At 46.5% G+C, this 71306-nt stretch overlaps 1 protein-coding gene and 1 long non-coding RNA gene across 4 annotated transcripts; both read left to right on the top strand.

Annotated features, from left to right (window-relative positions):
* Positions 1–13066: 13066 nt before the first annotated feature.
* LBH (LBH regulator of Wnt signaling pathway) lies at positions 13067–63441 on the top strand. Of its 3 annotated transcripts, NM_001194275.3 has the most exon segments (4): positions 13067–13095; positions 34689–34913; positions 37502–37604; positions 60818–63441. In NM_001194275.3, coding segments are annotated over 3 exon segments (318 nt in total). In that variant the 5' UTR covers positions 13067–13095; positions 34689–34887; the 3' UTR covers positions 61007–63441.
* On the top strand, positions 20326–24713 carry LOC144333805 (uncharacterized). Its single transcript, XR_013402868.1, has 2 exons — positions 20326–20506; positions 24076–24713. It is a non-coding gene; the product is annotated as an uncharacterized LOC144333805 (long non-coding RNA).
* Positions 63442–71306: the final 7865 nt, after the last annotated feature.

The following is a 71306-nucleotide window of genomic DNA, read 5'->3' as shown; positions in this document are numbered from 1 at the left end:
AAAATAAAGTTTACTATTTATCTAAGGTCACTTCCAGTATATACAATCAATAAATATTTGTTAATTTGGTGTTGGGGAGGGAGGTGGCCAGGAGTGGAATGGAGCCTTTTGTTTGTTGGCATGGAGTTCTGAGTAAGAGCCCCTCATAGTCCTGGCCCTGGGAACCCCGTCATTGCAATGACCCTAACCATTCTCTACCATAGAGGTTACAGACTCTTGGTCTGCAGAAGTCTAGGTCTTCACTCATTTAAACCCACAACATTTGAATTTGTACATTGAGACTCTTTGAGCAGCTGGCTGCTCTTGAGGTGAAGGGAGTGGAGACCCCAGCTTTATGTGGACCCCAGAAAATCCTGCATGTGAATCCTTAACAACTTAGCCAGGAGCAGCACATTCAGTCTCCTCTTCATGGGGGCACCCAGGCAACATGAGTCTTCGGCAAGAAACAGCCCTGCCAACACCTTAATTTTATCCCGTAAGGCCTATTTCAGACTTCTGACCTCCAGAATTGTAAGATAATAAATGAGTGGCTTTTGAACAACAGAAATCTATTTCTCACAGCTCTGGGGGCTGGAAAGTCCACGATGAAGGTGCTGGCAGAGTTGGTGTCTGATGTGGGCCTATTTCTTGATTCATAGATGGTGCCTGCTGGATGTGTCCTCCGAATAAATTCAGAGACCTTAGGGCAGGAGACACACCATAAACCAAATTCCTCTGACCCATTTCCTGCAGAAAACATTCAGGAAAAGGAGACATAAAGCAATATGCTGCTGGGAAAAGTCATTCTGAACACCAGGGTTTCCTATTTCCCTACTCTGTTCTCAGGCAGGGAATCAACGGAGATGATTAACAACTTACACCCAGACCCCACCATGTGCCAGAGAGAGCAACATTGTGAGAACTGCCTGATTTAAACACAAGAATCGACTGAGTCACAAAAGAACCTCCATTATCCATCACCTAGATTCAACAAGTATCAGAGGGGATCCAGATTTTCTTCCTGCTATGGTCTGAATGTTTTTGTTGCTCCGAAAGTCACACATTGAAACCTGATCATCAGTTTGATGGTATTAGGAGGTAGGGCCTTTGGGAGGTGATAATCTCCTAATCTCACCTTCCAAAGGCCCCACCTCTTAATAGCATTCTATTGGGTTGATATTAGCAGACCAGACCCTTTTAATGGAGGCCCCAGAGAGCTGCCTTCCCATTCCACCATGTGAGGACACAACCAGAAGGCACCATTTATGAACCACGAAGCAGCCCCTCATCAGACACCAACTCGGCCAGCACCTTGATCCTGGACTTCCCAGGCCCCAGAACTGTGTGAAGTGAATTTCTGTTTTTCAAAAGCCACCTCGTCTATGCTATTTGGTTATAGCAGCCCAAACAGACTTAAGACACTTCATTTATCCTCTTTTTTCTTTGCTGAAATGTTTTAAAGCAAATCCTAAGCACTGTGTTATTTCAGTATGCATCCGAAAAATGAAAACTTTTCCTACAGAGCCCCCATGTCATTATTACACCTACCAAAATTAGCAGGAATTCCTTAACATTACCTCATATCTACACTCTAATCAAGTTTTCCAATTATCTCAAAAATGTCCCTTTAGAGATGGTCTACTCTAATTAGGACCTGAATCGGATCCACACATTGCATTTGGTTATTCTCTCTCTTAATTCTCTTATAATCTAGAAGGCCACCCTCTCCTATTGTTCACTCCTATTTTTCTCCAACCTATTGGATTGCTACAGAAACTGGGCCAATTTTGTGGTATAATAAGTTAGCCAAAGATTAAAAAGAGGAGGACATGGTGGTGCTAACATGGAAGAAGGGTGGGTTTGCAGAGTGTCTTAGGATCAAAGCCTGACACGATTGTCATTGTGTGTCACTGAGGCCCTCAATATATCCTCTGGGGTTTGATCAAAAACGGAGAACCACTATGAGTGACACAGAGTGAAGACATTTAGGGGAATTAGACCTTACACAATTGTGGGAGCTGATTAAACAGTCTACCAAATGCAGATGTTGCCATGTACAGTGTTGGCCCTGAGTCAGCAGAGCCAGCAGTTGGAAAGTAGAGATGAGTGTGAAGTGGGGGAGAGCAAGACTAGATTAGGACCCACAAAGACAAACTGGGACCCTGGAGGACAAATTGGAACTCGCATTTGTCTCAATCTCTTTCAATGATGCGAGTGACCTGCAGGATTCTTCGGTGCCCCACAGAGATGCACAAGCTGGCCCAGGATTTGGAGAAGCAGAAGATTCAATAAGACCAATAAGGGCCGCGGACTCAGCTGCTGTTTCACACTCGCAAAGTGAGCCAGGAGACCAGCAAGTGTGTGCTTGAGCCCACATCAACCTTCAGAGCATAGGAATGGCTGCTATTTCATTTCCACTTCCAAATCTCATGAACTCCTCTTGTGGCCAACCCTAGCCTAGAATAGTACAAGAAAGGGAATTCTGAAAATTGCTTAGTATTTTTGCTTAAATTGATGTACATAGGCACCAAACTCACCTAAGGATAGCCTCTCCCATAGGAATGTGGCCAAACTCGCACAGGTGTACAGCAGGGTTGGAGGTCTCCCTGGCCCCTTCAGTTCCACTGCTCATGTCTTTCCCTGCCTTTAGGGCTAGCAGCAAATGATGCAAGCATGTGCTGGTGTGGGTAAAAGTCCAGGGCTCCAGGCAGAGGGCTGTCTTGCTATAGACACAAATCTCTTTGAGGATAGACTTGTATTCCCAGCAAAAACCTGGCCCCTGTGGTAAGGGCATGGAGCCAAGAGTGCATATAGACACCGAGCATCTCCAAACATGGCTGAGAGCAGGGGTTATTGGAATGTACTTCTTCTTCTTCTTTTTTTTTTTTTCTTTTTTCTTTTTTTTGAGACAGAGTCTTGCACCATCACCCGGGCTAGAGTGCAACGGCACAGTCTTGGCTCACTGCAACCTCCACGTCCTGTGTTCAGCAATTCTCCTGCCTCAGCTTCCCGAGTAGCTGGGATTACAGGTGTCCGCCATCATGTCCAGCTAATTTTTTGTATTTTTAGTGGAGACGGGGTTTCACTATGTTGACCAGGCTGGTCTCGAACTCCTGACCTCATGATCTGCCCACCTCGGCCTCCCAGAGTGCTGGGATTACAGGCATAAGCCACCAATCCCGGCCTGGAATGCACTTCTTACAGGCAGCAGAAATAGCCTCTCTCTACCCCAAACTCCGTTTAGAATTTGAGCTCACCACAGATTATGTATAAAAATCAACAATAACAATAATGATAACTAATATTTTGATAGTGGTTAGTATTTGCCAGGCACTATTACAAATATTTTACATACGCACCATTGTAACTAATCCATCAGCACTAATGGTCTAGGCCCTGCTGGGTTAAAAAAAGAAAAGGTGACAACCACAAAGACTAATACTATTTGGGTATAAGTTACCACAGATGCTTTTCAAGATTCGACATTACGTTTTTCAAAAACTTTCATCTTATCAAGGGCTATTTTCATGGAAATTGTGGTTTCACTGAACAAGAATTGTAAACTGCAAACAAAGTCGAAGTACCCTAAGCTTCTTCCTTCAAGAGGCGGAGTCTGTTTCTCACCCCTTGAGTCTGGGCTGGCCTGTGACTTGCTTTGGAGTGCCATGCAAGTGACAGCTCACCAGTTCTGAGCCTAGGCCTCAAGGGACCTTATAGCTTCAGTTCTCTCTTAAAATCTAGTTTTACCACATGGGACAAGCCTAAAGGAAGAGATACTGCATGGAGAGAGGCCCCAGATCATCCTGGCTAAGGCCCCAGACATGTGAGTGTGTGCAGGGAACAACAGCCAAGCTTAGCCCAGACCGAAAGAACCTCCCAGCTAAGCCCAGAATCAGGAACTGAATAAATTATTGTTATTCTTAGTCACATGATTTTATTATGCAACCAAAACTGATACAGAGGGAGACACTAAAAGCTAGATTTTACATCTGCCTGATATCCTGGGCTCTTAGTGTTCTTTTCAAAATTCTTTCTGCAAATTCATAGAGTCACCTCTGCCCTTCATGATGGGTACTGATTGATGGAGTTTAAGGGTGTCCCTTTTATTCAAACAAATATTTCTCCCCTAGCAAGTATATTTTTAAATTCTGACAAGAAAATATGGAAAAGATTAAACATGAAAAAAATAAATAAAACCATAATTAAATAATTGACAGATAGGGACTGTTAATATTTATGGTGTTTTCTTTCACATATTTTTCCATTATATACTATTTATATATTATAAATGTATACATATACATATCATATTATTCTAATGGGTGTATATATTATGCACATGTGTATTATATAATTAGTTTATGTAGTTCTGAACCCCACTTTTCTCTTCACAAGATTCTTATGTATTCCCAGCCATTAAAATTCTCAGAAAACATCACTCTAGTGGGTATAATTGCCCATCATAAGATATATCTTAATGTATTTAACTGCTTGCCAATTGTTGAACATTATTCTGTCTTCAATTTTTTATTATTGTAAGTGGCAATGTCATGAACATCTGTGTACATCTTTGTTCATATCCCTGAATCTGTCCTCAGGAAGATGGAATTGCTAGGTTAAAGAGCACCAACATTTAAAGTTGTATCCATAAAAGGAACTACAATCCAAACATCTCAGGAAGAATATCTAAAGGAAGACAATGTTTATCTCTACTCCCAACGTTTAAGCCAGGAACAGGTCTGCTTTTGTTTTATTGGCACTAGGTCAGAAACGAAATGCTCAGTGAAACACAAGTCCGGGCATTCAGTTCTGGACGCTGGGGGACCCTAGCCCAGGGCCCCTCTCTACCGAATTGCTCAGACCCTCCCTGAGGTGTGTTCTCCTGGCTGGAGAGAGGAGATGCAGACTGGAGAAGACATGGTGGAGTCCAGGGACCATTCTTGTCCTGGCTCCCGGAACACACTCCTCTTAGGGGTTTCATGTCCCTCCAGGCTGGGAGTGCTGCCAGGGGGCTGAGGAACCGATGTTCCTGAGGCTGGTACATCTGATTTTCGCTCTTGGCTAGAATTCAGAGCAGAGAAAAGTAAACTGCATCTGGGCCAAGGTGAGCCTGTCTCCTTGGAGGTCCTTGGGCTAAATGGAGAAGAGTATGTGGAGCTGAGAGCCAAGGAAGCCAGTGAGGAATTGCACCCGGGTGTGGAGAGCAAAACTACGTGGCCACTGATTGACTCAGGAGCTCTGCTGAAGGTGCCTTTGGCTCCCCGCATCTTAATCCTGGCCTAAGAACGGTCAGTGTACTTGAGGGCCAGTAATACAATCTAAAACTTCATGACTAATGCCTCAGTACCAAGGCCAGTCCCTTCATTTGAAAAGGAAGAAGGAAGAAAACTAGAATCCATTGGCGATTTGCTGTGTGCCAGGCACTTTACGATACAAAGAAGGCTTATTAATATTCTAATTTTAAAAAACAGGCAAACCAAGGCCACAGTAAACAATGGGATTTGCTTAAGGTTATGGACTAATTAATTCAAAAACTGAGACCTGACTAGGCACGGTGGCTCTCGTCTGTAATCCCAGCACTTTGGGAGGCCGAGGCGGGTGGATCACATGAGGTAAGGAGTTCGAGACAAGCCTGGCCAACATGGTGAAACCCCATCTCTACTAAAAATACCAAAAATTAGCCAGGCATGGTGGCGGGCACTTGTAATCCCAGCTACTCGGGAGGCTGAGGCAGGAGAATTGCTTGAACCTGCGAGGCGGAGGTTGCAGTGAACTGAGATTGTACCATTGCACTCCAGCCTGAGCGACAGAGCAAAACTCCTTCTCAAAACAAACAAACAAACAAACAAACAAACAACAACAACAACAACAACAAAAACAGAGACTCGGATTCTTTTAATCCCTGGATGCAGAGGCGGGTATGGTAAGGAAAAGATCACGGACCTTAGATTTTCTCCAAGCCCTGACTCTTATTAATTCTTTGAACTTGGGGATGACAATCATTCCCTCTGAGCTTCAGCCCCCTATTCTGTAAGATGAGCAGCTGCCTACCCTGCAGGAGTGGCAGAGGGAATGCTTGCAAAAGACCCAGCGCTGCACTTGACCCACAAGAGGACTCGTGAACACCAGTTGTAACATCCACCCCTTTCGCTTCTGTTGCCTTTTCTGGGAGCCCTGATGGGAAAACCCAGTGAGGTTTAGGACACAGGGGTTTGTGGGAGACCTCCGTCTCCAGAACGAATCTCCCACTCCTCCACCATGCCCACCACACTGGCTGCTTGATTTCTCTGCCACACTCTAGCTTTTCTCTCTGAAAAACAACTTGCCAGTAACACAGCAAGAAGGCTCAGGGCTCTGAACTATTGTGAGCATCCCAGATAGACTCAGTCCCCAGATGGAAGAAGGACAAGTCTCCATCTCAGAGACAGGGAGTGGGGAGGTAACTAGAACGTTACCCGTGCAAAGTGCCCTACATCCAGGTGATATTTCATCCTGCTCTGCTCCTTCTTAAAGGTCTCCAGTGAGCAGAAGGGTTCCCTGAGCCTTACTCCTCTGGTCCCAGGCCTTGCCAGGCACATGTTGCTTTTCCCTGGGAGTTGGGCTGGGCACTCCTGCCTCCCTATGCCCATCAGCCATGGGGTTCCCTTTAAAGGCTCTGGACTGAGCACAGCCACCTCCAATGGGACCATGGAGGACCAGCCCAGCAACCTAGAGCTGCTTCTCAGCCTGCCTGGGAATCATTTCATTTTCTATTTGCAGAATCACAGATGTTGACTTTTGATCTCTTCCTCTCTCCCTTGGGGGCCTCAAATCAGTGATGACAGCTATTTCAGTCCTTTTTAATTATTTTTTCTTTTCCCTATAAAGAGAAAAGGTCAGAAAGGACTCAGAAAGGTTTTGAAAATATTGGAAGAGCTACATACTGGCTACTGGAATGCAAAAGAAAAGTTCTAGCCCCCTCCATGGAAAGCTCATGGCAATGACCAGGCAGAGGCTGGGGTGGGCACTCTTTAAGGCAGGAATTTTAACCTTTTGTGTGTCTGTAAATCTTTCAGGAGTCTTGTTATTAATACAATGCAAATTCAGATTCAGTAGGTCTAAGGCACTCCCAGGCAAGGTCCATGCTGCTGGCTCAGAACCATGCTTAGAGGAACAGGTGCTGAGTTTCTTCCTTGCCTCCACCTTGCCCCAGTCCGAATCCTGCAATCCGTCAATGTCCCTGCTATCTTCGTGCAGTTGAGTCTTAACAGGCAAGAAGCCAGCCAAGCGAGCATCTCTCAGCAGACACTTTAATCAAATTAAAAGCCACGTTTAGATTTTTATCACTTTTGATCATTTAAACAGAAGAACTTTCAGAGAGATATATATAGAATTCCAAAGAAGGGATCACAAGAGGACACTCGGGTGAGGGGTGGGGAGTCAATGGCAGTGCGGGGGGCTTTCTTCTCTCACCCCATTCTGTCCCCTTTGGCTTGTTTCTTTTAAATAGCATTTGGCTCAACAATTATGATATTATGCTGCACCTTTTGCCATCCCATGAATGGGCAAGACTCTGCATAGCCAGTGAAAATTACCTTTTTCTTTCCATAGCTCCCAATTACCTTTTTTTTTTTTTTTTTTTGAGTCAGAATCTCATTCTGTCGCCCAGGCTATAGTGTAGTCATGTTACCTTGGCTCACTGCAACCTCCCAGGTTCAAGTGATTCTCCTGCCTCAACCTCCTAAGGAGCTGGGACTACAGGCACGTGCCACCACCTTGGGCTAATTTTTGTACTTTTTAGTAGAGATGGGGTTTGCCACATTGGCCAAGTTGGTCTCGAACTCCTGACCTGAGGTGATCCACCCACCTCAGCCTCCCAAAGTGCTGGGATTACAGGTGTGAGCCATCACGCCCGGCCTCCCACCTCCCAGTTACTTTTATGAAAATTTTTCTAAAGATTTTGTGCATGTGGACGCAACTTAAAGAAAATGCATTCTATGATAACTCAAACATAATATGATGGATAAATATTGTGTATTAGAAAACAATGTCCATTTTCTAAAATGATTTACTGCATCATGCCATAAGCGATGAGCCCTTTCTGGGCCTTTAACCATCAAAAAGTGACTATCAGGGATTCAGACCTAATTGGCCTGAGGAGGGACTCAGGCCAATTAATCATTTTTTAAAAGTTCTGAAAATGATTCTAACATACACTCAGGTTTCAATACAATTAGACTAAATGATGTCAAGTTGCTAACTTGAAACCATTCTGATGCCTTGCTATACATTTAAATTCCACACACATTTTTGAGTGCTTGTCACATGCCAGGCACTATGTGGGCTCCTGAGATATGAGCAGATCAGTCGCAGCTTCTGCCTTCAGGGTATGCACCGTCTAGCAAGGGAGACTTTAAAAAGCAGAATTAATTTATCTAGAGGCCCCAAAACAGTGAGACAGGGAAATGTTGTCTCTATAAATACAAATAAAAGGAGAGGAGGGAGTAGGGGAACCTGCCCATATCTCCCCCATCATTGCTCTTCCTCTCCCTTCCTCCAGAGGGTACAGAACATGAATTAAACAGGAACACAATGAGTGCAGGGCAGACACTCAGCTCTCAGATTTGAGCTCCGGAGAGAATGGGCAGGGCTGTGAGCAGCTGAGAGATGGAGCCTTCCGGACTGGGCGATTTCTTAATGCAGGAATGCAAAACCTGGCCCTCAAGTGGCAAAGGCTCAATTGTGAAATGATTTTCAGCAGCTCCTCCACCAAAATTGTCAGCAGGTAGCTAAAGTCAGCCTCTTCCTCCCTGTCTGCACGCTCTCCAGCTGCCTGCTTTTTGTCCTCCTCCTGCCAGGTGCCCTTAGCTGGTCCCTTCACTTCTTTATTTATTTATTTGAGACAAGGTTTTGCTCTGTCACCCAGGCTGGAGTGCAGTGGCACGATCTCGGCTCACTGCAACCTCTGGCTCCCAGGTTCAAGCAATTCTCCTGCCTCAACCTCCCAAGAAGCTGGGATTACAGGCACCTGCTACCACGCCCGGCTAATTTTTGTATTTTTAGTAGAGATGCGGTTTCACCATGTTGGCCAGGCTGGTCTCAAACTCCTGACCTCAAGCAACCTGTCTGCCTTGGCCTCCCAAAGTGCTGGGATTACAGGTGTAAGCCACCACGCCGGTCCCTTCACTAAGTCTTTATGCCAGCCTGGCTTACCTGCCCCCTAATTACCTTGCAGGTGTCAATCAGCTGGGCAGGACTTCATACTCAGCCTCAGTGGCCAAGAGGGCTGTTCAAGAAGACCTGCATGGGGAGATAGGAGCCTGTTTCTCCCAAAGACACTCCAGTGTTGGGGAATTCATGAATGAGATATTTTAATAAATGCAAAATCATGCAGTCCCCGGTCCAAATGAATCCATGGATGAGTAAAGCCAATGAATTTTGGCAGAAAATAGCATATGCCCCAAACCTGCCCCTTCACCTCAATGCTGGGTCTCAGCAGGTGTTGTCAAGTGGAGTTCTCTCCTACAAGGGAGAGGGAGCTTGCTCCCAGGCACAGCTGGCCAATGAGGGAATGGGCTGCTTTTTGAGATGCTGAATTTCCCACCAGATGCCTTTTGTAAGGTTTTGGGGTGGGAGTATTTAAGCAATGGAAAGGGTGTTGGCTACTTTCAATGTGCCTTATGAGGAACCTCTTAAAACCACTTTGTGCCTGCCTTTAAGTACCTTTCAATTCCACAGTTCTTTGAAATATGTGAACTGAATTCGGGTCTCCTATAAGCGGAGGAATAATGACAGTGACAACACCGCAAAGCCATGAATATCAACGAATATGAACTGGGAATTCCCTCAGTCCCAGCTCTGCGACACTCTCAAATACATCCTATCCCTCAAAAATTTGTAAAATTATTATACGTATTTTACAAATAAGGAAAGATGCATAAAGAACCTGAAAGATTTGCCCAATATCCTACAAGATACACGTGGTTCAAGTCCAGGTTTCTTGATTTTTAGTCTGATGTTTAGAGTATAATATCATAATTTTTATGTTGTTCAGATACAGTAAGAGCTGAAAAAATCCTCAGAATAGGTATCTTCAAGAAAGAAAATGATCTCAAAGAAGAAACGGATTTGGTGGAATTTGATGGCTGGATTACCTGTCAGGGTAAGGCTCACGAGCGGCCAGCAGGGAGCAGAAGCCTGCCGTTCTAGCCGTTTACATCGTTTCCAAGAGGTCTGGAAGTTAGTGCAGTAAAACCACTGAGAGCAAAGCCTAAGAAAGCAGAAGGGAGCCAGTGAGGACGGCTGCAAAGGCTCGTTTTGGGCAGGATGTATCTGACGGCAGGGTGCATCTGAAGAAGAGGCTTCCCCCAGGAGGATGCCTTCAGGACCTAGAGGCAGCAAGAAAACTCTGTAACATGCACAAGATTTGAATATCAGCAATCCAAGACTCCAGCAGTCAGTCTGCTATTTTCTAGCCCATGACCCTTTCTCTGCATCTGTTTCCCTTCTCAATTTACAATACATTGTCATTGTCAAGCTGTGCAAAGGCCTTCTCTTGTTTTATTTCATTTTCCTATCATTTCCAGTTTGTGTTCCCATTCCCCCACATATTGTTCTCTTTTTCCTGTTGGTTTGCAAGAGATCTCTGTATAATCTAAGTGTACATCCCTTGTTGTTTGCAAATATGTTCTCCCAAACTGTCGCTCAGCTATCTGTAAATTTCACTAAAAAGAAATATGGCCTGTGCTTTCCCACCCTGAGGTCAAAAAGATATTCCACTTTTCCCTCTGGAGTTTAGAATATGATATAAAGACGACTTGGATATAAGGTTGAGATATAGCTTTATTTTTCTCCATAGAGTGAGTGAGTTAGATCCCATCACCCAGCCCCCAAATTCATGTTTTTCTTACTCTATCACAGGTTTTCTACCTCTATCACAAGTCAAGTTTTCATATTAAAAAATGGTTTTTATCTTTTTGAGCTCTTTAGTTTGTTCTGTATGATTTGCTTGTTTCTGTAGCAATACCACACTCCTTTTACTACCGTGGCTTTGTAGTAAGGTCAACTCTCTCTTTCTTATTCTCTTTTCTCCTCTCCTCTCCTCTCTGCTCCTCTCCTCTCCTCTCTGCTCCTCTCCTCTCCTCTCTTCTCTTCTTCTTCTTCCTCTCTCTCTCTCACACACACACAATTGACTTAGCTATTTCTGGATCTTATTTATTTTTGAGACAAAGTCTCACTCCGTCAGGCTAGAGTGCAGTGGTACAGTCACAGCTCACTGCGGCCTCAATCTCCCACGCTCAAGCAATCCTCCCACTTCAGCCTCCTGAGTAGCTGGAACTACAGGCATGTGCCACTATGCCAGGCTAATTTTTAAAATTTTTTTTGTAGAGACAGGGTCTCACTATGTTTCCCAGGCTGGTCTCAAACTCCTGGGCTCAAATGAGCCTCCTGCCTTGGCCTCCAAAGTGCTGGAATTACAGGCGTGAGCCACTGTACCTCGCCTACTCTGAATCTTAGCATAACCTGAAATATCCGTCTACCTTTATGGTCCTTATTTATTTTTCTAGTTTGATTGCTTTAGCTAAACCTCTAGGACTATGCTGATAGCAGGTACCTTTGATAGCAGGGATGAATTGTCCACGTGCTGTATTTGCCTTGAATAATTAGTAAATGGCCTTCACCGAGTTGAGAAAATACATATTTTTTCCAGTTTTGTGAGTGATTTCTTTAAAATCCAAAGTGTTTAGATTTATCAAATGCTTTATTAACATTTCCTGAAATAAATCATAATATTTTTTCTCCTTTAGTCCATTAATGGTGAAAATTACATTCATTTTTTTTCTCACATTAAACTTTTCTGTATTTTGGAATAAGCTTTACTTGGTTATAGCTTTTTAAATACACCATTGCAGAACTGTATCCACAGTCGCTGCTGTCGCGCCGTGGCGGCTCTCTAATGCCAGCGCCACCTCCAGCTCACCAGCTCCAGCCCATGGAGGAGGGGAAGTGAGGAAGCCTGGTGCCATGCATGGCTCCTACAGAGCTGACTGCCCACAAAGCACCAGCAAAGCACCCAGGAAGCAACTGCTACAAAAGGCGGCGGCAGGAGGGCACCCTCTCCTGGAGGGGTGGAGAACCTCATGCTTACAGGCCGGCCACTGTGGCAATGCACGAACTTGGACGTTTTCAGAAGTTCACTGAGCTTCAGATTCGCAAACTCTCCTTCCAGAATCTGGTGCAAGAAATTGCTCAGAACTTCAAAACAGATCGTGCTTCAGAGCACAGCTATTGGTGTTTTGCAGGAAGTAAGTGAGGCCTATCTGCTTGACCTTCTTGAAGACACCAACCTGTGTGCTAGTGGTGCCAAATGTGTAACAATTATGCCAAAAGATATCCAGCCCGCACTCCAGATATATGGAGGACGTGCTTAAGAATCTGTTATGATGGGAAACATTTCATTCTCAAAAAAAAAAAAAAAAAAAAAAAATCTTCTTTCTGTTATCGGTAGTTCTGACCGTTAGATTTCCCCCCCATCAAGGGACCAAAGGTACCTAAATATATGATTGCATGTGGAAAAATAGGAGAGAAACATCAGGTATTGGCAATTGTCTTAGTCCATTTTGGGCTGCTATTTATAAAGAAAAAAAGGTTTAATTGGCTCACTATTCTGATGGCTGGAAAGTTCAAGACTGGGCATCTGGTGAGGGTGTCCGGCCGCTTCCACGTATGGTGAAAGGCAAGGGGAGCCAGCATGTGCAGAGATGACAAGGTGAGAGGAAACAAGAGCTTGTGGGGACTTGGCTCTAACAACCAGCTCTGCAGAAACTAATAAGGTGAGAACTCACTCATTCCTACCCCACCCCCATGCCCAGGGAGGGGATTAATCTATACATGAGGCATCTGCCCCCATGATCCAAATACCTCCCACTAAGCGCCGCCTCCTAACATGGCCACATTGGAAATTAAATTTCAACATGGCCGGGCGCGGTGGCTCAAGCCTGTAATCCCAGCACTTTGGGAGGCCGAGGCGGGCGGATCACAAGGTCAGGAGATCGAGACCAGCCTGGCTAACACAGTGAAACCCCATCTCTACTAAAAATACAAAAGATTGGCCAGGCGTGGTGGCGGGCGCCTGTAGTCCCAGCTACTCGGGAGGCTGAGGCAGGAGAATGGCGTGAACCCGGGAGGCGGAGGTTGCAGTGAGCCGAGATCGCGCCACTGCACTCCAGCCTGGGCGACAGAGCAAAACTCCATCTCAAAAAAAAAAAAAAAAAAAAAAGTCAACATAACATTGGATACAAACAAGCCATATCCAAACCATAGCAGCAGCTTTTCCATTTTCATGTGAATTTTTAATACAGATTGGGGCACATAAAGCATTCATGCAAGTCAGAATGTTTCCGTGCATAAGTTTTAGCAGTTCACCTTTATAACAATTATAAATAAACCTGTTAAATTTTTCTAGAAAATGTCAGCACTTGAATACTTTTTAGAACAAATAAATGTCTTATTGACTAAATGGTATTTGCAGCATTTTTATCATACAGTAGATTCCACCCATTCACTATACTTTTCTGAGCCCTACATGCAAGTACTTTTTTTTTTTTTTTTTGAGACAGAGTTTTGCTCTTGTTGCCCAGGCTGCAGTGCAGTGGCGCGATCTGCAACTTCCGCTTCCCGGGTTCAAGCAATTCTCCTGTCTCATCCTCCCAAGTAGCTGGGATTACAGGTGTGAGCCACCGTGACCGGCCACAGATACATATTTTTAATGTTGTCTGTCTTCTGTGCAGTTCCTGTATGTTTGTTATTAAAATACATTAGGCTATAAATAAATACACTATTAGATACCATCAACTTATATTTTATTCTGAATTTAAATATGAAATAGCTTTATAGTTTTGTGAGTGTGTGTTTCTGCCATCCTTATCTGACTTTGTAATAAAGGTTAGAGCAGTCTTATAGCAAAGAAGGAACTCATTTCTATTTTCTGGGGTAATTTATGTATGTCAAGAGATTATCTTTTTTTTTTTTTTTTTTTTTTTTGAGGCAGAGTCTCACTCTGTCACCCAGGCTGGAGTGCAATGGCACAATCTCAGCTCATTGCAACCTCCACCTCCCGGGTTCAAGTGATTCTCCTGCCTCAGCCTCCTGAGTAGCTGGGATTACAGGCGCGTGCCACTACACCCAGCTAATTTTTGTATTTTTAGTAGAGACAGGGTTTCACTATGTTGGCCAGGCTGGTCTTGAACTCCTGACCTTGTGATCCACCCGCCTTGGCCTCCCAAAGTGCTGGGATTACAGGCGTGAGCTACCGTGCCCGGCTCCATCTCATCCTTAAAACTGGGTGGAGCTTATCTAAAAAACTATCTGAGCCTAGGGCTTTTCAGAAAGGTTTTTTATTATATTGTAATTCTTAATTGAATATTTGACAAAACAGTTTGCCATTTATTCTTGTTCCAGTCTTGGAATTTTATATTTTTTTCAGAATTGTATCAATTTTAGTAGGCCTCCAAGTTATAATTCTTCATAATAGCATTAGTCTCAAACTTTTCATGGCCGGTGGCTTTCGGTATTTAATGCATGGTTTTATCTTCTCTTTTTTTCTCCACCGGTCTCATCAGACATTTATATATTTTGTTAACCTTTTCAAAAAACCAACTTGGTCAATATCTTTTTGTTGATATACACTATTTCTCACATTTCTGACCTCATGAATATATTTTCCTTTTTTCCAGATTTCTCTACTGAAAAATTAGCTTCAAGAATGTTTCAAAAGTGATTCAGGAATAAGCCATCTGAAGCCTTATATACCTGATACTATTTTTATTTTACTTTTATTTAAATGATAGTTAGTTGAAGTTCTTTCCCATCAACACTTTAAAATATTACTTTGCTGTCTTCTTCTTCTTTGTTTTTGTTTTTGTTTTTAGTAGAGATGAGGTCATGCTATGTTCCTCAGGCTGGTCTCAAAGTCCTGGGCTCAAGCAGTCCTCCCACCTTGGCCTCCCAAAGTGTTGGAATTACAGGCATGAGCCATCATGCCTGGCCAATGTCATTGTCTTCTTGTATCCAGTTTTGTTATTGAGGTTTTTTGTCATTCTAATTCTTTTTCTCTTTTAGTTGATCTAGTTTTTTTTATACATGTTTTGAGAATGTTCTGTTTGTCATTAATGTTCTTAGATTTCACTACAGTGTATCTAGGTGAGAGTTCCTTTTTGTATTTGTCTTGTTTAACACTTGGCTTATTTTTCAATCTGAAACTCTATATTTTCTTTATTTCCGAAAAATTCTCAGTCATTTTACCTCCAAATATAGCCTCCCTTCACTATCTGCTTTCCCCTTCTGGCTCCAAATTTGGCCCTCCTAACCACTACACTACCCACCTGCTCTGAGAAGGGTCAGCTTTGCTGCCCTTCTCTGTTTGGCTATGGCCTCCCTCTACCACACCTTGAAAGGCAGGGATAGAGTGCTGTTTTGTCTCAGTACTCCTGGGGCATCAGTACCCACTGTGTGCTAAACGAATGAATGAACTAAGAGAATGGAGAAGTGGAAGTGGCCACAGGGCTGGAGTAGGAGGTGCTGTGGAGCCAGGGCGGGAGCCCAGCTTCATGACTGTGCTGTGTCACACCCAGGCCCATGACCTCTACTGGGGCTGCAACCCCTTAAGGAGATCCCGCCCTGTAGGAGTCTCACTGCTTATAAGTTATATGTATTTCCTTTCAATAGGGGCATCTGAAGTCTTTCGGTTTGTTTTTTTTTTTTTTTTTTTTTTTTTTTGAGACGGAGTTTCGCTCTTGTTACCCAGGCTGGAGTGCAATGGCATGATCTCTGCTCACCACAACCTCCATCTCCCAGGTTCAAGCTATTCTCCTGCTTCAGCCTCCCCAGTAGCTGGGATTACAGGCATGTGCCACCATGCCAGGCTAATTTTGTATTTTTAGTAGAGACGGGGCTTCTCCATGTTGGTCAGGCTGGTCTTGAACTCCTGACCTCAGGTGATCCTCCCACCTCGGCTTCCCAAAGTGCTGAGGTTACAGGCATGAGCCACCGTGCCCGGCAACTGAAGTCTTAACCCAAAGCGGGCACCGTTCCCTGGCAACCTGGTGGCAGGGAAGTGGGAAAGATATGTTCCAAGCCCCTCAAATGGCCCACTTAGGCAGTCATATAGAATCTCAAGAAATACTCCCTAGCTCCCCAGGCACAGACTTTTTCCTGGATAAGTCTCTCTCTCCTGGAGGTAGGCTATCAGCTCTCCAGAAACACCCCCTCACTTCCAGTCTCTCTTAATGGTTACTCCCAGCAACCTTTGAACCGTTATCAATTCATGCTATTTTCTACCATCTCTTCAATTTCATTTTTCAATAGGTCTGATGTTCTTTCACTATTCCTGCCTTTCTGATCTTCTCTCATAAAAATCTGCCTTTTCTGTAGAAGGTTTATTGGAAGAGGTTTTACACATGAGTTAGGAAATTGGATTAGATTATCTTGGCCACCATCCAACCCTGAATTCATTAATTCTGTGAAATTTACAACACAGTTGAGCTAAACTAGCACCACTGGGGATCACTAATGATTAAATCATCCACCATACCATGGTGCCCTTCTGCTTAATGAGAAGATACAACACTAACCAGCAAGTTCTATTTGTGGCGTTGAGATTAGTGAGCTACTCTGACATTATCTAAGTTGAACATTCAAACTAACCATATTTCCAGTGCACCTTGGGTATCTCAGTAATGATAATCATAGTTAATACATATGAGACACCTACAATGTGTCAGGCACTGTCCCAAGTACTTTACATACTTTTTTTTTTTGAGACAGAGTCTCACACTGTCGCCTGGGCTGGAGTACAGTGGCACGATCTTGGCTCACTGCAACTTGTGCCTCCTGGGTTCAAGCAATTCTCCTGCCTCAGCCTCCTGAGTAGCTGGGATTACAGGCACTCCCCCGCCCCACCATGTCAGACTAAGTTTTTGAATTTTTAGTAGAGACGGGGTTTCACCATGTTGGTCAGGCTGGTCTCGAACTCCAGACCTCGTGATTCGCCTTCCTCGGTCTCCCAAAGTGCTGGGATTACATGCATGAGCCACCGTGCCCAGCCAGTACTTTACATACTTTGGCTCATTTATTTTTCACAGTTACCCAATGAGAGAATTAACATTTTCATCCCTGCATTATAGAAGGGAAAACTGAGGCATGCTGAGGTTATATAATTTACCCAAGATCAGAGTTGGTAAATGATAGAGCTGGAATTCAAACCGAGCAGGCTGGGCTGTTAACCACTGCACATACTACATCCTGAAGCTCAGAGAGATTATTGTGCACCCCCCATGTGGAATTATGCCTTCTTATCTCCTCAGAGGAGGCTGCCAGAACTCCCTTCCCCTCCTATCATTACGACGTGTGTCCGGGCTTTACCTTTTGCACATCTGAAAAGAGTTAGAAGAATTAGGAGACTTTTGAAAGAGATGGATGGTATTGTCAGGAAAGATACTGAAGCCAAAACAAGAAATAGAAAGGAAGTCATGTTTGGGTCAAAGTAAGAAGAGTTAGAGAGGAAAGAAGAGGAAAAAATTTGGGATCTTATGGAGGGCTTGGAAATCATAAGCACACGCCAGATAAAAGGAAACAAATAAAAAGGAAGATGTAAAATCATAAAGATGTCAATTCTTCCCAAATCAATTATAGAATTTCAGCTGAAGTCCAACACAACCTTTTTTTTTTTTTTTTTTTTTGGTTGGGTTTGGATTGTGTTTGGTTTTGTTCTGTTTTGTGTTGAACTAGATAATCTGATCTCAAAATTCCCTTGGAAGAGCAAAGGGCCAAGAATAACTGAGAAACAATTTTGAAAAAGTACAAGGTGGAAGAACTTGCCCTACCAGATATCAAGATCTATTATCAAAATATTTAGTGAAGAAGACAATATAGTCTGGGCACAGGGATAAGTAAGGGAGCAGAATAGAGGGCCCAGTCACTGGCCTGCCCATGTTTGGAAACAAGACAGGGCAGAGATGATGTTACACGCCAGTGGGGAAAGGGTGTTCTATCTGATAAATGAGTGCTAGGAGCAACTTTTATCCATATGGAAAATACAAAAGTAGATTTCTACATCGGATCAGTCCTGGCTGAATTAAAGAACTTAAAAAAAAGCACAACTTTAAAACAGAAGATGAAGAGATAGAAAAATTCTTTGTGACTTTAAGATGAAGAGTTCATTTAAAAACACTGCAAATAAAAACTTGTGGTTAGTTTAATTTTAAAAGTGGTATGTTGACTAGTACATTAAAATTCACTTTTGTACAACAAAGGCCATGAGAACAAAGTGAAGAACAAGCCATAGGCTGGAAGATAACACTTGCAATGAATACAATATGTAAAGCAATCTCTCAAATTATTAAGAAAAAGACAACATATGGGGGAAAATGGGCAAAACTAGCAATTCACAGAAGAACTCCAGAAGGTCAATAAAAATATAAAAAGACGCTTACTCTCACTATTAAAGAAATACAAATCCAAACAACGAGACACCATTCACACCCACCAGATAGCAAAAGTATATGTCAATGCCAAGTGTTGGGAAAGATGTTAAATCATGAAGTCTCATTCACTGCTAGTGGAACTGTAAGTTGATCCAAGTACTCCAGAGAGCAATTTGGCAACAACTAATACAGTTGAAGATGATCATGTCCAGAAATTCCACTCCTAGGCATATAGTCAAGAAGACATGTATTAAGATGTTCACTGCAGTACTGGAAACAACTTAAATGTCCATCAACAAGAGAATAGATAATTAAACTGTATTATAGTTATACAATGGAATACAACACAGTATGTGTCAGCATAGATACAAATCTCACAATTGTAATGCTAAAGGAGAAATGAACATTGCAGAAGATAATGATACTATAGATATGATTATACACTATATAAAGTTTAAAAGCCTGCATAATAATACTTTGCAATGTTTGTGATACATAAAAAATGTAGTAAAAATAGTAAAAGTATAAAAACATGCATGAAGATGATTAACACTGATCTCAAAACAGTGCTTAGCTCTGGGAAATGAGGGAAGAAAATGGGATGAGGGAGGTGTACAGAGAGGAACTCAATTGTTTCGCTGGTGTTTACTTTCTTTGAAGTAAAAAGACATGAAGCAAATAAGGCAATGTGTTAATATTTGCTAAAGCTGATGTGGCCATCATTCGTGCTACCCACCAAATACTTCTGGCTCTCTGCCTACCAGGCCCATAGTAGGATTCCATTTCCCCACCCACTTTGAATAAGGAGCAGCTTAGAGATTTGCCTTGGCCAATGAAATGTGACTGGAATTGACTTGTGTTTCTGGCCTCCTGAGCCAGTGCACAAAAACTTTGGCCAACATGGCAGCCCAGAGACAAAGCTTCTGTCCTCCCCAGTCCCTGAGCAAGCATGACACCCCCAGGCAACCCTAGGAGGATGGGAGGATGAATGGGAGACAGTACTGTCAGCCACTGAGGTTTGGGGGTTGTTTGTTACTGCAAGTCTACCCTAGAGAATAGAGCTGGAAAACGGGTCCACTCCTATTCACTGGATCAGTCTCTGATTTTATCTACATGTTGAAATATTACCAAAAAAAATTGTAATACTTTTAAATTGGACTGGGTTTCTATTTCTTCGTTCATGAAAATTCTCTGTACTGGCCTGCGCAAGGCCCCTCTCTTAATTTATTAACTTTTGTATCTTCAAAAAGTACCTCTGACTTGGGATGGAAGCAATGTGGAACTGTAGGAGCCTCTTGGTAAGAAGGATGAATGGCAGAAATCATTGATTAAGCCCAGATTTCTGGGTGAGCCCAGATTTCCTCCAGTGCTATCTGCTACTATTTCCCATCAATTCGGGGAGCCAGAAACCCAATGAGAAAATCTTAGCTTTTCTCCAGAGAAATGTAAGCAAGAATTTTGATGAATGCAACTGTCATCGATTCTTTGTATGGCTTTTAGAAGGATCATCTCACTCTTTGTTCCCAGTTCTCTGCAGTTTACCTCTGGGAGAAATGTCAGGAAAACTTTCCCACACCTCATGGCTTCCAGGTTCCTTTTCAGTGCTGCCTGCAAGGCCCACAGGGAATAAAAGCCCCAGCAGCAGGAGGAGGAGGGGCAGCATGGTAGGAGAAGGAAGAGAAACTCCATTCTTGGCCAGTTGTGCTCCGTACTGTGCAGACACACAGGCAGCGCCTGGAAGTCACCGAGAAATGCAATGCCTTTGAGAAGTTCCGTGGAAAGAATGACATCATGACCAATCACTCCCCCACCCCACCTTTTTTCCAGTGGGAGTGAGAAATAAATAGACTGACACATTTTCCAGTCAGGGAGCCATTCTGGACAGCACGTTTACCTTGGCACAGGCGCTCAGGTGGGGCTGTGAGAAACCTTATCTGTGCTTGCCTGGTAAACAAGGAGCCTGCAATCTCCCAGGAGTCTTGGCCACTGAGCAGGTGACCGCGGGAGGCAGGTGAGCAGAGCAGGTGAGCAAGGTGAGCCCCGGGCCCAGGAGCACGCTGTGTTAGGTAAATATTGCCCTAACTTGATTGATGGACTCACTAACTGTCTGTTTGTTGCCAAGGGAAATGCCATCACCACCAAATTCAAAGGTAAAATTCCTGTCCCTTAAATCTAGGGTTCTTAAACTGTCATGTGTTATTAGGTCAGCCAGGGAATGCCATTAAAATGCAGGTTCTGATTCAGCGGGTTGGGATGGCTGAGAAAATTGCCTTTCTAACAAGCGGCTGGTGATGGCAGGGGTGCTGGTCTGTGGACCACTCTCTGAATTTGCAAAGTCTTAATGCTCAGATGATGGTATGCATTTTACACAGTCAAAATAGTTACTGATTAAGGAGCACTGACGCAGGGTGCAGGTGCTGTACCAGATGTTTGCTATCATCTCATATAACTCTTCACACCAAGTCTGCAAGGTGGGTGTTATTATCCCCGCCCCGCCCCCACCCTTTGGCTGGCAAGGAAATTGAAGCTAAGAGAGGTTAATTTATGCATTATATGTGTAATTTCCAAAAGATTTCCTTGCTACCTTCCCTCCTTTCACAGTGATCTGAAATAACCCAAAGACAAAAGATAATAAACGCCTGTGGTAGAGACGGGCGTTGTCTGCTGGTGGTGATCGGCCCTCTTGGCACCTGGAAATGAGTAATTTCGTCTGTACATTGTCAGGGCCAAGCTCAGGAATTCAGAAATCCTGGTTATCAACATTTGGCCTAGGAGGTCCTCTCTTCAAAAGAGAGTTCCTCCAAAAGGGGGACAAGACTGGTTTTCAGATCCCTCTGGTGCTGATGTGTTCACCCCTAGGACATGCAGTTGGAGAAAGTTATTAATACCAGGAGGAGCCGCTTTGATGTGTCAGCTTGGAAAGAATGCCTCGTAAAGGCCATTCAGAACTCCAGGAGAACAACAAAAACAAAAAAGCCCCAGCTCGTGGAAACATCAAAGTGAAGGCAATTATAACCAGACTGACCCACCTGGAGGTATTTAAATACCTTGAAGAACTGTGGTGTGTCCTTGCAAAACCCAGGCAGCTTCCATGTACAAACTTGAGTCATGTCTGGATCACAAGGAGGGAGGCGGCCTGACTGGCTGACCCTGGCCACTCATTATCATCAGGAAAACGTGAGGACAATGTGAGACTCTCCCTCCAGGCCCTTGAAAGACCTGAATTTTGGTGACCACTCAACAAGTCAGGCTGCTCCAGGGCCCCATTAACATTGCAACCTCATTCCTGGTGGTGCCAAGATGCAGCCATGATTTGTGGCTGCATGATTTGTATTGCCATGATTTGTATTGCAGTGTGGGGAGGCCAGATTTGGACCCTCCTGGAAGTCCACGGCAACTCCATCCCTGGGAAGTTATCGCACAGAAGAAAATACAGCACCAAGTCCCAAGACAAACTGAAGGCCTCCAAAGAAGACATATGTAATTTTGTTCTTTATATTTTACATCTTTACAGCAACAGCCCTACCGTACACCATAGGGAGTTTCCTGGGCTGGAGTTTCCTGAGATGGTTCCTATGACATCCCAGTGCAGGCTACTGGCCATGCCAATGCCTGGTCCAGCAAGAACAATTATGGTAGACTCCAGAATGACCTCTGCTGAGCTGGCTTACTCCTAGGACAAAAATCAGAGGAAAGAAACTGCTTTGGGAATCTGAGGGGCCCTGCCTCTCTGGGAATCTGAATTCAGGCTTCTCCCCAGGTCTTGTGCCAGTTTTGCTCTTTGCTTTGGGATGGGAGTCCTTAGGGTTTCCAGCAAAGCTGCAGTCATTGAAGACAGAGGCACAGCACATAGCCCATGCACAGGCCAGGCCCATGGTCTTCCCATTGCAACCTCTGGCCACAGAGTAGTCTCCGGTCAAGCGAGGCCGAGGAGAAAGAGGGACTAAGTGCTGGTCCTGGGTTCACCAGTCACTGACTGTGGGAACTTGGGAAAGACAACTCCTCTCTGTGGGCCTTAGTTCTATCGCCTGTGAAGTGGAGCAGACGAGCTACTATCTGATCTGTCCTTTTCCCGAGGATCCTCCTGGTTGCAGAGCTCTTCGGTGCATGGCAAGCTGAAGACAGGCAATGAAGCAGGGCTGGAAGGGTTGGGGTCTGTGGAAGACATGAAGTGTGTCACCCAGATCCCCCTTCTACGGAGGGCCTGCCGCCCAGCTGCGGGTGCGGAACCAGCAGCCTGCCTCCAGCTGTTTGTTCCTTCATAGTCTGCCACGGCTGCAGAGAGCTGCCTCCCCCAAGATCATGCCCTCCCAGGATAGCCCATGCTGTGGATTGAGTGCAGCAGGGGAATAAAGGCCCAGCCACTTTGTCCCTGTGCAGATCACTCTGAGAGGTAATATTAGCTCCAAAACTCCTCACGGAATTGGCCAAGATTTGTTGAGCCTGCATTTCAGTTAGACTTCTTTTTCTTTCTTTCTTTCTTTTTTTTTTTTTAATTATACTTTATGTTCTAGGGTACATTTGCACAACTTGCAGGTTTGTTACATATGTATACATGTGCCATGTTGGTGTGCTGCAACCATTAACTCGTCATTTACATTAGGTATATCTCCTAATGCTATTCCTCCCCCTACCCCACGACAGGCCCCAGTGTGTGATGTTCTCCTTCCTGTGTCCAGGTGTTATTGTTCAATTCCCACCTATGAGTGAGAACATGTGGTGTTTGGTTTTCTGTTCTTGTGACAGTTTGCCGAGAATGATGGTTTCCAGCTGCATCCATGTCCCTACAAAGGACATGAACTCATCCTTTTTAATGGCTGCATAGTATTCTGTGGTGTATATGTGCCACATTTTCTTAATCCAGTCTATCATTGATGGACATTTGGGTTGGTTCCAAGTCTTTGCTATTGTGAACAGTGCTGCAATAAACAAACGTGTGCATGTGTCTTTATAGCAGCATGATTTATAATCCGTTGGGTATATACTCAGTAATGGGATGGCTGGGTCAAATGGTATTTCTAGTTCTAGATCCTTGAGGAATCACCACACTGTCTTCCACAATGGTTGAACTAGTTTACAGTCCCAGCAACAGTGTAAAAGTGTTCCTATTTCTCCACAGCCTCTCCAGCACCTGTTGTTTCCTGACTTTTTAATGATCACCATTCTAACTGGTGTGAGATGGTAACTCATTGTGGTTTTGATTTGCATTTCTCTGATGGCCAGTGATGATGAGCATTTTTTCATGTGTCTGTTGGCTGCATAAATGTCTTCTTTTAAGAAGTGTCTGTTCATATCCTTTGCCCACTCTTTGATGGGATTGTTTGATTTTTTCTTGTAAATTTGTTTGAGTTCTTTGTAGGTTCTGGATATTAGCCCTTTGTCAGACGAGTAGATTGCAAAAATTTTCTCCCATTCTGTAGGTTGCCTGTTCACTCTGATGGTAGTTTCTTTTGCTGTGCAAAAGCTCTTTAGTTTAATTAGATCCCATTTGTCAATTTTGGCTTTTGTTGCCATTGCTTTTGGTGTTTTAGACATGAAGTCCTTGCCCATGCCTATGTCCTGAATGGTACTGCCTAGGTTTTCTTTTAGGGTTTTTATTCTACCCAAGCCAGCTTCTTCCTTCTTCTTTGCACAGGTGTTGGTCCCAAAACCTGTCTTGGCATCTGCTTCTGAAGAACCCAATCTGCAACAGAGGCCAAGCACAAAGACTTGCCTGGCCTATGATCTTTGGAACAAACACCTGAGCCACCGTGGACCCAAGAGCTAGAGAAACCACCAGCATGGATGGTCTGCCAGCACCGCTGGCCATAGCTGCTACTCAGTGGCCGTTCATCACATGGGAAAGGGACATGACCCTCTTCTCCCCAAACCAGCCCCCTCTTGACTTTGTTTTTCCAGCGGATGATGCCAGTTTTCCAGCCACTCAAGCTCAAGATCTCCAAGCCTTTCCCAAGTTCCTTTCCCTTCTGCTCCTACATCTGAACAGTTGCTAAGTTTTGAAACTCTATCTTTGCATACACCACCTCCCTCATGGGCTACTGCAGCAACCCCACGAGGACCCCTCCCTCCTTATTATAAGATGCTCACCCCTGGTGCAGGTCCTGTCACTGTGATTCCCGCTGGCGCTCCCCATATGGGTCACTGCTCTGTGGAAGGAAGGAATGACATATTGGAGTCACACCTGTTTCCCCGAAGTCATTGGGAGGTGTTCGTTGCTACTTGTTAGAAATACCCAAACACAAACAAAAGGTGGTAAAACAATGTGAATTGGATGAGAACTTTCTGCTTCTGTTTGGATTGAGGTCAGTGTTATTTCCTTAGCGTAGACCCAGAAAACAGAGCACTTGTTCAACTGAGGAGATGCCCCTGGCACGTAAGTGAATGTGCTTGTATGGACATGTGGAGGTCTCAAGAACAAAAGAAGAGCTGGGCAACTTGCTGGCACTTGATACCCAGGTGTTTCTTAATGTTCCTGTTGAACAAATAGCTGTAAAATGCTGAATGAAATGCGCGCTTCCCTATGTACAGAGGGCAAGCTGCGAAGGTGGGGCACCATACATTCTAGTCGAAAGAGGACTAGTATAACCTCCCCATTAGGCCACACAAATGCTACAGCTGTGTACGTGTAGCCAAGGTGTCAGCAAGGTGTCAACAAATACTCTAAAATGTGCTGGAAAGAGGGAGGGATGGAATATCAACCATTCTCTTTGGCATCATTCTCTACTAAGAGAACAGGCTTGGCCTCTCAGAAACCAAGAAAGGGCTTTGCTGCCTTTGCTATGTTTTCCTGTTAACCAGCAACAACATGAAATCATTAATTTGGGTTTCCCTTTCTCTTCTTTTTACTATTCTTCAAGTAGGCCCAATAGAGAATAATTTATTACTGCACTTTTCTGTCAAGGAAGCTGAATGCTTGTCATGGTTGCACAATACTTACTGCGCCGTAAGTGGAGGGCCGGAAATATCAGGTCCATTTTACAGAGAAGCAAACTGAGCCCCAATAAGTGAAAGGAACTGGTGGTTCTCTTATTAAGAATGCCTGGCAGCCTCATATCTGGTGTGTAATCCATTTACTTTCTTCTTTTTAAATGGAGAAATTACTAAGCATCGTGGAGGATTAGGGTCCTGGAGATGAAGTCAATAAAATAACGTTGGTGAGTGGGTGTGAAGGTGCCCTCTCTAGGGTGGAAGTGGAAGCCGAGTGGGTCAACGCTTTTATTGGTACAACCTGCAACCATCCCAGATGAAATAATCAGGTGGCATCATTCCCACCTGTTTGTCACTGGTAGCCCCCGCCCCCCACCGCTGGGAAGACTCAAACACACAGAACATTCTAGCTTTTTGCAGTAATAATATCATGGGCATTAAAGAAGAAGATTAGAAAACAGCTTCAGGTGTATCACCTTCTGTCTTTGTCGTGTTCCTTTCTAAGAGGAGGCCTGGACGAGAATGAACAAGAAAGCCAGGCACTCACTCAGGAAAGTGCAAGGCAAGGCTCCTACCCGGCTGTGCCTCTGAAATCACCTACCCAGGGCCCTTGGTGAGGGTGGGAGGTGTGGGTGGCCAGTTGCCCCACCATCTTCAGCACTTGGGGGCAGTAAGGCCACCGGCTCTGCCTGAGGCCAAAATGTGCCACACTGGCTGCTCACTGGGCTCTGAAATCCTGCATGTAAACCACCCCTGCAGCCTCAGTAAGCATGTGGAAAGGTCTTTCTGCTGTCATGACTTGTCCTGGCTTTTGCTGAGACTCATACAGGACTTACACCCCTGGGCAGGGGTGCTGAGTGCCCAGGGTCTCTTTGGTCTAAAGCTCTGTCCCTTGGATGGATGGAAGGAAGGAAAGAAGGAAGGAAGGAAGGAAGGAAGGAAGGAAGGAAATGGTATGCCCAGATCTTTTTTCCCTCTTCCATAGATCAGTGGAGTTAAACCGCTAAAAGTGCTATGATCACATTAGATCTAGGGACAATAATTCCAATCAGATCCCTCCAGAAGAACTGTGATGGACAAGGAAAGTCACCTCATAGTGTGCCCACTGGATGCACCCACCCCAGCCCTTCCAGGTGGTTCCCCCTTTCTCTCTCTCATCATGACATGGTTTCCCCTCAGGCTTCTACCATCAACCATCAATCTGCCTCCAGGACCACAGACTTTCCTGTTACCCACTTACCCTGTCTGCAGGGGCACCGTGAAACTGAGGCCTTTGAGGTGCTGCCTGCATGTCATTCTCACAATAGTGTGAATTCATTTGTCAGATCAAGTTCTCTTGCCTGGCAGCTGCCTGGGCTTAGAGAGCTGCAGGATGGAAGTTTCAGTGGAAAAGCAAAGAGTGGTTTTGGGGCTTTGGAGGCTGTTATGAAGGGACTGTGGGGCTTCCTGAGTTCAGTGGGTGCCTGGGGCCCACTGAAGAGAAGTGTGAAACAAGTGGGGTTAGAAAGGGGAAGTCTCAAAAGACAAATTTCACATACATGAAATTTGACCTACTTAACACTTCTGCTGAGGCCCCACCTGGCTGGAAGAGAAATGCTGATATTAGCTCAAATAACATAGAGGTGAGGGAACCTGGATTGATTTGGCTAATGGAAGTAACAGACTTTTCTTTCTGCTAGAAATCGTGTGCACAGTCCCTTCCACAGAGCATGAGGCCTTTTACTCACAAAGAGTTATTCCCTTCAGCATGTAGACTTGGAGTCACGGGAGTGCCTCTCCCAAGGTCTAGAATAGATACTGCTGCTGCCCACCCCTAGTTCCTGGGACGCACCTGGCCCTTTCTGACCCCTACACCTTGGCCAATGGTGTTCTGCTGGCAGGACTGCCCTTCTCTAGCTTCTCCCCATCCTTTGAGTCCAGCTCAGTTGCCATCCCTTCCCTTTAGCTATTCCTCCTACCATTCTTTCAACAGATACTCCCTGAGTGCCTGCTAGATGCCAGGAACTCTTCCAGTGGTGGCGACACAGTAATACACAAAACAGACCCACTCCTTGCCCTTGAGAGCTTCTCTTCTGTCAGTCAGCACCCCTCTCCCAGTCCCTTTGCCCAGGACCGAACCAATCATATCATCTCCCATGCTCAAGTGAGTCTACCGCAGCAGTCATTGGATGGTATTAGAGAGAGTGGCATCTAGGTTCCCTGGTTCCCCAGTGCCTGACACCTTTGCCAAGCACCAGAGGCAGTCTCTCATTTCTTTAAAAAAGAAACTCAGGGGTAGCAATTTGCATAGGAAGGGCAGAGGCTAGGGGACTTACCTCAAAATGCACTTGCTAGCATGTGTGACAGTTCCACTTAGTTTTGTGATTTTTTCTTTTTTTTCTTTTTTTTTTTTTGAGACAGAGTCTTGCTCCATTGCCCAGGCTGGAGTGCAATGGTGTGATCTCAGCTCACTGCAACCTCTGCCTCCCGGGTTCAAGCGATTCTCCCTGCCTCAGCCTCCCAGAATAGCTGGGATTACAGGCGCCCACTGCCATGCCTGGCTAAGTTTTGTATTTTTAGTAGAGACGGGGTTTCGCCATGTTGGCCAGGCTGATCTCGAACTCCTGACTTCAGGTGATCCGCCCACCTCTGCCTCCCAAAGTGCTGGGATTACAGGCGTGAACCACCGTGCCTGGCCTTCGTTTTGTGATTCTTTGAGGGGATCACTAATGCAGTTTGGGGAATTTGTCTTACAGCTACAGTGACTTTGCAGGCATACTACCATCACACAGACTGTGGTTATCTGGGATGGTTACGGGGAGTTATGGAGACAGAAGAAAACTAAAGGTCTCCTAAACTGATTCCTTGGAAATGCCAGCACCTGTCAGGCGCACAGTGGGTACTAATGCCTGTTAGAAGTGTGGTTGAGAGGGCAGGAGGGTGTAACATGGATCCAGCTATCTGATCCTGAGGCTGGGTGCCATGTGGGTGTGAAGTACACCAGGGGCTCCAGCCAGCAAGTGCTAGCTCGGGTTACAGTTAGGGAGCTGGCAGAGTGTTCAGGCTGCTCTCTGGTACATAACACGCAGCTCGCTCCTCCAAGAAGAGCAAGAACACAGCTGCCCCTGGAGGAAGCTAGCAGCATCCTGTGTACTTGAAAAGAAAACCGAAAGTATTTCTCTTCACAAGAAACTGTTGTGTTTCCCTCTTTTTTCATAAACCCTCCCCCATTCCCCACCGCCCCAGGTGTGATGGAGTTTCCCTGGTCCAGAGTTGTGGGTAAAATAGCAGGAGACATGGACAAAGTGGTATGAAGCAAGTTTGTGCTGGGCTGTGGTCCATGCTGTTTGTCTAACTCAGCGAAGGTATCAGCCTACCCCAAGGAGGACTCTGCTATACGATCTGCATCCTGGTGATAGTAACCTCGCTTTTCTGGCTGTTGAAGTGCATTCCTGTGCGGATGTGGAAAGAGAGAAAGCAAGATACAGCCAGGGCTAGGACAGGAATGTGAGTATGTCCTTAATTGGACATGAGAGCCTTGAACTGATTCCAGTTGGAGTGTTTTCTTTTAGGGCCTGGACCCTAAAGATTTCATACAGTTTTCTTTGTCAGAAAAATCCCTTTGGTTCAAAGGCCCCTTGATAGAAATAAAGAAAAAGCCAGGACTGAATTTCTTTGATATTTGGGAAGGCAAGAGTTTATGAGCTGCCAGATCTCAGGCTTCTTTCGGGGGCAATGAAAGGATTCTGGACTGAAAGATGAAGGCACCTCCTGTGCTGCCACATGGGAAGGGGGGCCACTGGCTTTAGGGTGGGCTGCAGAGCCCCGATGGTAAGGACATAAAGCACTTTTTTCTTGACGCTTTATAGAAGCAACTTATCTCAGCCCTACTAGACCCTGAGGCCTAAAAGAGAGACTTCTATTGCCTGCTTTTATTGCTTTCCAAGTCTCAGACCCAGAGAGGTCAACCCACTTGCCTGAGGACTTATAGCAAAGTAAGTCAAAGGCTGGAGGATTTTGTCTGGTGGGTTCGGGTTGCTTTGTGTTGTTGACTGCTAACTCACTGATGACCAAAATAGGAGGTTCACACTCTCGGGCGTCATTCATTCTCTGTGTGGCCAGTACCCAGCTAGGTACTTCCTGGGAGGCACCAAAGACAGAGGAACTCATGACAGTGAGAGAAGATGCTTGGACTCTGCGACTGCAAGAGTGGCCACCAGGTACAGCATCACTACTTGCCTCTAAAGTCTGCTCCCTAAAAGCTAGACATGTCAATCAAGGGACTCCAGGAGGAAAATGGGGCAGTTTGTGATGGCAATGAGTAAAAAACTGAAGCAGATGAAATCAGCTCTGCTAAACCCCCTCTTTTTCTCAAACACCTTAAAAACAAGCCCTACGTCTGCTCAGTGCTTTCCAATTTACCAAGTGTTTTCATAACATTATCTCATTTCATTCTCACTTCAACCCACACACATTCTTGCCTTTTAGATTTCTTATGTACGCAAATGAGTTTCACCGAAAAATTGGCTAGAAACTTCCCTTCTCCTACTCACTATTTTTTTTTTTAACCCCAAGCTTCTTTAAGAAGCTCCCAGATTCCCAGGGTGAGAAAGTTGTTTATCCTGCCAGCCCTGCCCTCCTGGATGGATCCCAGTGGTCCAGGTCTTTGCTATTGGAACCAGCGGTTTTGTATTCAGTTCACAGTGTAGCTGTGAAAACAAGCAAAACCACAGAGGCATGGTAAGTGTGGTACGGTGGGGAAAACATCAGCTTTGGAAACAGCAAGCCTCAGAGTCACATTTTGGGTTTGTGTTTTTTTTTTTAGATGGAATCTCACTCTGTCCCCCAGGCTGGAATGTAGTGGCACGATCTCAGCTCACTGCAACCTCTGTCTCCTGGGTTCAAGCGATTCTCCTGCCTCTCAGCCTCCCAAGTAGTTGGCATTACAGGCACCCACCACGACGCCCGGCTAATTTCTGTATTTTTAGTAGAGGTGGCATTTTACCATGTTGGCCAGGCTGGTCTCGAACTCCTGACCTCAAGTGATCTGCCCACCTAGGCCTCCCAAAGTGCTGGGATTACAGGCATGAGCCACCACACCCTGCCCAGAGTCACATTTTGGTTCAGCCATTTGAGAGCCATGTGGCCATGGCCAAGGTAGTTAACTTCTCAGAGCTTCTGTTGCTTGGTCTGTGAAGTGGGGGCAATAGTGCCTCTGTCTAAGATTGTTGTGAGGCATAGGTGTAGTAAGAAATACCAGTGTACCTCAGCACGTGTTGCCCCTTCCCATCTCCTATGTTCCTCCCCAAGGTCAAACAGCTACTTCGTAAAGTCCTTTATTAGTAACCAAAATACCAGCTTCACCACCATTAGGCAAAATAAATGCAATACTGTCTTTTTGCAACCCAGAGGGAGATGAGAAGTGGGAATGTGTTGCTTAATGATCTTTTTCTCTGAGACAGAGTCTTGCTCTGTTGCCCAGACTGGAGTGCAGTGGTGCGATCATGACTCACTACAACCTCCACCTCCCGGGGCTCAAGCGATCCTCCCACCTCAGCCTCCTGAGAAGCTGGGACTACAAGTGTGCGCTGCCACGCCTGGCTAATTTTTTAGTTTTTGTAGAGACAGGATTTCACTATGTTGCCCAGGCTGGTCTCAAACTCCTGAGCTCAAGCAATCCTTCTGCCTCAGCCCTCCGAAGTGCTGGGATTACAGGTGTGAGCCACCGCACCCAGCTGCTAAATGAATTTAGATGGAGACTTTTTTTTAACTAGATGAATGAACTTGCTACCTATCCTACATACACAGCATCCTTGCAGCTGAGGTAACTCTAATAAGATCTTAAGTTCATTGCCTTTATTCTTTTTTTTTTTAATTTGTATTTTAGGTAGGTAAGAGAAGGTGCTGGCAAAATGGATGTATGTAATGTCAGAAAGCAAGGCAATTCTGATTACACCTGGATTTCTATTGAAGCAAAATTGCAATTCAACTCTTTAGTCTCCAAAGACAAAGACAGGAGAAGGGAAGGAACGCAGAGGGCTCTGATTGGGTAATTAGTTCACTGATCTGCATCTAGTAGATGTTCAGTAAATGTTGGTGATGGACTGTGGTGGTTTACAGAGTCCAGACATTGTGTTTGACCTTTGCTGCTGACTTCTTGGCAAATGCAGTGCAAGATGCAGTGTTAAAGTGGAAAGAACATCTGACCAGCAGTCTGAAGACTGCATTAGGTTCCATCTATACCACTTAATAGCCTGGCGACCTTGGACATGCCATTTAATCTCTTAGGTGTCTTCTCACCTGTAAAACGAGGAGACTGGGACAAGGTGATTTGGAAGGTCTCATTCAGCTCTAAGGTTCTGGGGCTGTAAGTAACTTCATTCGTTTGTGTTTCTGTTTCTTCATTTATTCAAAGGCAGTAGGGACAGAAACCTATCTCATAGGGTATTGGGAAGAAATGGTCAGTGTGCATATTGAAATACTCTGTATCTTTAGAGACATGAAGGAAAGGCAGTCAGCCAGAGCTATGTTAACAGAGGGGGAAGCTGAGTATGCCTACAACCTCTGACTTCCAGGCCCAGCTCAACGTCTTTCTGGCTGTGTGATCTTTGGCAAGCCTCCTAATTTATTTTGGCCTCAGTTTACATATCTGTGAACTGAGGACCGTAAGTTGTGCTATGTTAACTTTATCACATTCTTTTGAAAGCCAAGACAATGAAATGCCTCAAAAACAACAACAACAACAAAAAACATGCAAGGCATCATATAGACTAGAATTGAGAAACGGCATGCTAGTCATGGTTGCATCAAAGCTTAGCACCATGCATCCCATATTTTCTTTTCTTTTGTTTTTTTTTTGAGACAGAGTCTCACTTTTGTCGCCCAGGCTGGAGTGCACAATTGCAGCTCACTGCAACCTCTGCCTCCCAGGTTCAAGCGATTCTCCTGCCTCAGACTCCCAAGTAGCTGGGATTATAGGCACCCGCCACCATGCCCAGCTAATTTTTGTATTTTTAGTAGAGACAGGGTTTCACCATGTTGGCCAGGTTGGTCTCCAACTCCTGACCTCAGGTGGTCCACCTGCCTTGGCCTCCCAAAGTGCTGGGATTACCAGGCGTGAGCCACTGTGCCCAGCCGCCTGCCATATTTTCAAATGAATGGATGTGTCACTGTGATTCCAGAGGAGAAACAGAAAATGTAGACTTGGGATCACAACCCCAGGCTTCTTTTCTACTTTAACTTACTGACAGAGATGAACTTTAGCTAAAATGGGCATTAATAAGTTTCCCAAAGCATAGGCCTCAGGTAATTCCCTCAATGCACTCCAATATAGAGGATTTTTCCAGAGGCCATATAACAGCTGATGGAGGCCTTACTCCCCACCCTCTTCTCCAAAATAAGGCCATTTCGACATTTAGATATTTGGGATATGGGGAGGGGGGGTAAATAGCTTTCCGAGTTTTGAAAGCTTCACATGGCAATAATCATAAACACGTAAAGTATGTGTGTTATGTGTAAAAGTGCCGCGACAGTCTCTGATCCCAGCCTCACCAGAGATTGCTACTGGGAAGAAATGGCAGAAGGCTCCATCCTGCCCATCCGGGGTCTAGTCCAGACATTTTCCTCCGAGTGCCAGGAAGTCTCAGCCTGGAAACTAGCTCTCGAAGCACTGGCTTCTCTTGTGGCTGCCTAGATGACAATGTGTCCCACCTGGCCAGTGACACTGAGAAGCTTCCCCACCCTGTGTGCAGGACACCAACAATAACCCCTGTCCTGCAGCATCTCCCGATTAGCACCTCCATCAGGCACCACCCCCAGAGGAAGAGAATGCGGTTAGCTTGGGAGGTGGGGGAATTTCTCTGGTTGGAGCGGGCAGCCAGGGGCTTGTCATGAAGCTGTGTTTTCATAGGAAGCACACTATTTTTACTCAGGCTGTACATATAAGCATATACGTGATTGAAAATAGCCCAGTTATTTTTAAATAAATTATTCTCATCAATTCTTATAATTTTTGTTTGGGTTGGTTTTGCGGGGACTGATGAAAATTATGAGGGTCTTCTCTCCTGGCTTCCTTCAGGGTCCTACCCCTCTTGAACCCTCACCATTAATTCTGTCATTCTTTTGCCTGAGATAAGCTATGCGTTTCCACTTTCAAGCACCTATATAGGGATTCAGTACACTCACTGCCTTTCTTTTAAAGAGCTGATTAACTTCAAAGCCGATTTAATTTTGCTTAGTTTTTGATCGCCCCGCGCCCCCTTTCCCTAGCCCCTATACACGGGTAGGTCAGGGTTCTAAAGCCATTTTACAGGCGTAATTGAAGCGGAAGGCCACAGAGGGGCAGCGCTGGGTCCGGAGTGAGACTCCCATCATGTGGCTCTGGGGGGCTGCGCAGCTTTGCCTTCCTGGACAGACGCCCGGAGCTGCAATTCCTGGGCAGTGTGGGAGGCGTTCGGCTAAAGCTCTTTGTTTCTGCTGTCATGAGCGACTCCTCGGAGGAGACGTGGGAGTCAAGGATGGGGGACGGCGCGCACACCGCCCGCCCGCACCCCCTGCCCCCGCTGCGGGCCGTGCGTACGTGTGTGTGTGTCTGCAATGGAAAAACCCTACCCAGGACGACACCACATCCTTGCTCCCACAAATAAAACCTTCCACAGAACTCAGGGCTGCAGACCAGCCCTTCGCAAGCCAACGCGCCCCGTGGGCACTCGATCCCCTGGCTCCGCGTCTCTCCCACCTTCCCACTGCTTCTTCTTTAACCATGCTCTTGTTTACCCGCGCTGATCGCAAGGCTGCGGGCGAGGATTCCAGGGAGAGGCCTAGTCGGGGGAACAAACGCTTCAGAGGGGTCCCGAGGTGCGGGCTGGGGGACAGCCAGTGGATGGGAAGGAGGACGCTGGCGCCGGTGGCCGGGGTGGAGGAGTGGCGGGCGCCCTACCCCGGCGCAGCGCGGCCGCCGAGCGGTCACGTCCGGAGCTGCCCCCGCGCCCTCCTCGCGCCCACTCCGCCGCGCTGGAGTCCGGGATGTACGCGGAGGGGGTTGTGAGGGGGAAGCGGCGCGTACGCGGAGTCCGGGCCGGTGCGGACGCGGAGTCCGGGCTGGTGTGAGTGAGCCCGTGTGCGCGTGGGAGAGCGGCGGGAGGGGGCCGGGCTCGGAGCCGCAGCGAACCACGGCCCCGGGAGCAGAGCCGAGCGCGCCCCCGAGCCGCCGCCAGCGCTGAAGCCATTCATGATTTTGGTGACGTTATTCCAGGAGTGGGCGAGGGAGGGCGGGGCCTCTCGGGGCCAAGCCCCGCCCCCGCCCCTATAAATACGGCTTCCCGGGTTCTTTGTGGGGCTGAGAGCTCAGTGGAGAGCGGGTAGTTGTGTCCGCCTTGCAGACGCTGCTGGCCGTGGGGCTGTCCTGGGAAGGCGGACGGCGAGCGCCAGGTGCCCGCACTAGGCCGCCTGCCGTGCCTGTCTGCGCCCGTGTCATCCTCACTCGGGACGCAGGGACCGTTTTTAAATCACAGGGGCGTGTGTCAGCCTGCCCTAGGACTTCATGTCTATATATTTCCCCATTCACTGGTGAGTACCCTGCGCCTGCGGCGGGCGTCCGTCTGGCGGCGGTGGCTGCGGGTCCGGGCGCCTGCTTCGTGCCGGCTCCGGGTGCGAGGGCAGCCGGCGGCGCGGGTGCTCAGCGCTAACCCGCCGCCCGAGCCCGCGCAGGAGTCAACATCAAGGTTGCAAAGGTGGGGGTGGGGGGAGGGGGTGCTGAGAACATCCAGACAAAGGACGTGAACTCGGAGCCCTCACCCAAGTGACGGCCGGAGGGTTTGTATTGGTTGGCGGGGGAGCCAGGGGTCACGTGTGAATCCCCCCCCCCCGGTGAAACCCCCCTATGCGGAGAGCTGCAGGAGGCGCGCGCCCCGCTTGGCGCAGGGGGGCTCCTGCTCTTCCCGGGCCCCTCCTCTTTTTCTTTTTGTTTGCATGCAAGTCTCAACGTCGAGGCCGGCTGCAGCGGGGCTGAGCTGGTGCAGCCGCCGGGTTTGCAGAGCTCCGGGGGGTGGGGGGCGGGAAACGCTCTCCCCACGCGTAACCCCACTAAAGCCACAAGCAGCAGGGCACACACTGCAGCCTCTCAACCCCTGCCCTCTCCGTGGCCCCTAAAAACCGACGCACAGTGGTGGGGACCGGGACTGGGAGGAGCCGCCTTCGCCGTGCTGTGGGGGAAGGAGCCCGGGCCGGGCGCGGGGCGTCGGAGGTTTGCCCCGGACTAGGGATCGGAGCCGGGAGGGCTGCAGAGAGAGGCAGGCCCCTGGCTGCTGGGACTTCCTTGCCGGCGGTTTCTTCCTTCCTGCGCTGGGTTAGACGAGAAGCGGCCGGGGGCGAGCGCTGGCGGCCCCGGAGCGCGCTCTCAGGTGCGGACGTGGGGAGCTCGGCCCCGAGTCTCTGGCAGGCGCTGAGCGAAGGGAAACCCGGCGCAAGCGTCGGCGGGGTCCGGCCTGGCCCAGGAAGCGGAAAGTTCATGCTTCTCGCTTCAACTTTTCGGGCCGGCGCCACAGCCCCGAGCGAAGAAGAGCCGCCCCTACGTCAGGCTCTTCGCCCTGTGGGCGCTCTTCTGGCTCCTTTCTTTGGAGGTCGCCAACAGCCTTTCCAGGACCCGGGAGGAAACTGCCTTTGCAGGGGCCAGCTCCCGAACCTAAACTTGGCCCCAAAGCCCCGCATCTTCTTAGTCTCCCCGCCCCCATCCCAGCCTGTCAGTGTTTAGAGAGGGGACTGAACTTCCCTCTCTCAACAGTTCAAGTTCCCCCACCCCGAGGCTTGTGTACCCTTCTTGTGGGTGCCCCTCCCTTGCCTCTCCCTAGGTGCCTTATTATACGTGAGGCTTTAAAGGCTGTTAGAGGCTTTGTGCCTTTGGCTGCTCAAAATTTACCAAGGTGGGTGCTTGGGCCCATTAGAAGTATTATGGGAAATTAAGATTTAAGATTATTTCATCGATTAGCACTTTGTAGCTTGCAATGCTTTTGTGCAGACATTAACCCTTAACCTAACTGTGAGGTATGCACTGTTAGCATCAGAGTAACAGACAAACAGGACACTTGTGGCTCAGAGAAGTTACAGGACTTGTTCAAGATCACACAGCTCTTGAGGGGCAGAGCCTAGAACCTATTGTTTCTGTTCCTAACCATACAATTGAAGAGGAATCTGGTACCCCTGTTTCCTTAGATATCCCCCCTCAAAACAAACATTTTTGTTTTAAACCGTATGCACAGGCATGGTGGTGGAAAGCGTTGGGTGCTGTGTAGCAGGTACCTGGATTTGGTGCTTATGTTCAGCATTATGTGCACAGGATCCTATATGTGCCCAGAGCTTGTGCAAGGATAACGGAATATTCGTATCCTGCTTAGAGAGTACAAGGCACTTTTACATGTCAGCCATCGGTGGGCCAACTTGGCCCCTCTGGAAATTTCCTTTGCAATCAGAGTCGGGTATCCTTAAGGCTTTTAATCCAGGGGATGTTTTTGAAGCTGCGAGCAAGCAGCTGCTGTGTCTGGGGCTAGAGAAAGGGGTTGGATGGCAGATGTGAAACTTGCAGAAAAGCTGACCCCTTGGGGCTTTAAGTGGAGCATTTTGCTAAAAGGAGCACCAGAGAGACAGAAATTTAGGAAAGCTGTATGATTGGACTTTGTTTCCCTCCAGTTGACCTGTTATTGCTATTATGTAATAATAATATATAGAGTTCCCCTTTGGAAAATTCATGTGAGGATTATTTTTATTCTTAGTTGGAGAGGTGAAGGGAGATGTGGTTGAATTGGTTTTAATATAGACAGACGGACTCAGCTACCTATTGTTTTGGTTTTTCTAGTTCTGTCATTTGAAGAAACATTCGGGGTCCCTCTGTGCCAGTGGGGACTAGAGTATAAGAGAGGAGAGAAGAGGTTTGCCTGAGAGGTCTGCAGACAATGAGCTTTGTCTGTTGGGTCTGAGCCCTGGGGCTGTGGGCTTGCAAGGCACTTCCTCAGGGTGTGAGCTTGTTTTTCTGCAAGTTCTGTTTTGAACACCTCTCTTCCTGTCTCCAGACAGTCCCCTGATCCCATAGCAGTGAATGCATGAAGAGTTAGGAATGTGAAAGTGCATATGTTTGTTGACTTTTGGTCTGGGTTTCTTGGCAGCCCTGACTATCTGAGATCGGCCGAGATGACTGAGGTGATGATGAACACCCAGCCCATGGAGGAGATCGGCCTCAGCCCCCGCAAGGATGGACTTTCCTACCAGGTGAGTAAGTCCTGGCTTCCCTCTTGACTCTTTAGAGCCTAGTGGCTTTTGTTGGGGGTGGGGACAGACTTGGTTTTGCATCCCAGTGTCACTTGTAAGAGCCATGGACTGTGGCAGAGTCCCCTAATGCCAGTAAGCCTCAGTTTCTTCATCTGTAAAATGGGACAACATCGTTCTTATCTCCTAAGATTGCGGTAAAGATTCACCATGACGGTGACCAGTGGATGTGTAGAAGGCATTCGTAGTCTGGGACAGATAAGGGCTCAGCAAGCATTAGCCATTGTGACGAATTAACCCTACTGGCTCTGTGAACTTTCCCATTCACCGCAGCAAAGGAGCAAGTGATTTGTGTAGTCGATTGAGACCAGAACTTTCCTTCCCAGCCATGCCTGGAGTAGTAGAAGCCTTGCTGTCGGGGGCTTCTGCAGAAGGGTGGTCTGGTGGGGATAGCCATGTCCAATGCTGCTTTCTTCCTTGGGCTGATTGTTGACCTGTTGATTCAGAGTTAACATTCAAACCACTTAGAGAGGAAGAGATTTCCCCCAAAGGGAGGCTAGCTCAGGGATGTTATTGCTGGGATCTTGCTTGGAGATCATCCTGTGTGGTGGATCCAAAATGCACAAGGACCACAAAAAGGGACCGGAGTGAGCCCTCTGGACTCTCACCCCAGCCCTCTTCTGTGGCTTGCCCTGCTGCCTCTCTACTGCCCCTGGGATGGGGGGGCGGGGGCAGTGGAGCACCTGCAGTTCCCTCTGGGCTGTGAGCTGGTTTCAGGCTTTGGAGGAGAGTTCCTATGTTGTTAAACTGGGGAGAGGGAGGAGTCTGTTCTTAAGGAAGACCTTGGGGCTAGGGAAGTTGTGTAGGATGGCCAGCCCAGGGAAGTCGAAAGGGAGTGTGATGGGTCCATGCTACAGACGTGAAGGTATGGCCACTGCACGCCAAGTACTCTACAGACGCTACCTTGCTCACACCTCACCACGGCTCCCAGGTGGGGATCCTCACCCTGTTCACAGATGAGGAAATGGCTCAGCCTGAGTCAGTGACTTGGGTCTGTCTAACCCCAGAGCCTTGTCCTTCTGATGTATTGTTTATCCACACCATGGCTTGGTTCCACTAGGGTCTAGGTTGACTCTGGCTGGTCATTCCTGAGAACTGTTCCAGGGACATTTATTTTGTAAATTAAAAAAACAAAACAAAACAAATAGAAAGCCAGGGAGCCAGAGTGGGTGCCATGGAGGGAGAGTAATCAGATAGAACCAAGCTAAAAGCTCAGGCAGGCTCACATGACTTCAGACACACTTGGGAGGCTAAGGAGGCCCCTTTGTTTTGTCTGTGTTGGCAGTCTTGCTGACTGGAAATAAGTAGCCATTAGCCTGAAGGGGGTGTATGGGGCAAGGGGGAACTCTCTTTCCTACCGTTTGACTTTTCTACCCTCCTCCCCCAGAGTGGGTCTGAGGAATACAATTGAGGGCCCCCCAACCTGGTGGGAGGGGTAGAAGTTTCCTGGCCCACCAGCCAGGGGGTTTTGGGTAGCAGTTTCCAAGCCCCTGAGTCAGACTGAATCTCTGTGGTTACAGGTGAGGTTCTCTTTCGGTTCTGGGTTTTTAGATTTCCATCACAGAACCTTTCCAAATGCAGTCATCTGTTCGTCTTGTGTGTGCTTTTCATATTTTCCTTTTAAACACATCCCAGGATAAACGGCCAGACCCTATAGGGCAGTTTTCTCAATGCTTCAAGTCCTTCAGGCCATTCTGCGGGACCTGAGACTCAGGGCAGGTAATGAGGGAGGAAGGAGCTGGGGGAGGAAGGCCACACTGGGGCTGCAAGGGCAGGAGGAAAATAAAATCGCCTCTGGGTGCCTGACACATCTTGGCACTGCCTGAGCAAAGGATCCTCAAATCTTCCCTCGTGGTGCTGGACTGAGGGCCCAGTTCTCAGAGCCCCCTCCCAGGAAATGTGTCTGCTGCCTTGATGGGGACCACTCCCCAGTTCCAAAATATCTTACTTGGAACTTCAAAGCACTCTGGTCACAATTTTTCACAACTTTTCTGATTTCAGAAAGGTCTCATGGTTGCCTGGTGAAGAGGAAAGGGAGATTGTAGTATTCAACCTTGCAATATTTAGGGGCACTTTCCCTGTGCAACCTGCTGTGCTGGCCTCTGTGCCCAGGGTCCAGGACCCTTGTAAGAACCCAGCATCTACATAAACATCCGGAACACAGGTGGTGCAGTCAGTCCAGGTGTGGGACATACAGAAGCTACAGTGAGTCCAGGCATTGACAGCAACAATGAAATCCAACTGACGGAATCAGAGGGAGGGCAGACTGGGGCTGGGCTTTGAAAGAAAATTAGGACTTTGAGAGGGCAGCTCCATCTCTAAGGTAATGTTCTTATACCTTCAGACACCCCTGGGCTCGCCCCTGTTTATGCCGGGGGCAGGGCTGTGCAGTGAGCTGGTCTGACAATTGCTGTGTGACAGATATTCTCTGCGCCCACTCAAAGCTAGTGCCATCCAATTAGACACATTCCCACCAGAGCTCTGGGGATTGGCTGGGACTGGCGCTTGGCTGGAGCCCCTTCCCTGTGCCTGCTCCGGCTGGGCTCAGGGCTGGGGGCAGGAGATCTCGGAGCTCTATTCTTGGCGTTCCTCCTAAGGATAATAATAGTACGTGACTTTTACGGAGACCTGCTTTTCTAAGGAACTGAGAATGGGAAGGAGACATCAGTCCAGACTTGGCAGATGAAATAGGATCTCAGGCTTGTGATTTGACCTTGAAAACAAAGTCATCAAATAAATGGCACATTGGACTTCGTCAGTCACTTCCCCACCTTGCAGATCTACCGAGAATGAAGCTTTCCTGATTTCTCTGTACCAGATGTGGCCTTTCTTTTAATGCCTGTGGCATTTTATACTTACCAATGATGCCGCGCTGCTTCAAGGATATGGGTTCTGCTTTACCTTCTCTTTGCCTAGGTCCTCGAAGGCAAGGGAGGACTTATCTTCATCTTTGTACCCCACCCCCACCCAAGGTGCCTAAGTGCTATAAGTGGGCGGTGATTATTTCCATAAAGTGGAGTCTCCTAATTCTAAAGCTGGCCACCTTCTCTTCTGCCTTAGCTTCTGGAAAGGGCCTGCTCAGGCTCATGCCTACCAAGGTTTCAGAGAGATGCCCTTTTAATCCCCTGAAAGATTCAAGGAAGCCCTAGCTGCTGTCCTGGGGCAGTTAGGGCTGTGTTGCGGGTTGGTGCCTTGTTTTGCAGTAACATTCATTTGGAGAGGCAGTTCAGCAAGGGAAATCCACGTGTGCACATTCACTTGACATGAATTGTGACACCCTGTGGGGTGGGTGAGTAAATGGTTACTAGAAAGTGTGAGTACATTTTGGGCAGGCGGGCTGTGGGTGGCGGCCAGCTAACCAGCTGAGTGGGAGGCTCTCCAGCAGGATGTTGATTTCCCTGATGGCAGCAGCTCCCTCCCCACCTCCATCCAGCCTGTGGAACAGGAATTTCTGCTGCCCCGGTGCCTTCTTCCTCACCCTAATTCAAGGAAGCAAGTCAGCGGCTGCTTCCTTGTCTCCAGGGACTCTTAAAAATATGGTGTTGGGGAATGCCTCTGCAACTGGGTCTCCTTCAATGCTGTGCCCGAATTGGCCTGGGCTTTGTCTGGGGAAGGGTCCTGGGAGTTTACCTGTGAGCACCCACACTGCCACCACCCGAGGGCACTGGGACCCTGGCCTTGCTACTCTAACTTCCTCAGCACAGCAGCCAAGGCTTCTAGAGTTTCATCACCCCAGCTAAGGTCTAGATACAGATGTGGCTCCTTGGTTTTCATTTAAAACTGTTCCTTTTAAAGCACCTGGACCAAAGTCTGAGCACATTATCCCTCCTCGGGCTCTTTAAGCTTCTTTAATCAGCAACATCCCTTCCTGGCTGCCCTTTGATTCCTTCTGCTTTTATTCTTGGTCACATCCCCCTCCATTTGACATCCGTCAGTCAGGCAAGCATCGGGCTCCCCTCCTCAGGGCAGCGAGGGAGGATGCTCTGGGAGGGAGGAAGCCAGGAGGAGCCATTTCTTCACACAGCACAGCGCTCCTGTGCACCACTCATTCCCTTTGATAAACAGAGCTGAGAGCTTCCTGCATTCCCACGTGGGAGGGAGTGATGTCCTGGTGCTTTCTGTGGTAGGGAAGAGCAGGCTGAGGAGCTGATCTCTCTTGCCTCAGCCTTAGTATTTGCCTTGTGCAGTTTGAGAGCCTCAGCTATGGCCCTGCATTGAGCAGTGGTCTGAAGGACCACTGAGGGTGGACGGCCAGCCTCTCCCGGCACAGGATCTCTTGCCCCTTTATCTCTCAGGTCCAGAAATAGCCACCTCATTTCTCTCACTCCTCCCTCCTCCCCACTCTTTTTTTTTTTTTTTTTTTTTTTTTTTTTTTTTTTTTTTGAGATGGAGTCTTGCTCTGTCGCCCAGGCTGGAGTGCAGTGGCGCGATCTCTGCTCACTACAACCTCCACCTCCTGGGTTCAAGCGATTCTCCTGCCTCAGCCTCCCGAGTAGCTGGGACTACAGGAGTGCGCCACCATGCCCGGCTAATTTTTTGTATTTTTAGTAGAGACGAAATCTCTCCATGTTGGCCCTTCTCACTCTTTGTCAGAAGCAGCACTCGTCTCTCAAAGAACAGGCTCAATTTCATCGCTGAAGTTAGGCGGTATCTCGGAAACCCCTTCTCTTTGCTCACATCTCTGCTGAGCCTCTCTTGATGGAGACCTCCTGAGCCTGGCTTCACTCTACCGGTTCTACCTGGGTGGAATGTGTGTGTGTGGAAACAGGTGGCGGGTTAAGCCCTTGAGAAGGTTTCTGGTCTGTGGCCTCTGTCCCCCACCAGCTCACGAGGCCATTCTGGGCATGACGCATCCATTCTCTCTGCCTCCTCATTACCCGTCTCATTGGTTACTCCCAGCTGTAGTACCCCACATGTCCTCAAGAGTTTGGGAGGCGCTGCTGAGCAGCTACACGCAAGTCCCATGGTCGCCAGGAAACATCTTTCACAATGTCAGACTTAAAAGGCCTCAGTAGTCCCTGGAGAGACATAGAGCTAAAATTCCAAAACATTTGGCAGGAGGCATCCAGCCACGGACACATGTTCCTGGAATTGAAACAACTTTCTTTTCTCCTATCCCTACTCCCTCCACCCGCCTCTCTCCTTGATAAAAATCGTAGGAATGGGATGTAGGACAGGCAGTTAGGGCCACTGGTCTCAAAAGCACAAATCATGTATTTCTCTGAGTGGCACTGGGCCCGTGTCTGCACATTCTGCCTCTATGTGAGTCATTGTTCACCTTGTTCAGAGCAAGTCTACTTTGTGTGAGGATCCATCACCTTTCCTCTTACACTACCCTGCAGACGGCTGGAATTACACCCATGGGGCTTTCCTCCTGGCCCCCATGAGCCCCCCGGTCACAACAGTGAGTCTGTAGCCTGGCCAGGGAGAGAACAAGCTTTCTTCACTTTCCCAGCCAACACGTTGCATACTAGGGCCATACATCCCAGCCTCTTCTCAAGGGGCCTGTGTTGGGCCTGATGCCTCTCTCTCCGAGAGGTTATGTGTTCACCTCTCTGCTGAGCCAGGCGCTGTGTCTTAGACTGCTCTTTGTTTCTAAGACGCTGGGCACAGTGTCCTACAAATAGTTGCTTAATGAGCCTGGATGATGGATCGGCCCTTCCTCTCTCCCCGTCCTGCACTGAGAATCCTTTTATCTTGGCAGTCTCAGGAAGCCAGTTTTTATAGGATCAGCATTTTCTCTCAGTAGGCCCGGTCTCCCACGTTGGACAGAAAGGATGGTACTGTTAGGGAAAGGGATGAGTTTGGGTGGCGAATGTTGTGACTGTAGCCAAGAGCTATTCCTGGGTGTCTAGTAAATGTCCTGAAATGATCTTGCAGGCCTGAGTCCTGAAGTAATCCTCAGAGGATATGAAGACAGGCCCTCATTCACACAGGGCTTAGACTAGCTGGGGCTTCATTCCTTCCCAGTCTAGTAGCTTCTGTACTGCCTCTGCCTGCCTCTCACCTCGCCACCTGCTCTTCCCTTGTCCTCAAGCGCAGCTCAGGAAGGCGTTGTTATCAGCACATCAAATCCTCTGCTTCCTTCCTGGGCTGAGGGAGGGCCCCTTATTACACAGGCCCATCTTGAAAAACAATTTAAATTTACCCAAAGCTTTCTCCAAACTGTTTTCAAGCTAGCATTTTAACCTCAAGGAAACTTTGGGAGCCCCCTGAAGCCCCCTCTCTGGTGGACTTAATTGCCTCGCACCGGCAGTACCTTATTTAGGTAAACTGTGTGGAAGAGACCCCAAGCATTTAGCTGAAACTCATCCACTCCTTGCCTCTCAGCCAGGAATTTTATTTGAACCAATGGGAAGGAAAGTTCTGGATTTCTCACATAAAATGGAATTGGTCTGAGCAAAGAGGGCACTCATAAATTTCAGTACAGATACAGTTGGTGTCTAAGCCTGACTTTCTCCTAACTTGATTTGGTGGTTCCCAAACAGAATTTAAAATATATCATGAATTCATCTTCCACCTTTTCTTAGGAGAGCTTAAAGCACTTGTTCAAACTGGATTTAAGAGCTATCCTTGGCTTTCCCAATTTCTCAGCATTTTCACTAGATGTAGCCCTGCATACAAGCCCTAATTTAGTAGGTGGCCTTGAGGTCAGCCACTTATCCCCATGGATATAGGCAGTGGTGCCAGCCCACATCCACCAACACACACATTCACACACACAACTGTAAGGGCAGATGGGGGCTAATAAGTGGTTGTTTTAGATTAGCGTTTTAATTATAGGAAATTTTTCCTTCCCTTTCCCTCTTTGTTGGCAATTTCATATTTTTATTGATAAAATATGTATTTTATTCTTTTTATGCTTTTCCAATTTTAAAAGAAACATATACTCATTATGGAATTTTTGTTTTTATTTTCTTCCTTTCTTTCTTTTTTTTTTTTTTGAGATGGAATTTTGCTCTTGTTGCCCAGGCTGAAATACAATGGCACAATCTCCACTCACTGCAACCTCCACCTCCCAGGTTCAAGGGAATCTCCTGCCTTAGCCTCTCGAGTAGGTGGGACTACAAGTGTGTGCCACCATGTTGGGCTAATTTTTGTATTTTTATGAGTAGAGATGGGGTTTCACAATGTTGGCCAGGCTGGTCTCGAATTCCTGCCCTCAAGTGATCCTCCCGCCTCAGCCTCCCAAAGTGCCAGGATTACGGGCAGGAGCCACCGCACCCGACCTATTTTCTTTCTTAAACTTTTTTGTTTTACAGTCACCACAATTTCACCATGCATAAATCACAATGGTTAACAATTTAGCATCTTTGCCTTCTTTCCCAGTGCACTTACGTTTTTATGTAGCCAGGATCACACATTGTTGTATTTTGCTGCTTTACTTAATGGCATCTAAGTCATTAGCACTATATCATGATAATTTATCTTAAAAATATTCCAAGCTATCATTTTTAATAACTGTATAATATATCATAAAGTTAAAACATAATTTATCATTCAATTGTTGAAATGTTTAGGTTACATATATTTTCTCTTATAAATATGCAAATATGTATATAAAAATTTATATACAATTTTTTATAAATCTTTGTTCATACTTTATACTGTTTCCTTAGAATCGAGTCTGTGGAATAGGATTTCTTGAAAAAAGATAAAAGTATGATTGTGTATATATACTGTTACATGTATGTTATTATTATAAAGGTAATATTTGTTCTTTTTTTTTTTTTGAGATGGAGTCTCACTCTGTGGCCCGGGCTGGAGTACAGTGGTGCAATCTCGGCTCACTGCAACCTCTGCCTCCCGGGTTCAAGTGATTCTCCTGCCTCAGCCTCCCGAGTAGCTGAGATTACAGTCCTATGCCACGATGCCCGGCTAGTTTTTGTAGTTTTAGTAGAGACGAGGTTTTGCCATGTTGGCCAGGCTGGTCTCAAACTCCTGACCTCAAGTGATCCGCCCGCCTCAGCCTCCGAAGTGCTGGGATTACAGGCGTGAGCTACCATGCCTGGCCAATATTTATTCTTTATAGAAATTTAGGAAAATACAGAGACATGTGAAGAGAAAAAAATCCACACCCATATTTCTACCACTGAAACATTTTGGTATGTTTACTTTCAGTATTTTTCTATGCACTTATAGTTAAAAAATAAAATTGAGACCGTACTGTACATGCTGTAGTGGATCCCTTTTTCACTTAATATAATATCGTGACTATGTTCTTGTCATTTGGTTTTCTTTGTAAAATTCTGTTATGTAACATTTCTTAATGCTGAATATTTACGTTGTGGCATATTATGTTCTTACAAAGAACACTATTCTGAACATCATTTTACAGAAATCTCTGCACAGGTCTGATTCGTTTCTTTGGCATAAGTTCCTGGAAGTAGAATTACTGATTCAAAGAGATTCAGCATCATTAAGCCTCCTGATTATATGTTACCTTAAAAACAGAAAACATCAAAGAGTTTATCAAAATATAAACTCCCAGCATCGAAAGCTCTAGCAAATAGAATCTCCAGGGTAGAACATCTATAAAGACGGGATAATGGTAGAGCTTTTTGGATAGAGTCAGAAAGATATTTGGCTGTTTTAAAGTATTTAGGAGATATTGTACATCTTCCTATTGTTTGTTAATAACTTACTTCAAGCGTGATGATAACAGTTGATGATGTTCAAGCAACATTTAGCCAGCATTGCAAAATAGCTCGTGATCATATTCTTGTCCCATAGTAGGTACGCTGACACCCTCTGTGGATTTTTTTTTTTTTTGAGACGGAGTCTCTCTCTGTCGCCCAGGCTGGAGTCAGTGGCCGGATCTCAGCTCACTGCAAGCTCCGCCTCCCGGGTTTACGCCATTCTCCTGCCTCAGCCTCCCGAGTAGCTGGGACTACAGGCGCCCGCCACCTCGCCCGGCTAGTTTTTGTATTTTTTAGTAGAGACGGGGTTTCACCGTGTTAGCCAGGATGGTCTCGATCTCCTGACCTCATGATCCGCCCGTCTCGGCCTCCCAAAGTGCTGGGATTACAGGCTTGAGCCACCGCGCCCGGCCCCTCTGTGGATTAAAAATGTACGTGGGTCAGCAATTGCTCAGCTTGTCTCCTTTATTCTATTAATGACATTGAGCATTGTGTAAACCATGTAAAATTACATTGTTCTGGAGACCCAAGAAGGTTCACCAGATGCATGCCTTGTCTCTGAACCAACTTGGCTTTCCTGGGGTTCCAGATCTGGCTCATGGATAACTCATGGTTGAGAAATACTCCTTCCCTGGAATTAAGGATGGGCTGGACTCTTTTTTTTTTTTTTTTGAGATGGAGTCTTGCTCTGTCGCCCGGGCTTGAGTGCAGTGACACGATCTCGACTCACTGCAACCTCTGCCTCCCTGGTTCAAGTGATTTTCCTGCCTCGGTCCCCTGAGTAGCTGGGATTACAGGCACCCACTGCATGCCTGACTAGTTTTTGCATTTTTAGTAGAGACAGGTTTCTCCATGTTGGCCAGGCTGGTTTCGAACTCCTGACCTCAATTGATCCACCTGCCTCAGCCTCCCAAAATTGCTGGAATTACAGGCATGAGCCACCACGCCCGGCCTGGGCTGGACTCTTAAAAGTAGATCTTAACATAATGGAAGTCTTGGACCCAGTGTCGAAGGGCCTTCTACCCAACAACTGTCCAAGAGTCTAGGTGATTTACAACACATAGCCCAGGCCAGTGCTCCGGCAGGGTCCACATACTCCTGATGGTTTACAAAGTTCATTTAGGTGTTATACAGACAGCTTGAAAAATGTAAGACAAGTTTTCCATTATGTAGTGGTAGATTTTTAAACAAGGATGTTTTAAACAAATGAGTGAAGGAAAACTAAGACATGTATGTGGACACAACAGGAATGATGAAGGCGGTGTCACGAGGCTGAGACATACCAGCTCAAATGAGTGTGAAATTCCACAGCACAATCCTTTTAGGATCCTCTAAAATCTGTATCTCTTTGGTCATGTGCCCCTCAGGTATGACAGTTGAAGCATCAGGAACCTTCCTGACTGTTTTCATTGGCAGTTGAGTGTTAGAGATTTGTATGCCAAATTACTTCTTAATAATGCTTGTACTACCTCACATTTTAACAAAATGTTAAAATGGGAGGACAGCTGCCCCTGGGGTTCACGGACACTTTCCAAAGGACATGACAGCAGGGAGGGTTTTCAGGAAATCCATTTCCACATCTTAAGCCTTCTTCTCTTGCTTTTTGCAAATTGCATTTCCTGAAGACTAGCTTCACCTGCTTCCTTGTCCTACCTTTCCTTCAAAACTGCCCTTCTTCCCCTTTACAAGAGAACCTGTCGCAATTCAACTCACTATCACAGTAAGAAACCTTCATTAAAGCCGGATGTGTGGCTCACACTTATAATCCCAGCACTTTGAGAGGCTGAGGTGGGCAGATTGCTTGAGCTCAGGAGTTTGAGACCAGCCTGAGCAACACAGGGAAACCCCATCTCTACAAAAAAAAAAAAAAAAAAAAGTGCCAGGCATGGTGGCGTGCACCTGTAGTCCCAGCTACTTGAGGGGCTGGGTTGGGAGGATCGCTGGAGCCTAGGAGGTGGAGGCTGCAGTGAGCTAAGATCGCATCACTACACTCCAGCCTGGGTAAAAGTGTGATCCTGTCTCAAACAAACAGAAAAAAAAAGAAACCTCAATAAAAATTTACCTTTGTGTTTAATAATTATTTGTGCTATGTTCGTTGATCAGTTATATACTAATAGCTACAATAAACCAATCCAGAATTTGTAAATTAACAAAGCCTTAAGGTCATAGGACATTTTTTTAAATGTCAATGTATATGCATAAATACATCTTTTTATTGTAGAGAAGTATGAAAAGCTAATGATGAAAAACTTTCAAACATAAAAATATATGACATTAAGAAAAAATTATGTGGAGAAGTACCATGGAAATACAGTTTTACGTAGAGAAGGTAAGAATACAAGATTTGACTTAAGAGCTTGTTCTTGAGTTTTTTAATAGGTCACGGTTGCTGTTAAATTCTTACGGTATGTGTAATCCACTGAGTACGTTTAAAAGAGTGGGATGTATATTTGGTTTTAAAACGTTAATATTTATAATATATCGGGGTTTTAGAAGATGTGAAAGGAGACAGAGTTGTTCAGAATTCTGTTGGGGACTACACTAAAAGTTTGGAAACCACGGATATGTATACTTTCTTTAGAATCAAAGCGATAGCACTGTAGCTCCTCAGAAGGGAGGGCAGCTTTGAGCTTGGTCCTATCACCTTGATAAGGAATGTCTCTACAGTAGCCTGACATCGGGTCACCCAGGTATTCTTTGGACACTGTGACACAGAGCCCAGAACCTCTCAGCACAGAGGGATTACAGACTAAGAATCCGGATAACTGGTTTCTAATCTTGGTTTGCTGCTACCTATGTCATCTCAGGCAACTCACATCACCTATTTGGGCCTGATTTCCATGTCTGTAAGTGAGAGAGCTAATCCTTATTGTGTTTTTTAGAAGCTGAATAATGACATGAAATCCACCATCCTCATCCTAAGATGTGCCCGTTGGAGTTTAAAAAACAAAAGCAAAAACCTGTTCTTTCCCTACCTATCAGCCTTTCAGATATCAGAAGGCACCTTTTATGTTCCCATCAAATCTTTACCAGTTTTAAAATATGTTGTTTTTCAACCTTGACTTACATAGTCTTTTTTTTTTTTTTTTTCTCCTTGAGACAGAATCTCACTCCGTCACCCAGGCTGGAGTGCAGTGGTACGATCCCAGCTCACTGCAACCTCTGCATCCCAGGTTCAAGGGATTCTTGTGCCTCAGCCTCCCAAGTAGCTGGAATCAAAAGCATGCACCACTATGCCTGGCTAATTTTTGTATTTTTAGTAGAGACGAGGTTTCACCATGTTGGCCAGGCTGGTCTCAAACTCTTGACCTCAAGTGATCTGCCCGCCTTACCTCTTAAAGTGCCAGGATTACAGGCGTGAGCCACCGCACCTGGCCCATAGTCGTCTTACTGAGAGGATTATTTCTCCAGGCCAACTATTCTCAAACCTTTTGGTCTCAGTCCCTTTTACACTCTTAAAAGTTATTTAGGACCACCCAAAGAGCTTTTGTTCATGATTATGTCTTTTGTTTTGATTATATCTTTTGATATTTACTGTTTCAGAAATTAAAACAGAATTTTCAAAATTTTTTATTTATTCATTTAGAGTAACAAAACTGTTACATGTTGATATAAATAAAAGTTTTTAATAAAAAATATAGTTTCCAAAACAGAAATTGTTTGGTGAGAAGAGAGGCATTGTTTTACATTTCTGCATGTCTGTTTAATGTCTCGTTTAATAGAAGACTAGGCTAGACTTTCATGTGCTTCTCCAGTCAATCTGTTGCAGTATGTGTTGGTTGAAGTCAATGAAGGATATCTAGTCTATGCAGATTTGTTTCTTTGGTACTTCATAAAATTCAACAAGTAGTAGTCAAGTAGTAGTTTGTTTCCTTCCTTCCTTCCTTCTTTCCTTCCTTCCTTTTTTTGACAGTATTTTGCTCTGTCACCTAGGCTAAAGTGCAATGGCATGATCATAGCTCACTGCAGCCTCCAACTCCTAGACTCAAGCAATTCTCCTGCCTCAGCCTCCCCAAGTACCTATGACTATAGATATGTGCCACCATGCCTGGCTATTTTTTTTTTTTTAATTGTAGAGATAGGGTCTCACTCTGTTGCCCAGGCTTGGTCTTGAAATCCTGGCCTCAAGCAGTCCTTCCACCTCAGCCTCCCAAAGTGCTGGGATTATAGACGTGAAACACTGTGCCCAGCCAACAAGTGGTAGTTTCTTAAATGTTAGTGGCAATGTGATATCTGAAATCTTATCAGTGACCTTTTTGTACACTAAAATTAATTAGTCTATTTTGCACTTTGAGTGCATCTTTTACCCATGCTTAGTATAATGCTCTGATCATTTGGAAAATATGGGTTCACTGAGTTATGCAGGTCTTCAAAATGTTGACTCGTTTCATTATATGATATCATAAAATCACATTTCTTAATGTCTCCACTGATCTCAAGCATTAGGAAGCTGTCAAGCTTGTGGTGGCTGATACAACTTTTCCAAAATTCTAATTTTCACTTGAAAGCTCTATTTTTATCATTGATGATAAATACTGTCAGCCATTTTCCTCTAACTGACAGGCTCACTTTGTCCATTTTTGAGAAAATGTCTGCCAAATACCCAAGTTGGAATAACTACAATTTGTTGGTCATTCTTTCAAGAAGAATGGTGCTCCATGGCACGAGTGGCTAGTTCAGCTGGCAACTCCGTCACATGACCGCTTTCTTCGCGACTGCTCTTGTACTTCCGTCAGCAGCAGAAATGTTGTGGGCTGACTGTCCATTTCACTGTGCCACATATATAAGTGACATGTGGTGGAGTCAATATTTAATACAAATTACTTTTACTGCTTCATCAAGGGCATTAATTGTTTTTGTTTGCTTGCTTTCATTTTTAATCATGAGGGTGAGCTGGGGAACAACTGATGATGCCAAGTATGGTTTGCTGCCACTATGTTAATTCTCGCCAAAGTGCCAGCAGTTTCTTCCACTGTTGCTTTCTGTACCCTCAGTGCAAGTGTTAACACTGTGGAAAAGGCAAAGGACATCTTTAGTAGTACTATGCAAATATGTTACCTCCGAAAGGATCTTGGCAATTGAGCTTGGAGAATGGCTGCCCTAGGCTAAATAGATATGCCTGATGAGAGGGTAGCAGGACCATCAGTTCCTCTGTTAGCGTGGATGGTTTCATTGAAAGGCATATACCTCTAGGAATATAGCCCTGTTTGTTTCAGTTGTTAGCCTCAGTGCTGCAGTTGTGATCAACTAAAATCTCCAAGTTTCTTTTATGAGAGCTACTATCAAGCAAGACTTCTTGTGTGGGGCAAAAAAATTTTGGGGGTCAGGGGGACAAAGTGAGTTGTCCTGGTAGTGCACTGCAGAATGGGTAGAGACGGAATGAAAGTGGAGCGAAGGCCATGGGGCAGGACTGCAAGGAAGGCCTTCGAGATTTGTTTCCACCCAGGGATGTTTCTGGAAGCTACGTGGTGGGGGTTAGAAAGAGAACCAGACAAGAAATGGAAGGAAGGCAGTGGGACAGGCTAAATATTCAAGATTTGTGTTTCCAAAACAAAGAATGAGGGGATAGTTAGAAATGGCAGCTGAGAGAGGTGTGACCATGGGACATTTGGGTAGTACCAGTGGAGGGAGGATAGAGAGAGGGATGTGCCACCCACAGATGCCTGGAGGTGACAGGGGGCCAATCTTTTTTCAAGAAGGTAGTGATGATACTGTCAAAAAGTCATGAATATTTGAAGTCATCTGTGCCTGAAAACTGTCTTTTGTTATCTGTGCCTGATAACAAGTCTTTTCTCACTGCCCCAGAGAACTTTGAAAAAATTCTCTAACATTCCAAAAGCTTCCTCATTCTACTGGGCCCAGAGTTAGCAGTAGAAGTTAGTGCAATTAATTAGAATTTGGAACTCCTGACTGGCAGGATGGGTGTGTGTTCCAGAGATGTTTATGAAAGATGGTGTTTATCCAAAGGATTTCCTTTTCTTTCAAGTTTCAAGGCTGGAGGCTTAAGCATCTTTGATCCAAAGGAAGGAGGTCCAGCAGTTGTTATAAGCCCTAAATCTTTGCTTAAGTCCTCTATAGGATTAGAGACACCAGGATAAGACAGAATAGAGTGAGGTGGATGTTCTGTAACCCCAGTGCAGGGGAGATTTAAGGAAGATGAGAATCTTAAAGATGGACAGTGAGTGGACAAGTCTCTGAGTAGAGACTGGAGAATACTCTTCCTTCCCTGCATCTCAGTTAGTAGCCCTGCTGCCCTTTGCTACAATTCTTTCTGTTCTTATTAGCCACATTCCACGTGGAAAAGCCAGTAAAATGCAAATAATAATAATGATGATAATAAAATAGCAGGAGGCAAGTATTTCAAAAACTGAATTTCTTGCCTTCACACATTATTAGGGGGCAAAGAACAGGTGTGTTTTTTATTTGAATTAGCTGCTGCTTGTTCATTCATCCCTTGGCAGAGCAGGATGCTGGTAGAGATCTACCCATTGTTATAAGCCAGCCCCTCGTAGGAAGGAAGGAACACACAAGGCAGTTCCTTGTTGTTCTCCAGGAGAAGAAATCCAGACTTTGGGAAGCTGAGGGGCAGGCCCCTGGAGGAAGTAGAAGGAGGAGGTAGAAGAAGAGGAAGGCCTCTGGTGAGGGGTGGGGTGGTGACAAGGGCATGGTTTTCATTCTGGCAGGCCTAATCCATGCCCTGGGGAAACAGAGGCACAGGGAGGGAAGTGATGAAGTTGCAGCCGTTTCTCCAAAGAACTTGGCCTAGGATTTGTGGGCACAAGCTCAGGAGTGCTGCCTATTTGCTCCTGTCCCAAGCTACAGCTGTTGACCTCTTGGTTCTTCACTCTAAATGCTCCACCCCAGCTTTACCTAGTAAGAACCATCATTAGGAAGGTAGAGTTTACAGGGCATGTTCACACATACCTGTATTTGATTCTCTCCAAAGCCCTGCAAGATCAGCATTAGCACTGACCCAAATTATAGAGGAGGAGAGGAGGAGAATGGGCCACCGCTTCGATGAGCCTGTCAGGCACTGTGTTGGCTCTCAAGGCACAGCACTGTGACCATGCCAACCATATCGTAAAGTGGAAATGGTTTTCTCATTTTACTCGGGAGGCAGCTGAGGCTCAGAGGCAATAAAATGATGTGACCAGGGTCATAGAGATTTAATAAGAGATGGAGGCGAGGAAAAAGCCAGATCCTGCAGACTCTGTGGTCTGCCTGTGGGAAGAGCAATTTTCCTGAGTGGGTTTGGGCTGATTTTTCTTATTTCTCTGCAACAAGAGAGGGTAGAGGCTTACTGTGTGGTTTTGTCCACAGTGCCTTAGGGAGCTAGCTTGGTTATGTATCTCGGGCTCTCTCCCCTCCCTCTCCATCCCTGGCCCTCCTCTTTTCTCTTTCCACCCTTGAGAAAAAGAGCAAGATGTCCAGGCTCCGGAGGTCTCAGCTTGCAGAGCTGGTAATTAGCCCTTTGTGTCCTGTTAACCACCTTTCATCTCCTCCACCTGCTGGTGTCCGCTTTCCCTATTAGCATCTCTCGGCTCTTTGCAGAGCCCTCGGCCTCTTTGTGGCCAGCTCAGGTTGTTTGTCAGAGATGATGGCTGAGAGATGCACACTCAGGGGAGGGCGGCTCTGACCAGAATTGCTCACATTTTCCATGCCAGGTGCCAGGCATCTCTCTCCTCTCCCACCCCAGGGGCAGGCAGGTTTAGGTCACCTGGCGTGCAGGCAGACAGTTGATAGCCAGCTCCCCAAATTTGGGGCCTTTGAAGCCCTGGTGTTGCCTTTCAGTTCTCCTCCATGGGCGAAACAGGAACTGGGTGGGAACTGGCTCACTGGCAACTTTTATGCCTAAGCAAGAAGCCTGCTGAGGAATTCCTGGTCTCCAGAAGCTTACCCTCAGGCCCAGGATTCTCTGGTCCAACAGCCTCCACTGTTAGTCCGTCAAACAGACGCCCTGGACTTCCCTGGAACATCCTGCTGCCTTCGTAGTCCGCATACTAAATCATCTATCCAACAAGGCAGCCACTCGCCACACGGGGCCAGTTAAGGTTACATTAAATTGATATTTATATTATATCACATATAAGTGTATATTAATAAAAATTAAATAAAATATAAACTTTTAGCCACTATTCTTGTTTTTTATTGTCAGTAGAATTTTTTTTTTGGGGGGGGGAGTAGGGTCTTGTTTCGTCGCTCAGGCTGGAGTGCAGTCACACAGCCTCTGCTCGTTGCAGCCTTAACCTTCCAGGCTTAGGCAATCCTCCCACCTCTGCCCCCAAAGTACTAGGATTACAGACATGAGCCACCTGTGCCTGGCCAATTTTAGCCACCTTTTAAGTGCTCCATAGTCACACATGGCAAGTGGCTACTATCTTGGCCAGCACAGATAGAGAGCATTTCCATACATAGAACATTCTATTGGACAGCACTGATCTATACAGCCCGAAAATCCACTATCTTACAGACCATCTCTTCCTGCTACAAAGTCTTGAAGCTCCCTTGACCTTTCAAGTGAATTCATCTGAGTTCCCCAAATGCGGGGGCTTGTTGGGACTGGAGGCCACCAGGCAAAGGATGCCTCCGAAGAGGTATCCCCTGTAAAATTCACCCTCACCGTGGCCAGGCACTCATGCCTGTAATCCCAGCACTTTGGGAGGCTGAGGTGGGAGGATCACTTGAGCCTGAAAGGTTGAGGCTGCAAAGAGCCGAGATTGTGCCATCGCCCTTCAGTCTGGGTGACAAAACAAGACCCTATCTCAAGGAAAACAAAAACAAAAACAAAAAAAACAAAAAACTAATAAAAAATAAGAAAGGTAGCTAAACTTTTTATTTAATTTTTATTAACAGAAATTTGTATGTGATATAATATAAACATCAATTTAAGTAACTTTGGCCCTTTGTGGTGAGTGGTTGCCTTGTTGGATTGATGATTTAGTATGAGGGTGGTGAAGGCAGCAGGATGGTCCAGGGAAGCCCAGGGCATTTGTTTGACCCACCAACAGCAGAGGCTGTTAGAGCAGAGAATCCTGGGCCTGAGGGTGAGCTTAAGGAGACAAGAATGGTGCTTACTTTTCTACATTGTGGGGCATGCAAGACCTGGGAAGGTTCACGGTGTGTGTGAACGTCAAGGCTTCATTCCATTTGCAAAGGATGGAACTTGGTGATATGGGTTGGCTGTGTCCCCACCCAGATCTCATCTTGAATTTTAGTTCCCGTAATCCCCTCGTGTTGTGGGAGAGACCTGATCGGAGGTAACTGAATCATGGGGGCAGTTACCCTCATACCATTCTCATCATGATAGTAAGTGAGATCTCATGAGATCTGATGGTTTTATAAGGGGCTTTTCTCCCTGTGCTCGGCACTTCTCTCTCCTGCCACCTTGTGAAGAAGGATGTGTTTGCTTCCCCTTCCGCCATGATTGTAAGTTTCCTGAGGCCTTCCTAGCCATGCGGAACTGTGAGGCAATTAAACCTCTTTCCTTTAGGCTGGGCGCAGTGGTTCATGCCTGCAATCCCAGCACTTTGGAAGGCCAAGGCGAGAGGATCACGAGGTCAGGAGATCGAGACCATCCTGGCTAACATGGTGAAACCCCGTCTCTACTAAAGAATACAAAAAATTAGCCAGACTTAGTGGTGGGTGCCTATAGTCCCAGCTACTCAGGAGGCTAAGGCAGGAGAATGGTGTGAGCCTGGGAGGTGGCGCTTGCAGTGAGCTGAGATCGTGCCACTGCACTCCAGCCTGGGTGACAGAGCAAGACTCCGTCTCAAAAAAAAAAGTCTTTTCTTTAAAAAGTACCCAGTCTTGGGGATTTCTTCATAGCAGCATGAGAATGGACTAATAACACTTGGTGTCCGTTCGATTCATTTCAGCCATCAGCTTTGGCAGCCCAATGTGGCTGCTGGGTGTGGAGTCCAGGGCTGGCAGAGGGAGGAAGCTGTAGGGGTGGGAGAATCACAGCTGGCGGTGGATGCTTCTAGACCTGCCCTAGCCTGAGCTGAGGCTGGGAAATGGCTCTGAGCGCCGCAGAGAGAAGGGAAAATGATTTGTGTTTGTTTTTGCCTTTCTGTAGTACAGAGAGAAGGAGCACTTTGGGGTAAGAGGTTTAACCAGAAGCAGTTTCTTTTGGGAACAGGGGCAGTTCTTTACTCCCTGACAGTTCCTGCAGGCAGGCAGCATGCCGGGCTGGCCTGCCGCCTCAACCCTACCTGTCATGTGCTTGGCAAGTCTGACTCAAGTCCTTTTTTCCACTGCCTTCCCCACCCGTCAAATTGCAGTTGCAACCTCTCATTTTTCTGCTGCCTAGATGATTAAAAAGCATGACTTAGTGGAAAAATGTTGACCTCCTCGGGGTCAGCCTCTGAAGCAGCTGTCAGAGATAAGATTGTGCTGGCAAATTACTCAGCAGCACTTTGCAAGACTTTCTGTCTGTCTGTAAGGAAACCAGAAGCTGCTGGTTCTGGGTACTTTTTGTGTTTGGAGAGAGCTACAATTTTGAGGCCCAAATGGGTATAATCTGATAATAAAATAAGATCTCTGATGGAAGGGTTTGATTATTATAGTAATTTTTAAAAATACAATTAACAGGCTTTGTTAAAAAAAATTTTTTTTTTTTTTTTTTAAACAGTGCTTGCTTCAAGCAATTCAGGGAGCAAAGTCCTCTGGCAGTAAGCACTATCAGAAAAGTTCAATTCTCAGACTTCTTCCAAGGACTTTAAAGACTTAATTGTGGAGCTCTCGGTACGAATGGCGCTGTTTGGAATTATTTTAATTACTGTGTATGTATGACTGCCTCTTGCTTGGAGATTGGATGCTTACTGTAGTTCTGTGGAAACTGCTCCAAAGAGGACATTATAGTTTCAATTTCGCTTCTGTCCTCAAAGTATTTTATCATCTTTATATTTGCCAAGAACTTGTACCCATCTAGTGAGACAAGAAGGTCACCTCACATCTCGAAAGGAGAAACTGAGGCGTTTGGGGTTGAGAGGACTTGACTAGAGTTATACAATGGTGGTCAAGGACACAGTGAGCGCCTGGGTTGTGTGGCTTACCCTTGTTATCAAGTGAACGCTTCATTTGAAGTCCTACAGGTCTGAGTTTGGATCCCAGTTCAGCCGCTTCCCAGGTGCGTGGCTTTGAGCAAGTCACCCTTTCTGTGCTTCAGGTTTCTTATCCACAAAATAGGGTTACAGTAGCCCCCGTTATCTCTGGGGGATACGTTCCAAGACACACAGTGGTTGCCTGAAACCCCAGATAATACCAAAACCACATATGCTATGTTTTATCCTATACATCCATACCTGTGATAAAGGTTAATTTATAAATTAGACTTAATGTGAGATTAACAATGATAGCTAACAATAAAATAGAACAATTATAACACCATACTGCAACAAAAGCTATGTGAATGTGGTCTCTGTCTCTCACAGTATCTTATTGCACTGTACCTACCTATCTTGGGATTGCAGTTGACTATGGGTAACTGAAAGCAAAACTGTGGATAAGTTGGGGGTGGTGACTAGAACTATTTTGAGGTCTGAGATTCTGCTCAGCAAAAATTTCATCCATCATCATCATCATCATTAGATTTTTCTCCTTATTTTAATGAAAGACCTATTTCCAGCTTGAAATGAAATCCAATGCTTCCCACCCCTCTCCTTCTCCTCCTCCTCCTCTTCCTATCTTCCTCCTCCTCCTCCTCCTTCTCTTGCTCTTCCTCCTCCTCCTCCCCCTTCTCCCCTTCCTCCTTTTGCTGGCCCTGCCCTGCTTGTCTTGCCTTTTGCTTTTCCTTGGCCATCATAGTTAGAATTGGGTTTTCACTCTCCCAGCCCTGGCAATGTGGCCCTGGCACAGGCAGGCACAATCCTGGCAGTGAGGTCAGAGGGTGGAGGCAGGGCCAGGCTCTGCACAGGGCAGGTGCCCCTCTCCTCTTGACAGCTTATGGTGCTGTCTTGGATCCTGAAGGTTTAGAACAAGCATCGGGACTGAGAAGCTCACCTCCTGGGCTGCGGCCCTGACAGCTGCCTGGGCAGTCAAGGCCCAGAGTCTTGCTTTCCCTCCCTGCTCAGTTTTCCATCTGTGAAATGGGGCGGAGACCCAGCAGCAGCCTAATCCATTTTTCAGAAGGCTCGGGCACTGAAAACAGCAGATGTAGGTTTGAATCCTGGCTCTGCCATGTGACCTGCAGAGTCCCGGGTCTTACTATTCCTAGGGTGACAGTGAGCCCTGAATGAGGTGACGTCTGAAAGAGCTTTGTTACCTGTAGTGGACTTCCCTCCATCAGGGTCCCTCACACCCACTCCCAAAGCTCATGCTTGGAGGGTGCCTTGTGTACTCACAGCCCGTGGGGGGCTCTGACTTCACCCAAGAAATGAGGAAACCCCCAAAAAGCCCACGTGGCCACTCCTCGCTCGGCACATGCGCGTCCGGGCACAGCACCGTCCGAGGGCAGAACTTCTAGGCCGCCCAGGTAGGAAGACAAAGCCCAGAGTTGGGGTCCTTGTCCCCCTGCCTCCGTGACCCACACTGGCCCAGCCCGTCCCTGGGCTTTTCTCCTGGCTGCCATTATGATACCTTTTATGAGCCTCGTTAAGTCTTTAATGATGCCTGGTTGTACAGCTGGCTTAGGGCTTAATCCCCAGCAATAGGCCTTATTGGATAAATGGTTAATAATCACTCGTCTGCAGGGATTGGGAAAGCTTCGTTGAGGCCTATGATTCCTGGAAGCCCCACGTGGCCTGTGATGTGGTGAGAGCGTGACTTGGCTGGGGCAGCACTGCTTGGGGCTGGGTTGCAGTTAAGACCGGGCACCCTCAGAGCACCACAGAATTGGAAAGGCCTGAGTTTGTAAAAGGGCCTTTCTTCCATGTCCTGGTAATGGAGGACTCCTGTCTGCTGCCATAGGCCTGTCCCCATCTGGATCAAGGTGCAGGCAGGAGCAGGCAGCCCCCTAGATCTCTTCGAATGTGTCTCCACCCACTGAAAGCTTTGCTTTCCTTTCTTGCACTATGAACACACTGTATGACTTTGAGCAGGTCTCCTGACCCCTGTGGCACCTTGGTTTGCTCATCTACCACATGGAGAGGTGGGAAGAGATGGCTGTGAAGGTGCCAAGCGCCTGATTCTGTGAGCCCAGCATCGCAGACAGAAGCTCTTCTCTCTAGCTCTGGGCTGTGAATGGCAGGGACCAGCAGCCCAGCGGATTAAGTACTTAAACTGCTGGACAAAGAATTGGGTCAGCTGTAGTCACAGGGCAGTGTGTGCAAAGGGAATCCGCAGAGCCAGATTTGACCCTGATTTTATAACCAGGTTTGGGGTTTCTGCCAGCTCTGGGCAGGACACAGAGTAGGCATTAAAAAACAAAGCCTGGTTGACGGGACTCTGGAAAAAGAAGTAGAGTCCTTCAGGTGTAGAGCTGGCAAGAAGCCAGGAATGTTCACAGGTGAAAAAGAAAGGATCCTTGGATTTTGTTTCCAGCCCACCTGTGACTGGGGGCCATGCCTTTCATCAGGATTTGGCTTTGACTTTACAGTTGCAATGGGATCAGGACCCATCTACTTGAGGGACAGGCTGGTGTTGGGGCAGGAGAATCGAACGGACCCAGTTTTTGTTTTTGTTTTTGTTTTGAGATGGAGTCTCGCTCTGTTGCCCAGGCTGCAGTGCAGTGGCGTGATCTCAACTCACTACAAGCTCCGCCTCCCGGGTTCAGGCCGTTCTCCTGCCTCAGCCTTCCGAGCAGCTGGAACTACAGGCACCCACCACCACGCCCAGCTAATTTTTCTTTTTTTTTTTTTTTTTTAGTAGTTCACCGTGTTAGCCAGGATGATCTTGATCTCCTGACTTCTTGATCCGCCCACCTCGGCCTCCCAAAGTGCTGGGATTACAGTTGTGAGCCACCGTGCGCAGCCCAGACCCAGTTTTCAATCTCATCCCATCCCTCACTCATTTCTAGGCTGTCTAATCTTGGACCACCTACTCTTTCAAGCCTGAGATTCTTTAAGCTAGCATTAGCAACACCTATTTTTCAGTATGACTGTGTGGGTTGGAAGTGATATATGTATAGCACGTGGTAGCCTGCTCACTTAGTGCCAGTAATTATTCCGGGAGGTACTTAATGCTATGGCACCTGTCGTATTCTTTGCACTGCTGGCGTAAAATACTTCCTGCAGAGAGAGACCAGACTTACTGTGGATAACATGGTTTGGGATTATTTTATCTGAAAATAAAATACAGAGTCCAAACAGAGTCACATCAACCTTTAAACTCAGTGGCACTGCCCCCAAACTTGCAGCTTCAGGATTAGAATCAGAGTCTGACTGAGGGACAGTTTCCTATGTTGCCCCAGAATATTCTCCCGTGGCTCCCGCCTTATATGCCCCACAGCCTCCCAAGTGCAAAGCACAGTCCCTGGCCTACGGCATGCACTCAGTATGCCACACGGATGTGCAAAGAAGGAATGGAATTTCTCTTTTCAAATATCTACATGACCAGGCACCTGCTCTGCTTTTCTTTCAGATCTTCCCAGACCCGTCAGACTTTGACCGCTGCTGCAAACTGAAGGACCGCCTCCCCTCCATAGTGGTGGAACCCACAGAAGGGGAGGTGGAGAGCGGGGAGCTCCGGTGGCCCCCTGAGGAGTTCCTGGTCCAGGAGGATGAGCAAGACAACTGCGAAGAGACAGCGAAAGAAAATAAAGAGCAGTAGAGTCCCTGTGGACTCCCATGGGTCATACCAGCCAGCATCTGTTCCTGAACTGTGTTTTTCCCATCGTGACGGAAGAAGAGAGTGAGCCACAATCGTTCTGAAAATGTCAAACGAGGCTTCTGTTTTGCAGCTGCAGATCACCGAGTTGGTTTTCTTTTCTTTTCTTGTCCTTTTTTTTTTTTTTTTTTTTTTTGAAACTTGCCGAGCAGTGGAGCCCTCTGACAATTTGCAAGGCCCTCTGAGAAAGGAAGCTGCTTAGAGCCAGGGGGTTAGGGGGTGGGGGGAGCGAGTGCTGTTTTTGAGATCATTATCTGAACTCAGGCAGCCTAGTAGAGGCAGTGGTGGGATTCCAATGGGTCTTGGTGGGTGGGAGGTGGGGCATGTGCAAAGCAAGCAAGGAACATTTGGGGTAAGAAAACAAACATGAGGCAAAAGAAAAAAATACATGTTTTTAAGAAAACGTTGAGCAGAGAACTGCGGCCAGGATGCGCTCAGCAGACATTCACTCCGGCTGCTGGTGCGTCGGAAAGCAAGGTCTTCATCTCTCTCTCCAGTTTCACCCACCCCACCCTTTGCTTTCATTTCAGGTGTGTTGGTCTATGACAGGGAGGAGAGGAAAGGAGGGAGAGCAGGAGCAATTGGCTGCCTGCAAAGCCAGCTGGAGGTGATGTGCAGGAAAGGCAAGGTCACCCCATTCTTCTCCGTGGCCTGTCTGCTCCCAGCTGTGGTAGGCTCACATAGCCAAGGTGATCGGTTTTTAAGAGGCAGTGCTTTTCAGCTTTTCTCCCTGATATATCCATTTTGCTTCCCAGCACTTTTTAGGAGTAGTGAGAGCACTTCCTGCCCTTGTTGGAAGCCCCAGGGTGGACACTTGGCATGAAGGTCTCTCCCTCAACTGCTGCCCTCCCAAGACTTGCTCCCAAGGTGGAGTGGGTGTGCTCTCCCAGGCCGGCCCTTCCTCCTCCTCACCGCCACCTTCCCTGCCCCAGCCACAGCAGCCGTGGGCACATGGGTCCCCAGCTCAGCTGCGGATTCCCGCCAGTCTGCCCAGCTGCAGTACTCACACTCATGGGGGCTCTTGGTCTGTTTTTCTTGTGGTTGCCAAGTGGAGAGCAGACGTGGCTTTTTCTGTGTCTCGTTGGGGAGGTGACTTGCATGGTGGGGACAAGGCTCTCGTGGCAGCCTTGGGGTCGAGTTTGAGACTAAAGGATGCCATGAGGTCCCTGGCTTCTCCCCATGTTGTTCCTGGACAAGGACAGAAGGGAGGCATGGCAAGGGACCTGCACTGTCCTTACTCAACAGTGGTCCTCATCCCTCCCCACCTCCCACTGCTTCCTGCAAGGGCACCAGTTGTATGAGAAAGTTGGCCTTTGGACTTAGCATTTCTTGTCGTAGCTAAGAGCCATCTGAAGCAGCAGGTTGCAGGACAAACGCTTCAGTCCACCCGAGAGCAGTACCGTGTGGCCAAGAGGTGGACTCAGAGCCTTCCTTGAGCTAAACTCGGCCAACCAAGGCATGCAGCTTGTCCCCTCAGGTCTCCAGTCAGTCCAGGTTGACCCTCAGTTCTGGACATGTGTATATAGCTGTATTTAATACCTCAAGGTCATTGTGACTCTGGGGATGCCGGGGCAGGAGGACGAGGGTGTGCTGTGGACACAGCAGTCTGCGGGATTCTGTTCTGGGAAGCCGATGGTCCCGGCACCCCCTGCTTCCTCCCTCTGTTGTCTGCCTGTGTGACACACATCAATGGCAATAACTTCTTCCAACTCCTCGCAGAAGTGGGAGAGGCCTGCAGCCTGCACCGGGAGGGGCTTTCCTCTCTCTTGCTCCCCGCTTCATTCTGTTTTGGCTGCAGAGAGTGGTTCATCCATACTCTCATTCCCTCGCCTCCCCTAGTGGACGGAGGCGGGGGTCTTGCCTTTTCAATTCCTGTGTTTTGGTGTCTTCCCTTATCTGCTCCCCTGAATCACCTGTCCCGGTCTTGCTGTGTGATGGGAACGTGCTTGTAAACTGCGTAACAAATCTACTTTGTGTATGTGTCTGTTTATGGGGGTGGTTTATTCTTTTTGCTGGTCCCTAGACCACTTTGTATGACCGTTTGCAGTCTGAGCAGGCCAGGGGCTGACAGCTAATGTCAGGACCCTCAGTGGTGGAGCCTGCTGGGGGGACCCAGCTGCTCTTGGACAAGTGGCTGAGCTCCTATCTGGCCTCCTCTTTTTTTTTTCCCCCCCCAAGTAATTTGTGTGTATTTCTAACTGATTGTATTGAAAAAATTCTTAGTATTTCAGTAAAAATGCCTGTTGTGAGATGAACCTCCTGTAACTTCTATCTGTTCTTTTTTGAGGCTCAGGGAGAAACTAGCATTTTTTTTTTTCCAAACTACTTTTTGTCACTGTGACAGTTGTAAATAAAGTTTGAAAATGCTTTCCACTCTGGTCTGGTTTCCTTTTTCCCTTCCTGTTCCGTTGGAACGGAGTGAGCTTAGGAGCAAGATGAAGTCCTGCAGGAGGCTGAGTTGAGGGAGTCCCAAGAGAGGCTCCTTATGTAGCTCACCTGATGGCTTGTCTGGGGAGAATTCACTGGGGGGGATTTAACCCACAGCCAAGGTGTAAACTACCCTTCTAAAGGAAGAAAAACCCAAGACATATCAGAAGGTCCTTCACAGAGCCTGGAGGGTGAGTGGGTGGGCATGTGGCAAGCGCAGGCTATCATGTAAAGCATTTACCAAGCACCTACTGCTTGGCAGGCATTGGTAAGAGGTCAAGGTCACAAATGGCAATAGCCCTGGCTCTCACGGCACTGCCTTAGTGAAAAATTAAATGGCGAATATGATGCGTGCAAGGCAGCATCAAACTGGGATGCCCCGAGAGTGAACATCAGTTGGGAGGGTCAGGAAGGTCTTTGGAAGCAGTGACAAAGAGAAGTTAACCAGGTACTAGGTGGCAGGGAGCAGAGGGGAGTTGGGGGCATCGGAAAAGGATTCCAACAGGGAGAACAGCTTGGCAAGGGATTGGCAGATGGGGTGGGGTGGTGGAAGAGGAAAGCATGCAAGAGGGCTACTCAGTCCTGGCTGAGAGTTTAGATTTCATTCTAAGGGGAGGACCTAGCATGGTCCGCTTTACATTTTAATACCACCTGGCTCGATGGAGATGGGATAGGAGGGGGCAAGATGAAAAGCCTAGAGACCAGGAAGGAGGCTTTGTGGAGGTCAGAGTGAGAGAATGGTGGTTCGTAGAAGGGATTTGGGGGCATTTCTCTAATCCAAGGCCCTTTTTGACTTCACCCAGCCCTCTTCTGAGTTCCTTAACCTTGGTAAGTATAGAAAATCCAGTGGTTTGTACTGAAGGTGTCTGCTGGGATTTACAGAATAAAGACCCAATTTAACATTAGCCTTAGTGAAACAACTAGATCAACGGATCTGCTGCCCCAAGGATAACTGGCAGGACTTTACCCTCCTCATATGGATTGCCCCTTTATTTTTCTCCAGCAGCCTGAAGATGGAATTTATTAGAATGCAGGCTCCTTGAACACACCCCTGCAGAAAACTGTCTTTATTTGCAGATGACATCATCTATGTAGGAAATCCTATGAAATCTACACAAAAAAGCTACTAGAACTAATAAATTTGAGTTTAGCATGGTTGCAGGATCAAAGTTCAATATTCAAAAATTGACTGCATTTCTATATATTGGTAACAACGACAAAAAAAAAAACAAAAAACACTGCATGTTCTCACTCCTAAGCGGGAGCTGAACAATGAGAACACAGGGACACGGGGAGGGGAACATCACACACTGGGGCCTGTCGGGGGGTGGTGGGCAAGGAGAGGGAGAGCATTAGGACAAATACCTAATGCATGCAGGGCTTGAAACCTAGATGGATGGGCTGCAGGTGCAGCAAACCACCATGGCACATGTATACCTATGTAACAAACCACATTCTGCACATGTATCCCAGGACTTAAAAAAAAAATAAAAGATAACAGAACATTGACATTTAAAATGCAATTTACATTAGCATCAAAAATATAAACTATTTAGGAGTAACTCTGATGCAAGATATGCAAAACCTCCAAAACGATGAAAACTACAAAACACTGCTGAGAGAAATCGAAGAATCCCTACGTAAATGAAAGCACTACCATGTTCATGGATCTGAAGACTCAACGTTAAAATGTCAGTTCTCTCCAAACTGATCTATAGACTTAACACAATTGAAACCTCAGCAAGCTGTTTTGTAGACATTGATGATCTGATTCTGAAACTCATATGGAGATGGAAAGAACCCAGACTAGCCAAAACAACTTTGAAAAAGGAAAATGAAGTTGGAGGACTCTCAGTTCTCAGTTTCAAAAACTTAATACAAAGCTACAGTCATCAAAACAGTGTGGTGTTGGCATCAAGGTTGACAAATAGATCCGTGGAACAGAGTAGAGTCCAGAAATAGACCCACAGATGTGTGGTTGACAGATTTTTCACAAAGGTGCCAAGGCAGCTCAGTGGAGGAAGGGAAGTCTTTTCAACAAATGGTGCTGGAACAATTGGATATCCATAGGAAAATAGCCCCTGGTGATGCAAGATGAGTCTTCACTTCTGTCACCCACTGTCTCCATGTGACTTTTAAACAAAATAATTATTTGTTTGGAAAAAAGTTTCATCATTCTTTTTCATGGTTAGCCAGTTGCTTCAATACCCTCCTGCTTCACCCCAAGTTGCCTCCTTTTCCCCAAAGGAGAAGGATTGGGTGGCACCTGGCTGACTTTGCTGTGTTACTCGAGTTGTCTTGCATTTGAGTCCTGTGCAGCCCCTCCATAGGTGCTGTGGGGCCATTTTCTTAATGTCTAGGATCCTCAGTGTTCTTGTCTGTAAAATGGAGATAAGACTAATAACTCCTGCATAGGGGTGTGCAGATTGAGCACCCCGTAGTCACAAGTCAGGATGTTTTCTGTCTCTCTTTTGAGGGTCTAGTGGCTAAGGAACTAACCTGTGCCTCCTCTCTCCTGCTTTTTGCTTTGGGTCCTTTGTGGACACCAGATACAAACGGAGCTTCAAAGTGAAGACAAGATTCAGCTCCTTCAGTCTGCCTCCTTTTTTTCATCACCTTGAGAGGGGAAAGGCAAGGAGAAGAGAACTGTAATGCCTCTGCCCACCAAAGATTGGAGAGGAAAGGGAGGAAGGTCTCTCATCAGGGTGGGTCTATAGCTCTGCCTGACTCCTCTTTAAAGAGAGGATCCTTGGGCAGAAAGTTGTTTGAAATGACAGTTGAGCTTCGAGTCAATTGGGAAGAGATTCCAGGTGAGGAGACAGCAAGTGCAAAGGCCCTGGGGTAGAGATTGTCTCCATCTTTTTGAGGAATGTCTACGAAGCTAGAATGTCTGGAGTAGAGAGAAAGAGAAAGATGAGAGCAAACACCACAGAGCAGTGCCTCATGGGTCCTCATGAAGGTGGGTTTCAGAATCACTGGTGCCCATTGTGAGAAGCCTTCAGGGAAGGACGCAGGCTCACCAGGCATCCCAGCCCCTGAAATCCACTGGTCAGCCCACTTAAAGTTGCCCAACTGGTGGCCTATGGCAGTCGATGTTGATGGACCTGAGGCACTGTCATATCTGGAAAGGTCTTCTGGATCATCAGAGGAGGATTAAATTAGGTAGAATTGCCGGGCGCGGTGGCTCAAGCCTGTAATCCCAGCACTTTGGGAGGCTGAGACGGGCGGATCACGAGGTCAGGAGATCGAGACCATCCTGGCGAACACGGTGAAACCCCGTCTCTACCAAAAAGTACAAAAAAAACTAGCCAGGCGAGGTGGCAGGCGCCTGTAGTCCCAGCTACTTGGGAGGCTGAGGCAGGAGAATCGCTTGAACCCAGGAGGCGGAGCTTGCAGTGAGCTGAGATCCGGCCACTGCACTCCAGCCTGGGCGAAAGAGCAAGACTCCGTCTCAAAAAAAAAAAAAAAAAAAATTAGGTAGAATTCAGTTTGTACATCTGTCCTTAAATTACTGAAGGGTGATTGTTGCTAAGAGCATTGGCTCTGAGATCAGGCCCCTGGATCTGTAGTTCAGCCCTTCCTCTTACTAGTTGTGTGACCTTAAGCAAGTTGCTTTTCTTCTGTATGCCTCACTTTCCTCATTTGTAAAACAAGTACCTAACTCATAGGGTTGTGGTGACACCTAAATGCATATTACAAGTAACATGCTTGGAACTTTGCTAGACACATAGTAAGTGCTCAAGAAATGTTAGCCATAGTGAGGCCGGGCACAATCGCTCATGCCTTTAATCCCAGCACTTTGGGAGACCAAGCCGGGCGGATCACCTGAGGTTGGGAGTTCGAGACAAGCCCAGCCAACATGGAGAAACACCATCTACTAAAAGTACAAAATTAGCCAGGCATAGTGGTGCATGCCTGTAATCCCAGCTACTCGGGAGGCTGAAGCAGGAGAATCACTTGAACCCAGAAGGCGGAGGTTGTGGTGAGCTGAGATCATGCCATTGCACTCCAGCCTGGGCAACAAGAATGAAACTCCATCTCAAAAAAAAAAAAAAAAAGAAAAGAAAAAGAAATATTAGCCATTGTGGTAGACAGAATAATGTCTTCCACCCCCACAGATGTCCATGTCCTAATCTGAGGAACTGTGAATATGTAATGTTAATTGGCAAAGGGGAATGAAGGTTGCTAATCAGCTGACCTTGGCTTAGGGAGCTCCTGGATTATCTTTGAGCCCAATGTAATCACAAAGATCCCCATAATGAAAAAGGGAGGCAGGAGAGTGAGTCAGAGAGATGTCAAGATGAAATGCTGTTGGTTTTGAAGACAGAGAAAGAGGCTGCCAGTCAAGGAATGCAGGCACTTCTAGAAGCAGGAAAGGGCAAGGCCATGATTCTCCCTAGAGCCTCCAGAGGAATGGAGCCCTGCCAACACTTTGATTTTATCCTAGTGACAACTATTTTGGACTTCTGACCTCCAGAACTGTAAGATAATAAATTTGTTGTAAACCACAAGGTTTGTGGTAATTTGCTAACAGCTACAATAGGAAACAAATTCAGCCTTTATCATCATAACCGTGATAATGATGATGATAGACTTTTTCCGCATGGCCTCAGAGAACAGGGATGAGGGAATGAATGGAAGGGGTTGCAGGCAGGCTGAGGCCACCATCCAGCAGTTGGAGCCCACACCTTCCCATAAGGCTCAGTCTTCTCTCGGTGCCACTAGCTAGAGGTATCTGTCAGACGGAGGGGACCGTGACTGACCTACGACTAGATAAATTTGAGGCTATAGATCCTTTATTTTAGAATTTCAAAAATTAGTGATTTGTGTGCGATATGATCATCAGTATAGTCTTGGAACCAGAATAGTCATTAGACTACTCCCTTCTGTCTGTTTACCTGGATAGAAGGTCCTACTTTGACATGCAATTCATTTGCAGTATTTCCTTTGCCATTTTCAGTCAGAAAACTGTGAATTCACACTTTTCTATTACTGGCGGCTGCCAAGTACAGAGTACTGGTTTACCTCCATTTCTTCTAATTCTCATCACACTTCTAGAAAGTGTGGGTTTTCATATACATAATGTTTTCGCTTTTGCACAAAGTACATTTAGCAATGATGGAAATTATAAAAGATGGTGAAATTTAGGGACTTCATCTTTCAAATCCCATCATGGTAACATATCAGTTATTTGCATTTTGGTTTCCTTCCAGTCACTGTTCCCCCATACTTACCAGAATGTGCTCAATGAGTATAACTTTTTTCTACAAAGTGGATGTTTTTAATGTTACTTTACAGACGAGGAAGCTGAGGTCAGAGGACTTCAAAATATACACTGATTTTGGAAAAGAGTAGAATTAGAACAAATGGTGTGCTGCTAGAATGTGTAACAACCAGCTCTCTGAAATTTAAAAAAAAAAAAAAAAAAAGCCCTGATTTGTAGTGTTTGCCAATTTCCATGGTGTAAATGCTCCCACCATGGTTGATTTTGTGGGACTGGGTTGAGACGGGAGCCAATGCAAGTCTATAGCAGCACACCTCTAGAATCCCTGATCCTCCACTTCTATGCTAGAAGAACATGGGCTCAGCCTGCCTGAGCCTCAGTCTCCTTTTCAATAAGATGGATATCACTCAAAAACCAGGACAGTGCCTAGTTCACAAGGACTCAATAAACTCTAGTGCCCTTCATCCATTTGGAAAAGAGAAATCATTCTGAAAAGTTATCTGGCACAGTATTTTTCAAGCTAAATCATGACTCATTATGGGGTTGTGAAAGTAATCTATTTGTGGGCTGCAACCAGAATTTTTTTAAAAAGAAAGAAAACAAATAGAAAGGATGTCAATAGAAAAGGAAAAATCAGAGTACAGCAGATATAGGAAGAATAAATGTTATTCCCTGATTTTTTTTTTTTTTTGTTTCATCCCTACATGTGGATGAGTGTGTGTACTTGGTCATGAAAAAAAATACTTTTCTTTCTGTGGGTCACAGTCAAAACAGTTTGAGAGCCACTGATCTGGGGAATCTGGCTTTCTAGAAAGCAGTACTTTTACTTAGTAGAGTCATGGCAGTGTGAGAGAGGCAACTAGAAAAAGTAGCTTAATACACCTCTCTGCAAAGGAAATGGGGCTGGCACACCCAAGGGTGGAGACTGTGTGGTCAGTGTGTAGGGGACAAGCCTGGGAAGGCCACTATGTCCTTGGTCTCCTCCAAGGTCAGGATTACGCTCTGGGTAGCCTTCAAATTGCTGCTGAGCCCTGGAGGAGGGAGGGAACTGTGCATGGGGAAGGAGGTGGAAGCTACACAGGAAACCCTCACTGCATGTTTGTCGCTGCTGGCACCCACTGCAGCAGCCACCAGACAACCAACAATAGTGACATCAGGTAAAAAATGACCCACGGGGTCCCAGGCCTGCCGTGCAGGGGCAAGGGCATGCCATCTAGAGGGCTGAAGTGTCACCAGGCTACAGCTGGGGTCATGCTGGCTGGCGCCGTGCTGTGCCTTGATTTCCTGATTGTTAATTGGAGGGCACTTTTCCTGCCCAAGGTCACTTGGGCTGGCGCCAGCAATGGAGCCACTTGCCTGCAGAGTTTTTCCTCCCCTGATCTCTTGCACAAGGTGGTATTTTTAAAAATCACTCATGCCAAGACCTTCAGGTCTGAATGCACCACCTCTCCCAGGGGGACTCTCATCTTAAAACAAGGCCCCAGCAGTTCTTACCCAAAGGATTGTCCCAGGCAGGGGCTGTGCAGAAAGCCCCATCAGCCTTACAAGCCTCTCCTTTGGCTACGGTAGGCTATGACCCCAGACCCCGTGCTGACCCAAAAGCACTTCCCGCTGTTCTCCAAACCTTTCTTTCCAGACCAAAGAGACAGGCCCCCCATGGTTCCCGAGCACTGCCAGCTGGCACATCCTCCCACACACCAATGAATGGTGTGGAAGGCAGAGCTACATCAGACGTTACCGTATTAGGCCATTCTTGCATTGCTCTAAAGAAATACCTGAGACTGGATAATTTATAAAGCAACAAGATTTTAATTGGCTCACAGTTCTGCAGGCTGTACAGGCATGGTGCTGGCATCTGCTTGGCTTCTGTGGAGACCTCAGGGAGCTTTCGCTCATGGCAGAAGGCAAAGCAGAAGCTTGCGTGTCACATGGTGAAAGAGAAGCAAGAGAAAGCAAGGGGATGGGAGAGGTGCCACACACTTAAACAACCTGATCTTACAAGAACTCACTCACTATGGCGAGGACAGCACCAAACCATTAGGGATCCGCCCCTGTGACCTCCCAGTAGGCCCCACCTCCAACACTGGGGATTACATTTCAACAGGAGATTTGGGTGGGGACAAATATCCAACTCTATCATTTACTTGACTACAACAAAGTGTATTGAGGATTAGCAGCTGGCTCTGACACATAGGAACTAGGGTCCCTTGTTTGCTTCTGACCTCACAGTTTGCTGGTTAATCATCTAGTTTCAGCCTGTTTCTCAACATCCCTTACCTATCCTAAGAGCACCCACATCCCTCAAGGACGAACAGTATTCACAAGGACTTTCCACTCGACAGCTTACAAAGCACAGTTCTTATCTTCCATCTACCTACACAGCATTTCTTAACCTGGGGTTCCTAGAATTCAGGGGTGCATGTGACATTGGATGGGACAAAAAAAATTGCATCTATATTTTAGTTAACTACTAAGTGAAATTCAGCATTTCCTGTTCATAGGAATGCAGGCAACAAACCGCAGTGGTGTCTGCAGCACCTGCAATTTGTCACTAATAAAAAATCACAGGTATTTTCATTTTCACAGTATACT

This window comes from Macaca mulatta, chromosome 13, assembly GCF_049350105.2.
Source record: "Macaca mulatta isolate MMU2019108-1 chromosome 13, T2T-MMU8v2.0, whole genome shotgun sequence".
Classification (NCBI taxonomy): Eukaryota; Metazoa; Chordata; class Mammalia; order Primates; family Cercopithecidae; genus Macaca; species Macaca mulatta.
Note: the sequence above shows the minus strand (reverse complement) of the source record. Positions and strands in the feature narration are given on the sequence as shown.

Bases quoted from the DNA above. Each gene is read 5' to 3' on its own strand.
- LBH (XM_015112023.3), top strand. From the start codon at position 34,888: ATGTCTATATATTTCCCCATTCACTG. The intron at 34,914-37,501 runs GTGAGTACCCTG...GTTTCTTGGCAG, and splicing joins ATATATTTCCCCATTCACTG to CCCTGACTATCTGAGATCGG. The intron at 37,605-60,817 runs GTGAGTAAGTCC...CTTTTCTTTCAG, and splicing joins AGGATGGACTTTCCTACCAG to ATCTTCCCAGACCCGTCAGA.